Source organism: Sciurus vulgaris, assembly GCF_902686455.1.
Source record: "Sciurus vulgaris genome assembly, chromosome: 5".
Lineage (NCBI taxonomy): Eukaryota > Metazoa > Chordata > Mammalia > Rodentia > Sciuridae > Sciurus > Sciurus vulgaris.
This window is the reverse complement of record NC_136465.1, coordinates 117,595,136-117,647,275: the sequence shown is the minus strand read 5'-3', so window position 1 is coordinate 117,647,275 and position 52,140 is coordinate 117,595,136. Positions and strand designations below refer to the sequence as shown.

At 33.9% G+C, this 52,140-nt stretch overlaps 2 protein-coding genes across 2 annotated transcripts; one reads left to right on the top strand and one right to left on the bottom strand.

The window, feature by feature from the left end:
• Nucleotides 1–12,407: 12,407 nt before the first annotated feature.
• On the top strand, nt 12,408–37,274 carry LOC306661089 (uncharacterized protein; the record flags this gene model as incomplete). Its single annotated transcript, XM_079139897.1, has 2 exons — nt 12,408–13,335; nt 36,259–37,274. 2 exons carry the CDS (start codon nt 12,408–12,410, stop codon nt 37,272–37,274), a joined length of 1,944 nt encoding a protein of 647 aa, XP_078996023.1.
• Nucleotides 37,275–43,214: 5,940 nt separating this feature from the next.
• On the bottom strand, nt 43,215–44,153 carry LOC306662412 (olfactory receptor 6C70-like; the record flags this gene model as incomplete). The annotated part of the gene is made up of 1 exon (XM_079142065.1): nt 43,215–44,153. The coding sequence occupies one exon, from the start codon at nt 44,151–44,153 to the stop codon at nt 43,215–43,217; it is 939 nt and encodes a 312-aa protein (XP_078998191.1).
• Between the last annotated feature and the right edge of the window lie 7,987 nt (nt 44,154–52,140).

The following is a 52,140-nucleotide window of genomic DNA, read 5'->3' as shown; positions in this document are numbered from 1 at the left end:
TGACTTGATGTCTGCATTTTTAGATATGAGAATAATTACTCTTGCTTGCTTTCATTCTCCATTTCATGGCATATCTTCTCCATCCTTTCAATTTCAACCTGTGGCTGTCTTTTCCTGTAAGGTGAGTATCTTATGAACGCCATATAACTGAGGCCTGTTTTAATCCAATCTGCCAGTCTGTCTTTTAATTGGAGAGTTGAGACCATTGGCTTTCATGGTTTTTATAAAAATAATCATCATTTCCTGCCATTTTGATTCCTTTCTAAAAAATATTAAACTCTTATGAATTTGTGTGTTGTCCTTTCACAAGGGCTATGCCAAACTTCTCTGTGTCTATTATGGGGTGCAACTTTAGAATAGACTGATCACCACTCAGAAGTCCAAATTTGAGAGTCTTTAATAAGCTGGCCAACAGACTGTTTCACACAATACCCCAAAAAAAATGGCTATTGGGAGAACAGCCCTGGCCATAGGGTTGTAGGGGTTCTTATACCAAAAATCACATCAATCATAAGTGTCTGTTGGTATGATTCGAAATTACAAACTAACATCACGAGATCATCAACAGAGGGGGAAGTGGGTCACCTAGGTACGAAGTGAAGAATGGTTACTAATAGCCACACAATTACCATTTACATTGTTCTTTGGTTAGGAGCAATAGGGATTAAAAGTGAGCAATTTTTCATTACGTAAGATTTGTCATTTTGTTTTGCTAAACATGTCACGCTAAGTAACTGATGATGGGTACAGAGGTGGGGTGTTCCCATCGGAGAAGCTTATTTCCTACATAACATGGAGTTTCAGAGCAAAATGGAGTCTATCTGGCCTATAACATTCTCATGGAGCCAGATCTGTCAGTCCATCACATGTCACTGGAATTTTAATATATGTTCTGTCAAAGTGAGCATCCACACAACTTTCTTTAATAATATATTCTTCTAAATAAACATTATCAATGGTTTTTGACCTATAAATAATAACCACACAATATAACAGATTTTCTTAAAATAGCAAATTGATCATTGATAATTTAATCCAATATAAATAATACCAACACAAAACTATAAATCTATGATTATTTTGTCTATTAATTTCATATTTAGCAAACATCTCACAAATAAGTTAAACAGACATTTTGTAAGACTAAAGTATTGAAGCAAAAAAGAAAAAAATGAGGAATATGAATAAAGCATGTAAAGCATCTAAATAGGATGATAAATGTTAACTTTATACTATCATACATAATTAATAGATACACAGATACATTGAGGGTATTAGTAGATATAGAAGGTAAGTGAAGTAAAATTATATAATCTTATTCAAAATTTATCTGGAGATGATTATTCTGAGAATCAAAAAATAGAAATAATTGAAAATCAATGGAAACCTTTCCAGAGTAAAATTGTAAGAAAATACATTGATTTATAAATTCTGCTGTATTGAGAACCAGGAAATGGTTGGCACTGGATTTTAACCTTTCTCTTTGTAGTTTTTTGAGTTTATTTTAACTGGAGCTCATTGAGTCTCTTGAATATATAAATACATGTCTTTCTTGAAATTGGGGATTTTAAACTTTATTTCTTCAAAAATTATCTTTACCTTTTTCTTTCATCCTTCTGGGACTCCCAAAATGTGTATTTAACACACTGTAAGTTCTAGAGGCTCAGACACTTCTCTGATTTTTTTTCTGCATGTCCTATAACTATACAATATCAATTTTTCTACATTCAAAATTTTTCCTTCTTTCTCATGGATGCTAAAATCTGCAGTTGAAACCCTTTGTGAATTCTTTCTGTTAGGTATTATACCTTGTAGATTGAAATTTCTATTTGATTTGCTATTATAATCTTTGTCACTTTGTTGATATTTTTCATTTAATCATCATTCAACTAGTGCCTTTATTGTCCATAGTGACATTCAGTCCTTTGAACACAATGGATATGAAGTCACCATCTATTATGTCCAATGTCTGCACCATCTGAGGATCTGTTCCTCACAATTTCTTTCTTGTGTCTTCCCCACTCCCAAACCCCAGTGATGAAGCCATATTTTCTTATTTTTTGTAAACTTGTCACTGCCTTGTTTAAACTGGATATTTTGAATATTATAACATGGTTACTCTGGGAATCAAATTATTTCCCCTGTATTCTTTTCTCTTAACTAATGGTATTTTCACCATCTCTTCAAACTATTTAGTTTATATATTTTCTGCCCCACCATTCACATTGTTTCTGTTATTAGTATTGTGGATGTTGACAACTGGTGTTTACATTAATGCTCGATCTTGTTTCCAACTATTTGTTGTTCTACCTGCTGTTAATTTCTGACCCTGCTATTCCTGTTTAGCATAATAGAGGTTATAATGTGCAAATAGTATTTACTTTAATGCTGTATATCATTCATTGCTATTGTTGCAATTGTCTGTCTCCCCTTTTTATAAGGGACTGGGAATGCAGTTGATGATAAGTCCACATGTGGACACTGTTGCTGAGGTACACTTCAGCCCAGCTAAGATCCAGTACACCTTGCCACACACACAACATAACCATGCTCAAAATTTAGAAATGCTTCAACAAAAAAAATAAGGGTGACTAAAAACGCAAAGCAATGCAAGACTTCAAGTAAGAATGGCTATAGAGGGACATAGGTCCAACTCATGGAATATTGCTCCTATATCAACAATAGGAAATCACAGAAAGACTTTGGTAACTACACCTAGAAGGAGCTCCAACCTAACCCTTTTAGAAAATACAGAGTTCTGAAGTCTAAAAAACCATGACAGAGGGCGAATCCCATATACACTACTGTATATGACAAAACTGCCTGCCATACTAGAAAAACCCTACTCTTGTGAGATTTAAAAAGTGGGGTCCTCTAGCTGTGAAATAGTACATACTAATCAGCACCAAAAAACTAGCAGGAATACTACGCTAGGTATATACTGGAATTATATTCAGTAATTCACAAACTAATATTCCAGAGCACTTTTCCAGCAGGGAGCTGTACCCTAAAAATGCCTCACATAAAAATTAAAAAGAAAAACATCCTAACGGATGCACAAGTCTCAATACAGGAGCACAAAAGTATTAAAAAAACACGGTAACTTGACATCTTCTAAGGTTCATACTTCACTAGTAACTGACTCCAAGATACTGAAGTGGATGAAATGCCCTATAAAGAAATCAAAAGAATGATAATTTAAAAAGTCAATGAATTTCAAGAGAACAAGAAAAACAACTGAGCTAGTGAAGTCAATACAGGATTAAAAAAGAATTCAATAAAGAGATAAACACTTAAAAAGAATCAAACTAAAATCTTGGAAATAAAAAGGCAGAATAAATCAATTAAATATTCAGGTGAAAGTCTTTCCAATAGAGTAGATCAAATAGAAAACAGAATCTTAGAACTAGAAGACAACATGGCCAGCATTTAATGTTCAGACTGTGTTAAGAAAATAAGTAACTATGAACAGAATATACAAGAGCTCACAGACACCATTAACAGACCAAATTAAGAATTATTGGAATCTAAGAGAGATCTGAGATATAGAATAAGATATAGAATAACTTTTTGGTTAATAGCAGAAAATTTTTTTGAAACTTCAGGAGTGAGATGTGTGTCTAGATACAAGACACATTCAGAACCCCAAATAGAGAAGATCAAAAAAAGAATTTCTCCCTGACACATTATATAATAAAAATGTTTAACATACAAAAAAATAGAATTTTTAAAGTCTCAGAGAAAAATATCATGTAACATTTAAAGGTTAATCAATCAGAATTTGATTTCTCCCTCCTTCATCTGAGAGGGATTGACCTGTATGTTCCAAGTCCTGAAAGAAAATAACTACAAACCAATATTGCCATATTCAGCAAAGCCAGACTTCAGAATCAAAAGAGAAATTTTTGATTTCTTGAAAATCTTCCAAGATAAGAATAAACTAAAAGAATACATAAATATTAAGGTAGCATTACATAAGTATTTAAAGAGTACACACAAGAGAAGTTAAGAAGAAACTTCAGTGCTGAAGAATGCATGAATCTCCTTAGAAGAATAGCTAAGCAATAGCTAAGGAATTTATAAACCTCTCTTTGCAATAACACTAAATATAAATTATCTCAACTCTCCAATCAAAATTTATAGACTGGCATAATGGGTTAAAAAACAAGATCTAATTATATTTTATTTATATAAGTTTCATCTTACAGGCAAAGATAGTCATAGACTGAAGGTGAAAGGATAGTGTTATGGTTTAGATATTAGGTGTCCCCAAAAGCGCAAGTGTGAAGCAATGCAAGAGGGCTTAGAGGTGAAATGATTGGGTTATGAGAGCCTTAGTGTATTAATACCCTGGTAACAGTAGGCAGATAGGGGAAGGATAGAAGAGATGGGTCTCTGGCATATATACCTTGTTCTTGCTGACTAAAACTCTTTCTCTCAGCTTAGTGGTATGATGTCCTGAGCCACTTCCTCCACCACACCCTTTTTCCCTTGAACCCCAAGGAATGGAGCCAGCTGTCTCTGGACGGTGACCTCTGAAACCATGAGCCCCCAAATAAACTTCTTCTCTTAAATTGTTCCTTTCAGGTCTCTTGGTCTCAGTGGAAAGAAAAGCTGACTCAAACAGATGGAACTAGATATTCCATGCAAATAAAAACAGAAATGAAACAGGAATAGTTGTCCTTGTGTCTTATAAAACAGATATCAAACACAAAATTAATCATGAGAGACAGTCACTTTTTTTTTTTTTTTTTTTTTTGTGGTTCTGGGGATTAAATCCAGGGCCTTGTGCTGGCAAGGGAAGCACTCTATCAACTGAGCTATATCCCCAGCCCAAGACAGTCACTTTACAAAGTGAAAAATCCAACAAGAAAATATATTCATAGTAAATATTTATGCCCCAAACACTGGCACACCTAATTACATAAATAACATGATTTGATGTAATAACTCAGATAGAAACCAATGTAACAATACTGAAAGATTTTAATACACCTTTCCCACTAATAGATAGGCCAACCAGACATAAAACCTCTGCCCCTACCAAATATTATTAATTAAATTGAACTAATAGACATCTGCAGCCAAAATACTCTTTATTCTTAGCTGTCCCTAGAACCTCCTACAAAATAGGTCATATTTTACACCACAAAGCAAGTCACAGAAAATACACAAAAAACTTTGATAGAATTCCTTGCATCTTACCAAATAACAATGGAATGAAATTAGAAATCAACAATTAAAAAATGATAGAAAGTACATAAAAATGAGGAAATAGAGGAAATAAGGTGAGAAATTTTTAAAGTTTTAGAATAAAATGAGCTTAGAGGCACAACATATCAAAATCTCTGGGACACAGTGAAGGTGACTTTATAATAAAAGCTCAGTTACAATGAGTGCTTATATAAAATAAATAAGAAAGTTCCCAAATAAAAGAAAAACTAAATAAATAACCTAATGACGCATATCAAGGTCTTAGAAAAACAAGAAAATTTCAAAAGCAGTAGAAGACAGAAAATGATTAGGATCAAAGCTGAAATTAAAGAAATAGAGAGTAAAACATACAAAAGATCAGTGAAATGAAGAATTGATTCTTTGAAAAGACAAAAAGATTGATAATCCCTTAACCAAACTAATAAAAAGGAGGCAAGATCTAAATTAATAAAAGAAGAGATGTAAAATGAGATACCACCACAGACATTACAGAAATCCGGAGAGTAACTAGGGTCTGTACTGAAAACTTATCCTTAAGTAAATCAGAAAACTGAAAGAAATGGATAAATTTCTACATACATATGAACTACCAAGATGATTATAAACCCAAGAAGACATTAAAAAAAAAAAAGAACAAGCAATGAGAGAGAAGTAGTAATAAATAGCCTTCCAACAAAGAAAAACCCACGACCAAATGGAGTCTCAGGTGAATTCTATCAAGCTTTTAAAAAGTAAATGCCAACCCTCCTAAAAATTATTTCTTGAAATAGAAAGGGAGATGGAACACTTCATTTTCTGAGGCCAGTAGCACCCTTATACCTAAACTAGATAAGGACATCAAGAAAAGAAAACTACAAACTATGATGAACGTAGATGCCAAATTCTTAATGAACAGCAAACTATATTCAACAAAACATTAAGAATACTGAATATCATAATCAAGTTAGTTTCATGCCATGGAAGCAAGGATGGTTCAATATAGGCAAATCAGTAAATATAAACCACCACAAAAATGCTTTGATTATCTCAATAGATGTGGTAAAAGCCTTCAGCACTCATTCATGACAACAAAATTGAAGAAATTAGAGATCAGAGGAGATTTCCTTAACATCATAAAGCTATATAGACAAACCGAAAGCCAACATCATCCTGAATGGGGAAAAACTAAAAGTATTTTTTCTACAATCAGGAACAAGTTAAAGATGTCCATCCTCAACAATCCTATTCAATAAAATACTGGAAATTTTAGCCAGATCCAATTAGGCATAAACAGGAAATGAATGGGATACAAATAGGAAAAGAAGATGTAAAATTATCAAGGTTTGTAGATGATATGATCTGATAATGTAGAAAGTACAAAAAGCTCTATTAGAAGACTCCCAGAACTAATATACAAATTCAGCAGAGTAGCATATTACAAAACAACATACAAAAATCAATAATGAATTCACTGAAAAAGAAATCAGAAAATAATTCCTTTCACAATAGCTTCAAATAATAAAATAAAATACTTATGATTAAGTTTAGGGAAGTGAAAGACATCTACAATGACATTTATAGAATGCTGATGAAAGAAATTGAAGAAAATATTACATGATGAAAAGACTGACCATGTTCATGTATAGACAGGATTAATATTCCTAGAATGGTCACATTACCAAAAATGATCAACAGATTCAATGCAACCCCCATCAAAATATTTATAATATGCTTCACAGAACTGGAAAAAAAACAGTCATAAAATTCATAGGGAACAATAAAAGGCCCAGAAAAGCCAAAGCAATTCTAAGGAAAGGAGCAATGCTGGAGGCGTCAAATCTTTGATTTTAAATTATACTGCAGAAGTGTAGTCAAAAAAAGCAGCGTGGTATTTGCATTAAAAAAGATACATAAGTCAATGGAATAGAAGACACAAAGACAACCCCACACGAATATAGCCATCTGGTCCTTGACATAGGCACCAAAAACATAGGCTGGAGAAAAGATGACCATTTTAACAAATGATGCCGGAAAACTGGATTTCCATAGGTAGATGAATGAAAACCAACTCAAAATGAATCAAAAACCTGGAAGTTAGACCAGAAACTTTGCAGTTGCTAGAAGAAAACAAGGGAAAACTCCAATGTGTAAGCGCAGGCAATAACTTCCTCATTAGGATCTAAAGCTCAGGAAATCATTCCAAGAATTAATGAATGGGATGGCATCAAGTTACAAAGCTTCTGCATGGCACAGGAAATGAGAGCATGGAAAGACTACGCAAGATATTTGCCATCTACTCTTCTAAAAGAGGATTAATAACTAGAATATATAAAGAACTCAAAAAACGACATGAAAAAATAAAATTAAAATAACCCAATCAACAATGGCCAAATGCACTAAATAATAAATTTCTCAAAAGAAGAAATATAAATGGTAAGAAATATATGAAAAAGAAAATACTCAACAGCCTTAGTAATCAGTGAGCAATTCAAAGCTACACTGAGATTTGAGTTCATGCCAGTTGGAATGGCAGTCTTCACAAATATAAATAATAATGAACATTGACAATGGGTTGGGGGGAGACATACACACCATTGGTGAAATTATAAATTAGTACAACCACTATGGAGATATGTATGAAGGCTTATTTACAAACCATGTCCCTGAATATGTGGTATATTACACAGTGGAGTTTTATTCAGCCACAAAGAAAGAAATTATGTCATTTGCAGGAAAATGAATGGAACTTAAGAGCATCATGTTAAGTGAAATAAGCCCAACTCAGTCAAGTGTTGTTTTTGTTTATTTGTTCATTTGTTTTCATATATGGAAGCTAGGGAGAAAAAAGTTGAAGGAAGAGTGGAGGATCTCATGGGGGAAAAAAACGGGAAATAAATAGAGGTATGAGATCAGATTGAGGGATAAGGGAAGAAAGGTACTGGAAAATAAAATTGATCAGATTATATGTACATACAAATATGTCACAATGAATCCCATTATTAATTATACTGGTCCAATAATAAATTAAGACATTTTTAAATTTTTTTTATTAAAAATTATTAATTTGCAAATATTTATGAGGCATCAGATTACCTGAATATCTATTTTATCTATGAACTATTAAAAATATAAATAGTTCAAAGAACTGTGCCATCAAAATATTTACAATATTTTATTCTAAACTTTAGATGTATAAACAATTCATTTAAAGAATATATATTCTTATAAATATTTGTGAACTATAAAATGATGGAAAAATTATTCCCTTAATGATATATCAAAATCTCCATAAGATATAAACATGTATAAATCTTATTATAATGAGTCAATATTATTAAAAAGATACTAGTACAAGAGGAGAAGTACAAAGATATCTGATTATAAAAAAAAAAACTTTGAGATTATAATATATCATTATCTTTTAAATAGGCCAGATGAGAGAAATGCTTAAAATATCTCAAAACCTACTGTGTGCCATGAGTCATTAGTGAAAACTACAAAAAATTTAACACATTTATGAAATTAGCTATATCAAAACCATAAAGATAACACATATTAAATGAACAACTGAAATTTTACTCAAAGGTAAAACTAAAGTTCCTGTAAATGAAAACAAAAACATGCCACTCCACCCTATATATGAATTGGTTCAGAGATTTGTTTTTGCTCCAGATACAGTTAGGCAATGCTAAAACCGAAAACACTGAAGCAAAATTTGCAAATATTCAGAATGAGAAGACAAACATTACTTGTTATTGTTGTTGTTTTCTGATGTTTGCTATGAGTACTTCCCAGATAAGTTTTTATGTCACAGAAAACTATGGAACATTCATGAAAACAATTGCAGTGGCAAACAAATGGAAATAATTTTGTTCTGTTGCATTAGAAGACTTAATATGGGTAAAATGTCCACAATACCCAAGTGAACTATAGATTCAATGCCATATGCATCAAAATTCTAATGGCATTTATACAAAGAAAATTTTAAAATTCTAAAATAGGAATAACCACAAAAGGCCTTTAATATCCAAACCAACCAAGGAGAAAGAAGAAAATGAAAACGCACAATTCATGATTTGGGTCTATGTTACAGAACAACAGCAATTAAAAAAGTATGGTGCTAGAATTTAAAATGGTACATAGAAGAAACAAAAGAATTAGAGAATACATCACACAAATATGGCCAACTAATTTTGGATAAGGTGACCAACAATATACAATGAATGGGAAAACTGAATATACACATACAAAAGAATGAAATTGTAGTCTTATTTATACATCATATACAAAACTCGAAATAGTTTAAGGATGTAAACATAAGACCTGAAACCCTAAAATTCCCAGAAGAAAACATAAGGAAAAGTTTCCTTGACATTGGTTTTGTCAATGATTTTTTTTAATATGGCACAGAAAGCACAGCTATAAAAACAAAAACAAACAAATGAGACTATATTGAACTAAAGTTTCTATATAGCAAAAGATATAATCAACAGTATGGAAAAGTAATGCAAAGAATGGAAGAAAAATATTTACAAACCATGTACCTGATAAGGGGTTAATATTCAAAATATATAAGAAACTCCATCAACACAAAAGAAAAGGAAAATCTCCTTTTTTAGAGGGCAAAGACCTAAACAGACATTTTTTTTTTTTTTCAAATAAGGTATATAAATGGCCAACAGACACACCAACAGGTTCTCATCATCACTAATCATCATGGAAATGCAACTAAAAGCCAGTGAGATATCCCATCACACCTTGCTTTAAATTACCAAATTAGCAAAATACGCACAGAGAGATAACAAGTGTTGGTAAGGGTATGGAGAAAAGGGAGCCTGCTGCTTTCATGGTTTCAAATGAGGAATTAGGTGATAGACTCATCAAGGATTGCTTTGATATAATGACTCACTTCCTCTGCTGCTCCAAAGGTGCTGTCTTTGTTTTTGCCTTTCAATAGTTTAATCATAATGTGGCTTTATATAATTCTTTTAGAGTTTATCCTATTTGGAGTCTCTTTAGTTTCTTTGGTTTGTAGATTCATGTCTTACAGCCAAATTGGGAAGTTTCTCAGTCACTATTTGCTCAAATATCATTTCTTCCCCATTCTTTCTTAGTTCTGCATATGGGATTCACACCATGCTATGTTGATCTTCTTGGAAATAATAATAAATGTAAATAAATAAATAAATGTTACTTCCAATTTTAGATGGATACTCATTAATTAGCTTAACTAATGGAAGGAGCAATACTCTATGTAAGTTTTGGCTGCAATAATATATCTCAATAATCTCTAGTAATTTATTTTGAAAGTGTTCCATAGACTATTTTATCAGGTACTTTTTTCTTAATAGACCTCTAGCTTATTTTGCTTTCATATTTTTAACTAATTTCCCCTGAGTCTTAAGGATAATACATGCAACATACGAAAGTGAACATCAGAAGATATTGGTTTATTTTTCCCAGACTTTACCCTTCCCCAAATACTTACTTACTATTTTACTGGGTAATTTCCTCAGATTTCTCTTGGGACACAGGTTCCATAATTAACCAATTAAAATATGATTGCCAAAATGGATCATGTACACAGATCCATTAGGGCCCTGTTATTTACCCCAAAGTAATTAAGAATTTATTTGCCTCAAATTTTTTTTTAAATTATGTGAAATAAAATACATTGAAGGTGCTATTTTTACTTTATTCCTAGGGAAAACTGTATTTGGCCCTCTGGGAAATATCAAAATAGTTTATCAAAAATAATTCTAGAATTTTTTTATTTATAATGGCAGAACTTTCATCTAAAGATATTATACTAAGATGGTGGATGGAATATGTCAGGGCTCCAGCTGTTAAATGATGTTGGGAAAAGATACACAGAAAATATTTTACTGGGTGTTTTGGGATGAAGCATCAAGCACTTTGTGAGGGAATTTGCAACTTTACAGGAGGACAGGGCAAAACATTTATTTCTCCACATGGCATTGAACAACTTGATTTAAGCAAGTTGAGAATATTATTTTGTGTTCAACACTTAATTTTAACCATCAATATTGAATAATAGGCAAGTAATTTCAAGTTATTTTATGTTGTTTCAACTTTTATTCATTCTATCCTATTTATCATATAATATTGTTTACTCTGGTGCATTTATTTTTATATCTGTGATTCATATATATATATATATATATACATATGTTATATGTACACATATATTTAGTAGTTAACTAGATAAATTGAAATTTTAAAATATTGTGATATTGTCTAGCAACTAACTGAAACATGTAGAACACAGCACACCTTCCTTAATATTTGTACATTTATACTTTAGGATATCTATTATATGTTACTGTTCTGAATGTTCAAGATAGTTCTAAAGAATATATGTAAAGTATTTGTATGTTTCAAACTTAAGTGCTATTTATGAATTATTCATATAGAACATTAACATTTTCTGTCAAGACTCTGATGCTTAAGTAGATTTTTAAAAATATTTTAGCTGTTATGAAACAATGAACTGAAGATCACTACATTAATTGAATTTTAGTGGAAAGACCCTCTTTGTTTTTAAAATCAAGAACAAAGTTAGAGGTTCCAAAATCCCAGTAGTATCTGGAAATGGAATGTATTTTGACTGGAAAAAAATGGGATACTATTTATACAGATCATCTTTAAAAGTTCAAAAGTTATTAGAATAAATTATCCAGGTTTTTTTTTTGGTTGGTTTTATTTTTAACATTTTTGTAAAGAAAAAAATACTAATGAAGGTAGTAATGGCTAATTCTCAAGAAGGACATTTAGAACTTTCCCTGGAAAGTTAAGTTGATCACGAGTTCCATGATCAAGTAGGAATTTTCATTCCCAGAAAAGATACAAGAAAAGCACAGCCCTCCCTATATTTTAGCTAAATAATGAAACTTTTGAAGAATTTGTGTCCAACAAGTCCATATCCCAATAAATGTAATACGTAGAGACAGAGTAAAATATAGCAGTCTGATATTAAAAATAGAAGAAAAATACGTATGATTGAACTATAGAAAGTGAGAATTACACACACACACAGAGTCACGACAATAACAAAAGTCCCACATGCTTCATATCAAAATATAATAGTTCTTCAAAAAACATACGCAGACATTTATGCTTCTCTTCTGACTCATATTTCATTGTTTTCCAGGTCAATTTTATCAGTAAAATCTGCCTCAAACCAATGATTAGAAATGAAAAATAGAACATTAGTAACAGATTTCATCCTCCTGGGTCTAACAGATAATCCAGAGCTCCAGGTTGTGATTTTCTTCTTTTTATTTCTCACCTATGTACTGAGTGTTACTGGAAATCTAACTATCATCATTCTTACCCTGCTGGATTCCCACCTGAAGACCCCCATGTATTTCTTTCTCAGGAATTTCTCCTTCTTAGAAATTTCATTCACTTCTGTCTGTAACCCTAGGTTTTTGATCAGCATCGTAACTGGGGACAAATCGATTTCCTATAATGCTTGTGTAGCTCAACTATTTTTCTTTATCTTCCTCGGCTCAACAGAGTTTTTTCTCCTGGCTTCTATGTCCTACGATCGCTATGTGGCTATCTGCAAGCCTCTACATTATACAACCATCATGAGTAACAAGATTTGTCACCAGCTCATCATCATCTCTTGGTTGGCTGGTTTCTTGGTCATCTTTCCACCACTGACCATGGGCTTGCAGTTAGATTTCTGTGATTCCAACGTCATTGACCACTTCACCTGTGACTCTGCTCCTTTGCTGCAAATCTCTTGCACAGACACTAGTACTTTAGAGCTCTTTAGTTTTGTTTTAGCTTTGTTCACTCTTATGACCACTTTGGCATTAATAATTCTCTCCTACGCTTACATCCTCAGAACAATTCTAAGAATTCCCTCAACTCAACAAAAAAAAAAGGCCTTCTCAACCTGTTCCTCACATATGATTGTTGTCTCCATCTCCTATGGAAGCTGCATCTTCATGTATGTGAAAATATCAGCAAAGGAAGGAGTTGCTTTAACAAAAGGGGTGGCTGTGCTCAACACCTCTGTTGCTCCTATGCTGAATCCATTTATTTATACTCTAAGGAACCAGCAGGTGAAACAAGCAATTAAAGACATTGTGAGAAAGATATTTGCCTCAAAAATATCCATCTGAACACAACTTATAACTGTAACATGGGTATACTTTCAACTACAAAGTCAAAAACATTGCTGTTTAATTATTCTCTGCCTTATCTCCTCTCAGAAAAACAACTTTTTACGCCATTTGGTGTTAATTTCACATACTTATATATCAAATCCTTTATGAATTCATACATGAAATTATTATGAAATGATTTGACGCATTTTCATAGGATACAATTTGAAGATAGGACTCGTCACATTATATGTCAATTTATATTATTCAGGTATATACATGTTAATGACTAATCACTGCATATATTTTTGAACAGAATAAGACATTGAGTTCCAGTTAATTCATATATGTGTGTATACAAATATATTTATGCACATACATGCTCTTATAAATGTATGTATATGTATGCCCTCTTTTTGCTTCTTTATTTTCTTTTCTTTTATGGTAGTGCTGGAGATCTATGATACCTTGTTTTAAATGATTGCTGTTGTGCTTTTTTAAAATAAATATAGAGGAAAATCAGACATACAAGTTACAGGAAGAAATGATTTATAAACAAACTGTATAGGTTAAAAAGGTGGAAGAGGAGGATTAATTTTTGTACTGAACATTTGAAATTTTATTTACTACTTACTTGAAATCTATATGATTTAAAAAATGAGCAATATGTGTGATCATGATAGCAAATCAGTAATATAATAATTTTTGCTAGCTTTTGCCTCTTAATAAATTTATTATATTTATTAAATTTTCAATTATTTTGCTTATTATTTATGCTGGCTTTCACAAGAAAAATTAATATAACTATGACTTTAAAAACAATTTCATGCAGGCTGTGGTGGCACTTGCCTATAATCCCAGTGTCTCAGGAGACTGAAGTAGTAGAATCACAAATTCAAAGCCAGCCTCAGCAACTTAGCGAGGCACTAAGTGAGAACATATCTCAAAATAAAAAACAAAAAAAGGACTGGGTATGGACAGCTCATTGTTAAACACCCTGAGTTCAATACCTGGTGCAAAAAAAAAAAGAATTTCATGAAGGTAAACTTTTATAATTACAGTTATTACTGAAGGAAAAGGCAAGATCAAGAAGTCACTTTTTTTTTGTTTGATTCATTCTGTTATTTTTTCCCTTCCCCCACCCCTCCCACCCCTCTTTTCCCACTATTCAGTCCTTCCTCCTTCCATTCTTACCACCCTCCTTATCCCTAACTCTAAACCTAACCCTAACCCTAACGCTAACCCCTCCTACCCCCCATTATATATCCTCATCCGTTTATCAGCCATATCATTTGTCCTTTAGTTTTTTGAGATTGGCTTATCTCACTTAGCATGATATTCTCCAATTTCATCCATTCGTATGCACATGCCATAATTTTATCATTCTTCATGGAGGAGTAATATTCCATTGTATATATATGTCACAGTTTCTTTATCCTTTCATCAACCGAAGGGCATCTACGTTGGTTCCACAATCTGGCTATGCATAGTGGATTGAGCACCAATGAACACTGATGTGGCTGTATCTCTGTAGTATGTTGATTTTTAGTCCTTTGAGTATAGGCCAATGAGTGGGATAGCTGGGTCAAATGGTGGTTCCATTCCAAGCTTTCTGAGGAATCTCCATACTGCTTTCCAGAGTGGCTGCACTAATTTGCAACCCCACCAGCAATGTATGAGTGTACCTTTTTCCCCCTCACCAACACCTATTGTTGCTTGTGTTCTTGATAATCGCCATTCTAATTGGGGTGAGATGGAATCTTAGGATAGTTTTGATTTCCATTTCTCTTACTACTAGAGATGTTGAACATTTTTTCATATATCTGTTGATTGCTTGTACATCTTCTTCTGTGAAGTGTCTGTTCATTTCCTTAGCCCATTTGTTGATTGGATTATTTGTATTCTTGGTGTAGAGTTTTTGAGTTCTTTATACATTCTGGAAATGAGCGCCCTATCTGAAGTATGAGTGGCAAAAGATCTTGCACGCTATTGTTGGATTTTTCTTTTTAATCCAATCTGCCAATCTATGTCTTTTGATTGATGAGTTCAGGCCATTAACATTCAGGGTTATTATTGTGATATGATTTGTATTCCCAGTCATTTGACTCATTTTTGTTTTTTGACATGATTTGGTTTCTCCTTTATTTGGCTATTCCTTTAGGCTAGTTCCTCCCGTTGCTGATTTGCATCGTTGTTTTTCATCTCTTCCTCATGGAATATTTTGCTGAGAATGTTCTGTAATGCCAGCTCCCTTTTTGTAAATTCCATTTATCATGGAAGGATCTTATCTCATCGTCAAATCTGAAAGTAAGTTTTGCTGGGTATAAGATTCTTGGTTGGCATCTGTTTTCTTTCAGGGCTTGAAAAATGTTGTTCCAGGCCCTTCTAACTTTTAGGGTGTGGATTGAAAAATCTGCTGATATTCTTATTGGTTTTCCCCTGAATATAATTTGATTCTTTTCTCTCGCGGTCTTTAAAATTCTGTCTTTATTTTGTAAGTTAGGTATTTTCATAATAATGTGCCTTGGTGTGAGTCTGTTGTAATTTTATTTATTTGGAGTCACATAAGCCTCCTGTACTTGGTTTTCCATTTCGTTCTTCAGATTTGGGAAATTTTCTGATATTATTTCATTGAATAGATTTTTCATTCTTTGGTTTGTTTCTCTAAGCCTTTCTCAATGCCAATTCTTCTTAAATTGGCCTTTTCATGATATCCCATAATTCTTGTAGATTCTGTTCATGATTTCTTACCATCTTCTCTGTTTGGTCAACTTTGTTTTCAAGGTTAAATATTTTGTCTTCAATATCTGAGGTTCTGTCTTCCAGGTGTTCTATACTATTGGTTATGCTTTCTATGGAGTTTTTAACTTGGTTTATTGTTTCCTTCATTTCAAGGATTTCTATTTGTTTTTTTTTTTTCAGTATCTCTAACTCTTTATTGAAATGATCTCTTGCTTCCCATATTTGCTCTTTTAACTGTTGATTGGTGTGATCATTTAATGCCTGCATTTGTCTTTCATCTCCTTGTTTGCTTCCCTGATTGTTTTAATTATGTACATTCTGAACTCCCTTTCTGACATTTCTTCTGCTGCGCTGTCATTGAGTTTTATTGATATAGTATCTAGGTTTGTTTGGGACATTTTCTTCCCTTGTTTTCTCATATTGGTCAGATATCAGTGAGACTCTGTGATATTGCAGATTTCCTCTATTGCCTTGTAGTGTCCCTGTAGATTTCCAGTGTATCACCTCCCAGCCTTCAGCAACCTGACATCTTGGAGTAACTTGATAATGCAGTACTTCCGAAGAAAGCTGCCCCTAGCCCGCTAATGGTTCCAGGAAAGGCTCTAATGGTGTGGAAAGGCTCTCACTGGGGGGCCTGCTCCGGGAAGCTGACCATGTGGGAGGAGCCCACCACCAGAGTGTGCAGGGCTGCCTGGGGAAGACTCTAGCTGCCCTGCCCTACTCTGATAAGCCACCCCTATCTGGGCCTGCCACCCAGCCCGATCTTCACCGGGTGGGGGAGACTCACCCTGTGGCTCTGTTTTAGCCTGAGTCTCTCAATGCCTCCCCTTCTTAAATCCTGGGATCTGGAGCGACTGGAGATGTAGTCACCCTCTAGTCTGTCATCTTGGATTGCCCTGTGGAAAAAGCCTCGAAGTCACATTTTTATAAAACTTTTCTACCAAAAAAAGCAACATTGGGTTTTGAAATGACACTCTAATTTTGGTAAGGTTTGCTCATTGAATTATGTGAGGAAATATTGCCTGCTAAGTAAACATAAAAAATTAAAATTTACTAAGAAAGAAGATTTAAGAGATTAAAGATATAAGGAAGACTTGCAAGATCTAGGAAAATTCTGCTTAGCTCAGGAGCTAGATAGACTAATTCATATATGCCATTATTTATTGTTACTATTAATTTATTTTCTTCCTGCTTTTAATATACCATAACTTCATTTGCTCATATATTATTTCCTTCTGCTATTAAGCAAATAGTCATCTGCCACATAATAAGTAGCACATTCCCCAGCAGACCCCAATTCACTCATTTTTTAAAAAACTCATAACCTTTTTATTTTTAAATTTATTTTAGCAGCTTTATTGACATACAGTTAATATAAAAGAAACTACCATGTAAGGCACAAAATCTGATTTGTTTTGACATTATATATACATCCATAAAATCATTACCATATTCAAGACATTCAAGGTAAATAAACATATTCAAACACCTCCAAAATTTTCTTCCTGTCTCCCCTTTCTTTGTTTTTGTTTTTCAGTCTAGTAAGAACACTTCACATCAACATCTACTCTCTTTACAAAATTGTAAGTGCAAAATACAGTATTGTTAACTATAGACACGTCATGTAGTAGTTCTCTAGAACTTTGTCCATCCTACATAATTGAAAGTTTATACTCATTGATAGCAACTGCCATTTCCCCAACTCCCCAGAGATGAAAAATTTCATTACTTTCTGCTTCTGAGTTTCACTATTTTCAGTTCCTCATTATGTGGAGCCTTGCATTATTTGTCATTCTATGACTGGTTTTATCTTAGTATAATGTCTTCCAAGTTCATCTATGTTGTCACATATGGCAAAATTCTTACTAAGTAGGGCTGAATAATATCCCAATGTATGTATATAACACATTTTCTTTGTTCACTAATCTGTAGATGGATATTTAAGGCATCACTTTCATATCTTAGGTATTATGAATAATGATGTAATATATACATAAGTATTCAAAAATCTCTTGAAGATCATGATTTCAACTCTTTTGGATACATATCCAAAAAGGGAATTTCTGTATCACATGGTAGCTCTGTCTGTAATTGTTCTGAGGAGCAATTGTACTGTCCTCTGTAATGGCTGCACCATTTTACATCCCCATCCACAATGTACATGTGTCTCAATTTCTCCTCCTCCAGCCAAAACGTGTTACTTTTAGTTTGAGGGTTTATTGTTTTTGCTTTTGCTTTTATAACAGTCATCGCAACAGGTGAGATGCCTCAGTGTGGTTTTAATTCACACCGCCCTGATAATTAGTGATGTTGAGAACCTTGTACATTTGTATGTCTTCTTTGGAAAAATAACTATTCGGGTCCTTTTCCCATGATTTTCAATTGCATTAGTTCTTTTTCTATCAAGTCTATGGAGTTCCTTATATTTTGAATATTAACCCCTTACAATGTCTATGGTTTATAAAATATTTTCTTCCATGGAAATGCCTTTTCATTCTTGTTTCCTTTGCTATGTAGGAGCTCTTCAATTTCATATGTTCCCACTTGTCTATTTTTGTTTTTATAACATGAGTTTTTGGTGTCATTGCCAAAACCAATGTCATGAGGCTTTCCACATATGCATCTTCCTAAGAGTTTTAGTCTCACATGTGTGTTTGCATGTGTGTGCTGTCTCAGACCTTATGTTCAGTCTTTAATCCTTTCTCAGTTCATTTTTGTGTATCATGTAAGATAAAGCTCCAGTTGCTTCTTTTGCATGTGAATATACAGTTTTCCCAATTCTGCTTCCTGTATAAATTGCCCTTTTCTATTTTGAGTTCTTAGCACCTTGTAAAAGATCGATTTTCTGTACATGCATGATATTATTGCTGAGTTTTCTCTTCTGGTCAGTTAGTTCTGATGCCTATCTTTATATCAGTATCATACTATTTTAATTAATGTAACTTTGTAACATATTTAGAAATCAGCAAGTGTTATACCTCCAGCTCCATTCTTCTTTCTCAGGACTGATTTGTTTATTCAAAGACTTCATGCATTCCATTCCAATTTTAGACTTTTTTCTTTTTCAGTAAAAACCTGCTGTTGAAATCTTGATAGAGATTGCATTGAATATGTAGATAACTTGGTGTAAAGAACAATTTAACAATATTAAAATCTTCCAATCCATAAACATAGAATCCTTTTATTTGTGTTCTTTATTTCATTAATCAGTGTTTTTATAATTTTCAGCATAGAAGTCTTTTATCTATTTAGTTAAGTTTATTTTATTCTCAGTTATTTTATTCTCTGTTATGCTATTGTAAATCAAATTATTTTCTTACTAAATTTTCAAATAATTTGGTGTTAGTGTGAAGATGCAGATGGTTTTTGTACATTGGTTTGGTATATTGCAACTTTACTGGTTTATTGGTTCTAACAGTGTGTGTGTGTGTGTGTGTGTGTGTGTGTGTGTGGTGTTCTTCAGTGTTTTCTTCATAGAAGGTCATGTCTTCTACAAACAAAGATAATTTGACTTCTTTTCCAATTGAATGCCCTTCATTTTTTATTCTTCTCTAATTGCTCTGGTGCCGGGGTCCAGCCCTAGCAGGAGTCCATGAGTTCCACACTGGTAAACAGGGCGCGGGGAGACAGCGTCGGCAATGGATGGAGAATGAAAGACACAGACTCTAGTTCTGGTGCAATCAATCCCACTTTATTCTGGGGAAGGCTGGGTTTATATACATTTTTCTTCAGGCTTTGATGACAGGCTTGTGATTAATAAAATCAAAGAAGTTTCCAAAGCATAGGCAGAAATTGTTTTTACTGAAAGATTATGAGAAAACAGTAACCTTACAGATTATCCTTACCTAATCACAATTATTTTAAGAATATCTAACTATGTCAATGAGCCAATACAATGTCTATTTCCTTAATATCTAAACTCTATATGACCTAAGACTATTCTTATTACTTTTGCGGTAAAGCGATAGACAAATAATCTCATGTGACCATCTCTACTAGGTCCTTCTGGTTAATATCTAAATTGCTGAGTTAAGGGCTACAGGAGGGCAGCGGTCCCAATGGTTATTATGTACCAACATTTATTATAGGGGTGACATATTCTTTGTAGGAAGGAAGGAATGTTGTGAAACCTTATTTTTTTACCTTACCACCACACATAAACAAACCATCATCTAGATTAAACCACCCTGTAGGAGACAGGGGGAGATCTATATCTACCTTCTCTAAGGGCTTGCCTTTAGGGGGGTACCAGGGCTTGCCATTGATAAAATAAGCTGATCCATATCTAGTAGCTACTGTGGGAGGTGCTTTGTGCTTAGAACTTGGGGAAACATTGTTATCTATAAGTTTCTGTGCCCCAACAGGTTCTGGATGTGCCAGTAAATGCAGTGTTTGATTTTTAACATAATAAAAACATTCTTCTGTAGTGAGGTTAACATCACAGGGTTTCAACATGTGTTTTGTCTCCATGATGTTTTTCTGGAAATTTGTAGAATTATTCCCATCACCTCTAGCAAGATCCCCAGACTGAAGTGAGTAATATATTATTAGGAAAACTCCACAGAATAACATCCAAGCTAGGGAGACATACATCTGGCATGCAATCCTTTTAGGATGAGTCTCTGCAATCATCCTTCAGTGGAACTCTGTCAAGCACTGCAAGGAGAGCCAGGCGCCCCCACACTCTGGCTATCATTTTCAGTTCTATGTTGAATGCAAGTGGTGAATAAGGGGAAAATCTGTCTTGAATTTCATCATTAAGGTTCAAGTTTTCCATCACTGAAAATGATGTTAGTGATGGACGTGTTATACACTGTCTTATTATGTTGACATTATCCTTCTAAACCTAGTTTGTTGAGAGTATTTTTTTAATCATAAAAGGGTGATTTATCCCTGGGGTGCAAGGATGGCTCAACATGGGCAAATTAATTAATTAGATAATCCACATAATAGAATGAAAGGTAAAATCACATGATCATCTGAATAGATACAGAAAAAACATTTAGCAAAATTCAATACCTTATCATCATAAAAATACAATTCCTATTTTGTTTATTCCTTATAGAAAGACAAGAATTCGCCACCATCAATTCATCTTCAATTAAAGAGCCAACTGGGTGGTATTGATTGACATTCATTTGAACAGGTATCAGTCACAGAACTATCTACATATTCAAGGCAATCCATATCAAGATATCAAGAGCAGGTTTTTACTGAAAAAGGAAAAAGTCTAAAATAGGAATGGAATGCACAAAGTCTTTGATTAACCAAATACAGGAGGATCAGTTAAATATTTCATAGTCATGATATAATGCTTAAGTGTATGAGTGCTGGAATTAGGTTGCCAGGGTTCGTGCTCTGGTTTGTCATTAACAAGCTTGACATTTTGAAAAAAAACATTTCCTCTCTGGAATTCAGATTTGTTCATTTATTGTAAAGAAGGAAAACGAATTGTACTCAATTCATAGATTTTTTTGTTATGATTTTGTATAAGTTAACGTCTAAAATACTGCAACTAAACAAGTAAGTTTTCAGCAATGTTAAGAATTATTATTGTAACTGGTTCATCCCATTGTGCAGCACTGGTCTCAGCAGTGAGATCAAGCCACTATCTATTGAAACCTCTAAAACCATGAACCTCTTTATTCTGACCAACACCTAATTTATGTTGACCACCACCAAAGGCAGATTAAGGACAAACCTAAATCTAAATTGGATCACCCTCTAATGCTGAAACAATGAACACATCAACATGTGTTCAAATGTGCAACAAAACAGGACTTAAGACACTGTCTAGTGCTAAAATAGCAGAAATGAGTACAGACTCAGAGAAAATAAGCAGACCACTTAGAATTTCTAGAAAGAAAGGCATGAGCAAAGAGAGGTTATGAAGATTTGAACAAACACCCAGTGTTTCAATGATATTGTAGAGCAACAAGCATCAAGAACTTTCTGAGAACTACTGTCAAAATAAGGCACAGGAAGCTAACCAGAAAGTAACCCACAAGCATGAACTCTTGAATAAAGAATTTAAAAGAGTAATTTTAAGGAACCTAATAAACTTCAAGAAAAAATATAGAAATGATCAACTCTAATAAAGAAACAACAGAGAAATAGAAGCAATTTAAAATTTAAAAAATGAACAGAAATTCTTGCACCACACACACACAAAAAAATACTAAGCAAAATTTAAAATATGAAAGAAGACTTTATAGAAGAATTGATTAAAAAGAAAAGAGAATTAATGCACCTAAAGTTTATTTTAAAATGCATACTTAAGAAGAAAGAAAAGAAGAGGAATAAAGAAAGTCTTTGGGGATCTGGGGATAGCATTAAAAGAACAAATAATTTGGTTATTGAGGTTCAATACAGACTTGAGAACACCAAAGGGATAGAAAGCTTATTCAAAGAGATAATAACAGAAAACTTCCCAAAGCTATGAAAGCATATAAGCATCCAGATATAGGAAACTCAGTGATCACTGACAGACTTAACTTGACCAAGTCTATTCTAAGACATACTTTAATGAAGTTAGCAAAGGTCAGAGATTAAAGAGAAGATTCTCAAGATGGCAGGAGAAAAGAGACAAATCAGTTCTCCTAAGAGCAGACATTTTAGCAGAAATCTTAAAGGCCAGAAGAGAGACTCATGAGATTTTTATAGCAGTGAAGGAGAGATGAAAATGAGATAAAGGTATGTTTAGAAAAGAGTTGAGAGAATTTGTTACTACCAGAACTGAATGTCAAGAAATGCTAGAGGGAGTTCTTTAAAATGAAAGACAGTGATGTTGAAGAGTAAGAAGAAAAGATGGAAAGATTTAAAAACTCAATATTAAGAATACCTATACAGACAAGTTCACAGTGCCTTACTGTTTAAGGTGCTGTATAAATCATTTATATCTTTAGTATGAAGACGATAAAAACAAGCATAATAATAACTACATTTAAATGTTTACATGAATGATGTGAGGTGGGATATTAAAAATTCTAAATGTGGGGAGGAAAGGAATGCAAGTGTGGAGTTTTTATTCATATAGTTTTTCTTTTTTCTTTTTTCTTTTCCATACCTTATAATCATGCTATGTGGTAATCACTTTAAAATAACTTGTTATAATCAAAGATACCTTTGTAACTATCTAATGAAATACAAAAAAGTTCTATAAACTAAAAATAATAACCAAGAATTCAAAACACAATCACAAAGGTAGTAAATCACTTAATCACAAAAGAAGACTGTGAGAAAGGAACTACAATAAAACCAGAAAAGAAGCTACAAAATGGCTGGAGAAAGACCTTGTCTATTGATAATTTATTTAAAGCAGGTTTATGTAATTTATAATAATTATATAATTTATGTAAGCATAATTTAATAATTTATGTAAGCAGGTTAAATTCTTCAATTAAAAGATGCAAAATAGGTAAATGAATAAAAAAATAAAGACCCTACTATATGTTGCTGACAAAAAGCTCAATTCACCTCTGAGACTCACACAGACTAAAAGTGAGGGTATGTAATAATATGTTCCACGAAAATAGAATCCAAGATAAGGCAAAAGTAGCCACAGTTACAACACGAAAACTTTTGCAGGGCCTAAAGTGTCACTCAGTGCTAAAGTGTTTGCTTAGAATGCATGAAGCCCTGAGTTTAATCTTTAGCACCAACAACAGCAACAAAAAGGGAAATTAAATGCGATTTAAAAAGAGACAAGGAATATAGTTAAATAGTGATGAAGGTTTAATTCCACAAAAGGAAATAGTAGTTATATATGCATCCAATATCGGGGCACACAAATACATTAAGGAAATACTGATAAATGTAAAAGGAGAGGTAGGCCTCAAAACAATATTATGGAATTCGTATACCCCACTTTCATTAAAAGACAGAATCATTCAGGCAGAAAATCAACAGAGAAACAGCAGAGTTAAATTGCACCTAACAAGACATCTGCAGAACATTCCATCCAACAACTGAAGAATACGAACTCTTCTAAAACCATGGAATAATTTTCAAGACAGATTATATGATTGGCTACAAAGCAAATTTCAATAAATCTTTTAAAAATTGAAATTATTTTCAGTTATCTTTTCCAAAGATACCATGATATGATAAACTAGAAATCAATAACAAAGAAAACTTTGAAAATTATATAAATCCAGGGAAAATTAAACAAACTTACTCTTGAACAACCAACAGGTAATGAAAGAAATCAAGAAGGAATTGAAATTGGAAACACAGCATAGCAAAACCGATGGTATACAACAGAAGCAGTACTAAGAAAGCTTATAGCAATCAACACCTCCATCAAAAAAGGCCTATCTCTGCATCTCAAGGCACTAGAAAAATAAGAACAAACAAAATTCAAAATTAGTTAAAGGAAAGAAATAATGATCTGAACCTAAATAAGTGAAATAGAGAATTTAAAAAACAATACAAAAGACAAATTAAACTAACTCTGATCCTTCAAAAGTTAAAGAAAATTGATAATTCCCTAGCATGACTAATGAAAAGACAGAGAATACTCAAACAAATAAAGATGAAAAAGAAGTTACTAAAATTGACACTACAGAAATACAGAGCAACATTAGGTATTATTATGGAAAACTAATGCCAAAAACAATTGATAAGCTAGAAGAAAGGAAAAAAATACCTGGAAACATACGAAGATTTAATCATAAAGAAATAGAAAAACTGAACAGGCCAACAGTGAATAATGAGGCTGAATCAGTAAATAAAAATCTCCCTTTGAAGAAAAACCCAGCACTACATGGCTTCACTGTGAAGTTCTACCAAATATGTAAGAAATATTAATTCCACTTTTTAAGTGGCTCCAAAAAGTCAAAGAGGAGGGAATTCTTCCAAATTTATTCTATGAGGCTAGCATTAATTATCCTGATATCAAAATCAGACAAAAGCATTTAAAAAAAAAAGAAAAAAAAAAAAAAAAACCCCTACAGGCCAATATCCTTGATAAACATAGATGCAAAAATTCTCAAAAAAAAAAAAAAACTAGTAAACCGAATCCAATGATACATTATTATTCATCATGATCAAGTGAGAATCATGCTAAGGATTCAAGGATGGTTCAAAATATGCAAATCAATAAAAAAATGGATATATATATACAGCATCAACTAAAGGGACGAAAACATGATCACCTGAATAGATGTAGAACAGACATTTGATAAAAGTTCAGCATCCCTTCGTGATAAAGACCAAATGTATTAAGTATAAAACTAATGTATCTCAACAAAATAAAGGCTATATGTATATTGTAAGTCAACAGTTACAATCATGCAGAATGGAGAAAAGCTAGAAGCCTTCTCTCTAAGATCTGAAACAAGAATGCCATTTCCACCAGTTTCCTTCTAGCAAGAACAAACAGGCAAGTGAAAGAAATAAAGGGCATATAAGCTGGTAAAGAGGAAGTCATATCATTATTTGTAAGACACTGTGTTCTTATGTAGAGAAAATTCCAAAATTGCCACTCAAAAGCTATTGGTACTAAAATTAATTCAGCAAAGTTGTAGGATACAAAGTCAATGTACAAAAATCAGTAGTGTTTCTGTGCACTAAAAGCCAATTATCTAAACTAAAAAATCAAGAGAATAATCCCATTACAATAACTACAAAAAAATTAAAATACCTATGAATAAATTTAAACAAAGATGTGAAAATTCTCTTCAATGAATGAAAATTATAAAACATTGATTAATAAAATTGAAGTGGATTCCATTAAAAAGTGGATGTACATGCCATGTTCATGCATTTGGAATAATCTATAGTGTTAAATAAAATTGAAGTGGATTCCATTAAAAAGTGGATGTACATGCCATGTTCATGCATTTGGAATAATCTATAGTGTTAAAATGTCCATACTACCCAGAGTTATCTGCAGATTCAATGCAATCTTTATCAAAATACCAATGATGTCCTTCACAGAACCAAGAAAAACAATTCCCAAATTTATACATGGAAACACACACACATACACACACACACACACACACACACACACACACACACACACACACACAATAGCCAAATTAATCTTGAAAAAAATGAAACAAAGATTTTATACTATCTGGCTTCAACATATATTACAGAGTTATAGAAATCAAAACAGCCTAATATTAGCATAGAACAGAGAATCCTGAGACACCTGATTGCCCAGAAGTAAATTCATGCCTTTGCAACCAACTGATTCTTGACAGAGGCACCAAACATACATTTGAAGACAGCCTCTCCAGTAAATGGTGCTGAGAAAATTGGATAGTCACATGCAGAAGATTGAAACTCCATCCCTATCTCTCACCCTGCCTAAAAATAGACTCAAAATAATCAAAGACTTACATGTCAGACATTAAAGTACTAGAAAGAAGAAAACCTAGGGTAAACATTCCATGACATCAATCTAGGAAATGACTTTTAAAATAAGACCCAAAAAGTATGGAAAACAAAAGCAAAATAGACAAATTAGATTATATCAAACTAAGAAGATTTTGCACAGCAAAGAAAATAATAAACAGAGTGAAGAAACAATCTACAGATGGAAAAAATTCACCAAGTATTCATTTTACAAAGGATTAATATCCAGAATATAAAAGAAAAAATTTAAACTCAATAACAAGAAAAATCCAATTTAAAAATGGGCCAAAAATGTGAATAGATACTCTCAAAAGATTAAATTCAAATAGCCAACAAATGTATGAAAAATGCTCAACTTTACCAACCGTTAGGGAAATGCAAATAAAAACTACCCATCTTACCCCATTAGAATAGCTATTATCAGAAAGACAAAAATTAACAAATGCTGACAAAGGATGTGGAGAGAAGGGAACTCTTATACCCTTTCAGTGGGAATAAAAATTAGTACAGCTACAAGGTATGGAGGTTCTTCAAAAAAACTAAAAACAGAGCTATTAAATAGAATTAATAGTAGATCTACTAAAAACAGATCTGGCTATCCTGCATCTGATATATATATCCAAAGGAAATGCAATAAGCACACCAAAGAGATACCTGAACTCCCATGTTTATTGCCACACTACTCATAATAGCTAAAACATGGGATCCACCTAGGTACCCACACCATCAAGGGATTAATGGATAAAGAAATGTTTGTTGATTTGCATAGTTTGAACCATCTAAACATTCCTGGCATGATTCTCTCTTGATCATGGTGGATAATCTTTTTCGTGTGCTGTTGGGTTGTTTGCTAGTTTTTACTGAGAATTTTTGCAACTATGTTCATTAAAGATGTTGGCCTGTAACGTGTGTGTGTGTGTGTGTGTGTGTGTGTGTGTGTGGTGTGTGTATGTGTGTGTGTGTGTCTTTGTCTGACTTTGGTATTAGGGTAATGCCAGCCTCATAGAATGAGTATGATACCATCAGTATCAATGATGAGTTCTACTTCCGCAAATGTTGAAGTTTGAACACCGGAAAAGCACACTGAGGCAAGCATATAGAGCAGGTTTTATTTAAAGGTAGTAACACAGACTTGTCCCAGGAGAGAGGAGGGGTCATTGGCTGGTATTCTGTCATCCCAAGAAGTGACAGCAGACTGCCCCTTTGATAGACTAAGTGTCCTTTGTTCTCCAGCTCTCTCCCCTCTTATCTCTCTCCTTCCTGCCTACATGAGTAGGCCCAGGAGATGCTGGTGGGATGGCAAAAAGGTGAGAAGCAGATGCAGGGGAAAGGGCCAAATAGTGACTCAGGCAGGTACTAGCCCAGGGGGCGTTAATTAGCAATTCCCTGCCCCCAGCCTTTTGGTATAGGCAGGTAACCTTGGTGATCAAAGGGCTCTGGAGACACTGACATTCCAATCTCCCAGGGGCCATCTCCAACTTCCCAGATCCAAACTGGCCTCCATTTCTTCTATTTGACCCAATCACCTATTGTAAGAAAAATGCGGCTCAGTTCGGGTCCCAAGGCAGCTTAGACCCTTGAATCCAGGAGAGCAAGCACTCTGGGGTGCCTGGTCTGAGTCGTGGTCCAGGGACAGCACCCAGAAAGTCACTCCAGACACGGGAACTCACACCAGAGATTTTATTAGGTGACAACCAGAGCGCCTGCTCAGGGCTGGGAAAGAAAGAAAAAGAGAGAGAGAAAGGCGCAGGAGCTTCTCCTAAATATTGGTATTTCCGGGGCTAACGACAGACCAATGACTGAGGAGGAGACTCGCAGGCTGACTAGTTGACCAATAACTAGTTAGGATGTTCACAGACTGACAATCTAGGTTGTAACATGGTAGAGGGAGAAATGGCGGCAGCCCAAAGGGTGGGGGAGTAGTTTTATATTATACCTATAATTTGCCTTTGAGTACACCAAAGATGCCTATGTTCCCATTTTACTGCAGCTCTGTTCACAATATGGAATCAAGAGATGAATGGATAAATAAAGCAGATGGAATATTATTCTGCCATAAAAAATAATGATATCATGTACCACAAAATGGATATAACTAGAGAAAAATATGCAAAGTAAAATAAGTCACATGCACACAGACAATATTATCTGTCCTTTCTCAGATGTGGATGTTAAAAAAAAAAGTTGATCAGATTGTATAATGGTGATTACTAGAACTGGGAATGGGGAGGATAATGGGTGTAAAATAAGTGGTACCCAAACACAGTGAGATAGTATTCTATAAAACGGGGGGACTGTAGTACACAACAACTTATTTTTTATTTTATTGATAACTAGAAGAGAGAAGCTTGAAGACTCCAAACACAAAGTAATAAGGAAATGCATTGTTTGCATATAGAACAAATAATGTCCAACTTACACATGTTCTCCTGTTTTCAAAAGTAAATTCTAATTAATAAAATTATTGATTTTATAATATCTCTGTATACATAGTAACTTTTGTCAATTAGAATTTTCACATATAGCAGATAATTTACCTAACATTTTATCATGAAGGATTCAATAAAATATTTTATTAACAGACATAATTATATCCTTAGAAAGTACAATAGGGATTTTAATCAGACTTGTACTTTTTAAAATTTTTTCCATTAAGATGAATGCCTGCCCCCATCTAATGCTGGTTCTGATTTGCTATCTTACTGTCTCAAAGGAAAGTGTCTCACTGCTGCCTTCTTTAGTTGCTTTGCCAAGATTAATTACACAGTAGGTTCAGTGATGTTTGAACCTGGGCACTAAGGATACTTGACTGTTAACTCAGGTAATTCCTCAGGAGATAGAGCAAAAAACATAAATGTCATTATTTTGGGAGTAGAAATACTAACTACCTGCTCAGAAAGATCAGAACACCACTCTTCTCAACCAAAGAACATTCTTTTTTTCTTCAACCTTACATCAGATGTTCTTATGAGCATGATGGAGAGCAAAGAAAATGTTTCCAATATTCAAAGTAAGAACTTCTAAAGATATAACATATTTGAAAATGGAAAACTAGAAAAATTCGAGACTCTCCAAAGCCTGTCTATAGAGCAAATTTAGATGATCATGCTTGTAAGGAATTTCCACGGAACCAAGCCGGACACGGGAAATCACATAAGGGAATTTATTAAGCAAACAGTGTCTCCCAGCAGGGTAAGAGAGAAAAGGAGAGGAAAAGAGAAAGGAAAAGAAAGGATATGCACTAGAGAGAGTGGAAAGCCAGGAGGATAGAGAAAAGTGTGTAGGAGAGACAGAAGAATGGAAACAAGATGGCGGGGAAGCTACAGTAAAACAGTTGAATTCTGCCGGGCTAACAGGGGACCAATATGGGAGAAGGATACTTGCAAGCTGACTGATGAACCAATAGCTAGCTAGGATGTTCACAGATTGACAAGTGGTTGGGAGGCGGACAAAATGGCTGTACCTGGTGGGTGGGGGAGCAACTTTATACATTACAATGCTAGCCCAGGACAAGCCACATCTTCCTTAACACACAACATAGTTCAAAAACACTAAGGGGCTCCCGGCCAAAACAATGACAAATTATCAAGCATAAGTGATGTAAGATAGACATGAGGATTACTTTCTCTTTTGAGATAAGGAAAAGAAATACTTGTTGGTGTATTTTCCTGTAATTTTGTTAAGATTTGCTGCAACTTTTTAATATGTAAAAATTGTAATGAACATTTTTTTTAATTATTCAACAGATCCTTGACAAGACTAACATCACGCTCGTGGTATATTTAAGCATCGATCTGTAGCTACCCATCCAGTAGTGTGTAGTTATCCATACTGAGTAATTTAAAAGACACACCGAAATATGCCTTCCAAATCCTTAGAAAATGTACCATGAAGAACGTTACATTGCTTAAAATTTCGACATTTTCTAAATCGTAAATATTCTTTTACTATGAAAAATTTAAGTAGAACTAATTCAATCTCTCCTATTGTTTCAATGAAAGTGTTCCCTTAATACATAAGTGAGGCAAATTACTCTCTCTTTCAAGAACTGTAGTTGTTCATCCTTCAATGCACAAGATTATCAAGACTAAAGTTTTCACTAAGACAGTTTTTGCCTGGTGTGTGTTCAGAGGGGAGGCATGAAGAAAGAGGTGACAGAAAGGATGTCAATTTTTAGTTACTTCATAGCTTATTCTACTTATTGCACTTTTTGTGGCCCTAAAGTAGTTGAGAAGCAATTAGTTCTTAGGTAAACTAAAATATAAGAGCAAGTTACAGTAAATTATTAGCATATGATTGACCTATGTAAGAGAGAAACCATTAATACGTTGATTTTTCTCTAACAAAACAAAATAGGATTTGCATTTTAAAAGATTGGGGCTGATGTAGAAAACGCCAGAGAGTTTGGAAACAAAAAGCTATTTTCTTTTCCTTGAATAAGCTGTTGGTTAGCCTGAGAGGCTTTCAAAGAGAGCAGTCTTGAGGTGGGACTGGGAGATCATCAAGCATAATGGATTTGGTTTTATGGATTTCTTTAAAAACCTTGAATCTCACTCGGAAGTAAATGCATGTGACAGACTGTCATTGTACAAAATAGGTCAGTATGCTTTGTTAGCTTCTTCATCCGAGTTATACCAGGTCTGCACCATTTCCCTTAGTTTTCTGCATGTCTATTTTCCTGTGATGATACCTTAAAAGTAAGCTGAGTCTTGCCATGTATATCCACATAGGACTTTCTAAGGCACATAACCACAGGAAGGAAGAATTCATTTTTCCATACCACAGGACTCATGCTATTTGCAGGAATTTTTAAAAAGCCAACTGAGTTAAAACACACACACACACACACATACACACACACACACACACACATCATTCCTAAAACAAACTGTTATCTCCTGGGGAAATATCATTTCATTCAATGATAGAGAAACAGCCAAAGCCCAAGAGATCTTGTCTTCAGATAATGTATATGTTCGTTGCTAGCATTATAATATTTAATGCTGGCTGACTAGGAGCAGTAATTGCTCCATGAGTAGAAGCACAGTCTGTTCCTCTACATGAAGAATACACATAATGGTCTGAGATTACATCAACAGAATAAGGCCTGTAACGCAGGTAAAAGAACTCTATTAATGTTTTCGTCATCCTTCATTTGTGTCTAAATCACAATGCAAACATATCAAGTAAGTGATGGTGGATGGCATAAGGAACAGCACTGATGGGATGTGTAGATGACAGTGTCTGCGTTCAACACCAGACTTTAATTGCCTAGGTGATTCTCAAATATTAATATGCATATGAAACTCTTAATCATTATACTACAATTATTCTAGCTTTTAATTTCTCCATTAGCATCTGACCTCACCCCTGGACTTCCTGGTGAAAATTCATTAGCTCTGTCTAATTCCCAAGAATCTGTATTTGTGAAAAATATCTTTGATAATTCTAACTTAGGAGATAAATGTAACGGATTACAGAAAATGACAGAGTTTTAGTACAAACTAAATGAGTTTCATGATATGGAACCTAGCCTGGTGCCTGGCAAATGGGAGAAGCTACATGGAATAGTTTTATTTGAAGTAGCTGGCTTCCTGTTTGCCGACAGCCAGGTGCAATCAATCCCTGAGACAGAATTAAGTGGATGCCTCTAATAAGTAAGAGGGGAGAGGGTGAAAGAATCCAGAGCACTTCATTCCTTGGGAAGACTAAGGCCAAGAGAATGTCAGGGTGGAGCACTCTGTGTGATAAATGCACACCATCAGTATTCCTAACAGAGACTGGCAAATGGAAATTGGGAGTTTAGAAAGAGGAGTATGGAGAAAGGTGGTTATAAAGCAAATATTACCTTAGTCACAACTTTTCCTAGCCTACATTTGTGGAAAGATTTCTGAGAAGATAAAATTCAAAAAAAAAAAAAAAAATAGAAAAGAATTATTTTTTTCTTGCAGGGGGCAGTGGGACGGGCAAGTACCAGGGGCTCACTGCTGAGCCACATCCCCACTCCTATTTTGTATTTTATTTAGAGACAGGGTCTCACTGAGTTGCTTAGTGCCTTGCTTTTGCAGAGGCTGGCTTTGAACTTAAAATCCTCCTGGTTCAGCCTTGCTAGTGGCTGGGATTACCGGCTTGCACCACCCAGCCGGGCGAAAGGATTCTTTTCTTATGAAAAAGGAGAAGATATATTTACCCCTACTCAATAAAATATAAAGACTGCAAAGATAAACGAAAGTGATACTGTGTTTATGAGGAGAAATATAGGTGAGATTTTAAGTATGGATAAAGGATCACATGAAAGGCTATTAAAGTACAAAAGAAAAAAACTTATATGTCAAGTAATTAGGAGGCAATTTTTGACTTTAAGAAACATGCCAGGTCTTTTCCAAATGATACCATTGACTTTAGATGTGATTCACCAATAGCCCACTCACAAGGGACAGATGGGTGGGTAAGGGACCAGATGCCATTTGGCTGAGTGTGCCACAACATGTTCATAATTAAGGAAGTGGCAATCCACTTATAGTGTTATGATCTTCAGCATATTTTTCTTTTTAACAGCTTTATTGAGGTATGATTTATAAGATAAACTTCATATTCTCGAAATACTCAATTTGATGAGGTGGGACACATGCATTCCACGAAGATGTCATCACAATCCAGGTAATGAACAGATTCATCAGCACCCCCAATTTTTTTTGTTTCCCTATTAATTTTTGTTTTTGTTTGTTTGTTGTTTATCTCTTTGTTTTGGTAAAAGCACTTAACATGGCATATACACTCTTAAATTTTTTCAGCACCCCAAATAGTACTGCAAATACCGGCACCATGTCGTACAGCAGATCTCTAGACTTATTTATCTTTCATACTGAAAATTTTATAGCCACAGAACTCTCCATTTCCCCTTCCTCTGCTCCTGGCAACCACCCTTCTGACTCTCTGTTACTTTTAATCTGACTATGTTAAATACTTCATGTAAGTGGAATCACGCAGTATCTGCCCTTCTGTAACTCATTCCGCTTTGATAATTTCTTCTGGGTTCATTCATATTGTTGCATGTTGCAGCGTTCCCTTCTTTTTAAAGTTGAATAATATTCCTTTGTGTGTGGGTGTGTGTATGCTACATTTTCTTTTAATCCATTTTTCTGTTGATGGATATCTAGGTTGTTTCCATATCTTTGCTATTTTTAATTTTGCTGCAATGAACACAGGGATGCAGATTTTTCATTGGGATACTTATTTCTACTCTTTTAGATATATGATAAAAAGTGGGATTGCTAGATTATAGAGTCATTCTACTGCTAGTTTTCTGAGGAAACTTCATAATGTTTTCTAAAGCAACTATACCAGCTAAGATTCCCATCAAAAGTGTGCACAGATTCCAATTTCTCCACATCCTCATCAAAACATATTTTTGCTATTGTAAATAGATATTGATATAAGGTAACATCTCATTGTAGCTTACAACTTAACATTAGTTGTTAGAAAGCTGTGTAGTCAGAATTTTTTTTTTTTTTTACTATACAACTCCAAACTACAAAGATTTTCAGTGTAACAAAGATTGTAAGCCATGAGCACATCTCCTTGGGGATAGCAAAATCACCAGAAAAGACAAGTTAAAAAAAAAAAAAAAAAAACTTGAACCTGTCCTACTCACTCAGCCTTTACTTCTTCCTGTACCTGGTTCAGCCTCAGAAAAAAATCAGAAAGTGAAACAATTGCAGTCTCAAGAAATAATAAATGGGAGGCAAGTTCTATAAAAAGGGCAGAAATCCTAAGTACCTAACAAGGAAGAGGTCAGGAAAGAGGTTATCCAAAACAAGAAAGTAAACAGCAGCTGCAGAGAGAGAATTAATTATTACAGGTAAAGGAAGGAGTGATTCAAAAGCTGGGGGAAACCCCGAAAAAGGAGAATCTTTAAAGTTTAGAACTGGACATAGTCAGGCCTTTTGTTTTAAAAAGTATTCAAAATGAAAGAGTAGTTTGAAGCACATATGAAAATAAGAACTTTGAACCAACTGACCAGAATGGCATTAAAGAGTATAAATTTCCCCAGTATATAGACTATGCTTCTTTGTCTTATCCCTAGATTTACTATATAAGCCAAATATAAGGAAATTTAAGAGCATATAAAATATTGTTTCTACTTTAGAGAAATTTATGGAAATATACAGGATAAATGTAATTAGAGTGCATGGCATAATACAATGTGATGTATTCCATGACCAGATAAATAACGGGTACTTGGAAAGACCACAGGAAATAATTTCACATGCTTTCAGTTGACCAATGAAGATTTCCTGAAAGAACTGATACCTAAGGGGAACCCTGAAGGAATAATAGGCCTTGATCTAAAGATCAGCCTGTGCACAGGAGAAAGCTTGTAGAAAACATGAAGTAGAAAATTTCAAGTAGTCAGTGTTGATGGAACTCAAGCCATGAGGAAGAAAGGTAAGAAAATGACAAGTGTCAAAGTGAGAAAATCAAAGATGGTACTTTCCACAAAAAACCTTGCAGGTTAAACAAAAAGCTAATTCTTTCTATATCACAAATCACACTGGAAGAAGGTAGATAAATCATTTAAGGCATATGGTAATTGAATTGTGGACACACAACTTGTAATGTTTAAAGCATCTTCACATTTGGCATCTGAGGAGGTTCCTGCAGATACCCAGGGATGACCTATATGCTTAATGATGTTTCTACAGAGAATAGATCTCGTCTTTGGAGTACATCAGATAAAGCAAATGAATTGGTGAAATCACTCAGGGAGAGTACAGAGAAAGAAGAATAACAACACAAGAAATGAGAGGCCTGAAAATAGAATATTGGGTAACACCAATATTTCACATGTGAATAGAGAAAAGAGAAGACTAAATAGAGAGGCACTAAAAATAACAAACTAAAGCTAGAAGAAAAATCAGAAAGATGACAAACTCTTTTAAAGAATGACCAAACAGCTTTTTAATGATGTGCCAATTTCAAGCAAGATAAAAATGAAAATGTGCCATTGGCTTCAACAGAAATGAAGACATGGGGGTGCTAGGAAAGCTATAGGGAGTTGTAAGTGAAAGTCCCAACACAGCCCATTAAAAATCTCAGGGGAGGGAAGATGAGCTGAGAAGACACTAATGTTTTTCCAAATGAATTTAAAACATCATGAAAAAGAGAAAGCCTAGAAGGCTATGTTTAGTGATATTAAATATAAATTAGTTTCAATGGCTTTGAGAGAAAGGGGGCTACAATCAAGTAATTGAGCATAAAGAACACATATTGAAAACACTCTCTTTGTAAATATCTTGGACATAACAATTTCTCATACTATAGGTAAAATAGCCAAACACCAAACTATCCATAGGTAGTACAGTTTCCACTATAAAGAATCCTGCTGTTGCCATTGTTTGTTTGTTTTCCAGAAGAAATATATCTTATCCTTGAAACAACCCCCAGATAGTAACAAGTGAAGAGAATCCACGCTCTTAGTTACCTGGATACACCCTATATCCAGGATTTGCCTTGGACAAAGAACTATTAGCCACCTATGAAATGACATCTTTCTTTAACCCATCTGAAAGTCCAGTCCACGTGAAGATTAGTATACAACATATCAACTACCTGTGTAAATTCTGAGGGGCAACAAATGATCACAGAAAAGTGGGATTTTTTTAAAATAACGTGAATCCTTAAGGAACTCTCCATTGTTTGTACACATACAATTCAGGAAGGCTACTGGAATAGTAAAAAAATATTGATTATGATGTAGAAGGAGAAAATAAATGTGGGCTGAGTTGCTTGACTTCTATATGAACAACTTTTGTTGTAGAATTTGAATATTTGTCTCTTCATAAAATCTCGATTTTTACACAAGGATTAGGTGAATATCAACATTCAATGATGAGGAACCACACGACAATAACAACTTTCATCCTGCTGGGACTGACGGATGACCCAAAACTGCAAGTTCTGCTTTTTGTCTTTCTGTTTCTCACATACATGTTGAGTGTAATGGGGAACCTGACAATTATCACCCTCACTTTGGTGGATCCCCACCTTAAAACACCTATGTACTTCTTCCTAGGAAATTTTTCCTTCCTAGAAGTTTCATTTACTACTGTCTGTATCCCTAGGTTCCTGTACAGTTTATCAACTGGAGACAATACCATTACCTACAATGCTTGTGCAAGTCAAATATTTTTTGTTTTTCTCTTTGGAGCAACAGAATTTTTTCTCTTAGCAGCCATGTCCTACGATCGCTATGTGGCCATCTGTAAACCCCTTCATTATATGACCATCATGAACAACAGAGTGTGTACTTTATTAGTCCTCTCCTGCTGGGTAGCTGGCTTGATGATTATCGTCCCACCCCTTAGCGTAGGCCTCCAGCTTGAATTCTGTGACTCCAACGCCATCGATCATTTCAGCTGTGATGCAAGTCCCCTCCTAAAGATCTCATGCTCAGATACATGGATGTTAGAGCAGATAGTTATACTTGTGGCTGTATTTGCGCTCATTATTACCCTAGTCTGTGTGTTTCTGTCCTACATGTACATCATCAGAACAATTCTGAGATTCCCCTCTGTTCAGCAAAGGAAAAAGGCCTTTTCCACCTGCTCCTCCCACATGATTGTGGTTTCCATTACCTATGGGAGCTGTATTTTCATCTACATCAAGCCTTCAGCAAAGGAAGAGGTGGCCATAAATAAAGGAGTGTCAGTTCTCACCACTTCTGTAGCGCCCTTGCTGAACCCTTTCATCTACACCTTGAGGAACAAGCAAGTGAAACACGCCTTCAATGACTCCATAAAGAAGATTGTATTTCTCTCAAAGAAGAAATTTTGATGAATCAAAGTAAAATAAAATATTCTCCATCCATTTTATTGCTGCTTCTACCTTACTTCATTGTTTCCTAAATCTCTGTCAAATTAGCCTTCTCAGTGACATTTGATATTTCATCCTGATCTCACCTTTATTAAATTCTTTATTGCCTCAAATAAATTCGTACATTGTGTTTTCCATCATTGTGAAACTAAAAATATAATTTCCATAGAATTAAGTTTTTCTCCATTTATGAGCTATGGAAGTGCAGAAAATAATATTGCTCTATGGAAGAAAAGAAAGTAATATTTTAAATTGTATAAATTATCTATGGGTTAAATTATATGGCAACAGTGCTAGTTACTTTCATCCCATGATACGAGTTATAAAGTGAATATCACAAATGCGACAATCAGGGTGATACTAGTTTCATAGAATGAGTTTGGAAGGGTTCCCTCCTTTTCCATTTCCTGGAATACTTTCAAGAGTATTGGTATTAGTTCTTCTTTGAAGGTCTTGCAGAACTCGGCTGAGAATCCATCTGGTCCCGGGCTTTTCTTGTTTGGTAGGCTTTTCATGACGTCTTCTATTTTATTGCTTGAAATTCATCTGTTTGGGTGGGTCCTATGTCTCTAGAAATTTATAATGTCTTCAAGATTTTTTGTTTTGTTTGAGTATAGATTTTCAAAATAGCTTCTAATTATGTTTCATTTTTCAATAGTGTCTGCCGTGATATTTCCTTTTTTATCAGGAATTTTAGTAATTTGAAATTTCTCTCTCCTCTTCATCAGTGTGGCTAAGGATTTATCAATTTTGTTTACTTTTTCAAAGAACCAACTTGTTTTGTCAATTTGTTTGAATTGTTTCTTTTGTTTCAATTTCATTGATTTCAGCTCTGATTTTAATTATTTCCTGTCTTCTACTACTTTTGATGTTGATCTGTTCTTTTTCTAGGGTTTTAAGATGTAATGTCAGGTCATTTATTTGTTGACTTTTATTCTTTTATGAATGAATTCAATGCAATGAATTTTCCTCTTAGTATCACTTTCTTAGTATCCCAGAGATTTTGATATGTTCCCATTCACCTCTAAGAATTTTTTTATTTCCTCCCTGATATCTTCTACTATTCATGCATCATTCGATGGTGTATTATTTAATCTCCAGATGTTGGAGTAACTTCTCTTTTTTATTTTTTCATTGATTTCTAGTTTCATTCCATTATGATGTGATAGAATACAGGGTAGTATCTCTGGTTTTTTTTTTTTTTTTTTTTTCATTTGCTGAGTTGCTTTGTGGCATGACAGCAGAAATGGTGTGACCCTATATTGTGAACAACCAGAGAAATGAAAGGTTATACTTCATTTGTGTACAATGAATCAAAAAAAGCAACAATCAAAATAACAAAAAAGAAAAAAAGTGGAGAAATGCTAAAATATATTAAACCAAATAAGACTTTCCAGGCCAATTAAAATAATTGGGAAAGGAGATATCAGCAGGAGTTTATGATTAATCAGAATTGAAGAAATGGGGATATATTCATAATCACAGATAAGATTTACTTACATTTCCTTATATAAAAAAGCAACATTACTTAAAAATATATTTAATTTAGAGCAATATTAACATAAAATCACTTATTCTGGGTTAGTAATTCAGAAAAGATGCATGAAAGTTAATTGGAACACAAAATTTTAAGCCCCCACAAATAGGAAAACTAGTTAAATCAATATAAAATATATATGAATGACTTTTTAAAGATATCAAAGATATAGAATGGGAAAAATAGGAAAAAATAAGAAAATACAAATGATAATATAGATCAGAATTAAGATCATGGGAACAATGAAGAAAATACTCAAAAAATAAAGAGCTTAGAGCATGAAGCAATTAACTGCACTTTCCATTGAAAGAAAAAGGAAAGAAAACCCCAACTATATGTTGCCTACAAGAGGCACACCTCTGAGGCAAAGACATTTACAGGCTGAAAGTAAAAGGACAGAAAGTGATGTTCCATGGAAATGGAGCATGAAAGCAAGCAGGAGTAGCTGCTGTCATAGCCAACAAAGCAGATTTCAAGCCAAAATAGTCAGAAGAGACAAAGAGGTTCCCTTCACACTGTAAAGGAACTAATCCAACAAGAAGATATCATAATACTAAATATTTATGTCCCCAGAAGTTTTCAAAATAGTACCACATGAGCCTCTGGATTTCACTGATTTCTGTGGTGATATGTCCTTTTTCATCTCTAATTGTTTCTCTTCTCTCATCTCTCATCTCTCATTTTATCTCCTCTCTTTCTTTTAGTTCATTTGGCTAAGGGTCTATCAATCTTATTTATCTTTATAAGAAAAACACATCTTTATTATATTTTCTTTGTACTTTTTTATTTTCTATTTCATTAATTTTATCTCAGATCTTAATTATTCCCTTTCTTCCATTAGTTTTAGAATTGGTTTGTTCTTGTATTTCTAGAATGTTGAGATGCATCATTAGATTGTTTAATGGGATCTTTCTGGGGTTTTGGTTTCTTTTTGTCATTGTTGTTGTTTATGTAGGCACTCATGGCTATACACTTTCCTCTTTGAAAAAACTTCAACTTGTCCCAGAATTTCTGGTATAGACTTTATCTTATTATCATTTGATTCTAAGATTTTTTTTTTATTTATTTAGAGAAAGAACATCACAATGACATTCACATGACCCCTAATTTTTTTGCTTCATAATTCCATCATAAAAATGGTAACTTCTATCAGTGATTCAATTCTGGGTGTAATGTGTATATTGATGTTTTTGTCAACAGTAAGAAATGAGAGCAGTTGTTTTGCTTGTTTTCCACCTGTGTTTCAAAACAGAGATGTGATATCCAGGCCACTGGAATTATGGGAAATCCACTACCCACACAAGTTCAGAACATTGCTGTTTTCTCTAGAGTTTCTGCTAAAATAATTCAAAACCATCTAGCTGATTACCTTGCCAATGACAAGCAATAAAGAAGGCACGTTGGACAGGGGTTAAAAGCAAGTACGCATGAAGAGGGAAACAAAGCTTGCTGAATTAAAGTCACTAAATGTAAAATTGCTGAGGAAGAAAAAAGGATGCAAATTGGTTAAATTTTCCGAGATGAAGTCATTTTCCTCTCTTTTCTCCTCATGCTGTGCACATTTCAAATATCATGGTCACTCGATGTGGAAGATCCACTAAAAAGCACATTTCAGTACAATTATATGTCAAATCTTGCTAGGCAGAATACATGCTCATCTTTGGGGGTATTGAAATCTTTGAAATAAAATGTGTGTTAACAAATAGTCCATACTGTTGATACAAGTTAATTGCATTATTATGTTCCAATAAGACAAGGCAATTAGCACATCTCACTGTGAATTTTACATTGGCTTTCAGAATTCCCCAAAAGGATCAGTCTACTCAAAGAGGTATTTCTGTTACACTCAGCTGCTTGCCTTCCCTATTTCACTATCCTGTGATCTCCATCTCACTTGCAGAGTGTGTGAGGGATACCTGGAGAACCATTATGCGTTTGTAGGCTAGGATACAGTTTCATAGTTTGAAGTCTTTTGTTTTGTGGTTTACTGGTGACAAGTTCTGCTCCCGCTAATGTTGAAGTTTGAACACTAGAGAAGCACACCAAGGCAAGTATATTAAGCAGGCTTTATTTAAAAGTAGTAATAATACAGACTTCTCCCAAGGGGGAGAAAGGGGGCCATGGCTGTTGTTCTAGAATCCCAAGAAGTGAGCACGCCCTACATCACTGAAAGGTTAAGGTCTCTTTTGTTCTCCAGTTCTCTCCCCCCGCTTATCTCTCCTTCCTGCCTATGTGACTAGGCCTAGTTTTACAGGTGAGATGCATAAAGTGAGAAGCAGATGGGCAGGGGGAGGGCAAAGCGATTCAGCCAGGCAAGGGCCCAGGGGGCATTAATCAGCAGCTCCTTGTCTGCAGTCCTTGATAAGGGCAGGTAAATTTGGTATCAGTGGGCTGGGGAGATCCTTGACATTCATTCTCCCAGGGGCAGTCGCCAACTTCCAGAGGCAGATGGCTTTCATGGCCTCCATTTCCTCAATTTGACCCGATCCCCTATTTCTACACTAACTGCCTGTCCCCATTCTGGCTTCACCTGTACAGACCTGTCAATTGGAAGTTCAAAGCCTTGCCTAACCATTGCTTCTATTTTTCTCCTTATTTCTTTGTTCCTCCTGACTTTCTGGAGTCCACTTCAGTACTCTGCCTGTTTGGGATGAACTATTCTATAAACATTTGTTAATTTCATTGATTCATAGTATTAGTCTTAGGCAGTAAGTGTCTTTGCTAATTTTTTGTCTGGTTGACGTCGGTGAGAGGGAAGTGTTGACCTCAGTGGGTGAGGGAGTCTGTGTGATGTTGATTATTCTCGGCTCTGACCCAATCTGGCCAGACTTGTGAAAGGAATCTTCGCTGAGCTCCTCTCCCTCCTGCCTGGCAGCATCTGCTTGGGGAGTGTGATCTGATTCAGAGCAGATTTTACCCTTAAAATGGCTCTGTTATTTTGACCAGGTATGAAAGTGTAACCCTGGCAAGGCTGTTGGCCAGCCCTCTCACACATGCAACCTGTACAGCCATTTAGATTCTGTCGCACCTCATGCCTTAGCCTCAGTCCATGTATTGAGGAGTAGTATGTGGGACATGTGAGTCTACCCTCCAGACCCTTCTGGGTATGGATGAGGTGTCACAAAGGCTGTCAAGGGGTCACCACTTTCCAACCGACTCTGATCTCTCCCAGTTACAAACCCCCATCAGCCATGCTTCTTATTTCAGAGATTAAACCATCAATTTAAAATGAAAATCCCCTTCACTCTTCTCTACTCTGCAGACAAATAGAGCAGTAGCTAAAGCTCTGGTCTCTTCCAAAAGCTTCTCCGAAGTCTGTATTACAGTCACACTCCTATGCCCAGACTGACCCGTGGGAAGCACACCCACAAGTCCAATGAAAAGTAAAGCCTAAGGGGCTGGTATAGAATATTCAAAAAGCAAGAATGGTAAGAACAAGGGGAAAAAAAAAAAAAACAGAAAACAAAATAAGAAAACAAAGGCAAACTGTAGGGATTTCTAGTCTCCCACTCAGGAAATCCAAATGGAATCCTTAAGCTTTCCTGTGTTCACCGGTGAGTGTTGGAACTTTCTCCCAGGCCAGCTCACTTCATCATATCTGAGCTTATTTTCTGCTCAGATTGTTATTTTGTTGGACAGCAGAGCCCGTTTATCTTAAACTCAGTAAAAGAATTTGTTTTGGCCACTGAGCCACCATGTGCCCAGCACTGCTGCAACCTAGTCATTTCATTCTCTTTCTTTTCTTAAACCTCTATTTCTGGTTTTCACCTGGCATCTTGCTCTCTAAGTGCCCTAGCAGCATTTCCCCACAGACTTCCTAACTCCATAGGATGCAGCATTGTTGTTTTAATTCAGTTTCAAGGAACTGTTGTGATCTTGGGGGTTCCTTTGGTCACCATTTCTTCATACATGTGATTTTTTTTAAAGAGTACATTATTTTTTAAAGGCCCTCTTGACATTTTAAGCACTTGTAATAATAGTAAAAATTATTAATTATCTCGGATTTTTAAAGAACATGGCTTTTGAACAAAACAAAGCATAATTCTTTAAATTTTTTAACAAGTCCATTTCAAGGAAAAAAAAAGATTTTATATGGTATAATACAATCACAGTTCCTCATGCATTTTATTCTAATATGATTTTTAAAAAATCGATTTTGAACTTTGTATTTCTAACATAGAACAGTTTTCCCATTGGAGAACACAAGGTTAAATTCAGAATGGATAGAATAAAATAGTTTCTAATCTCTAGCAAGCTTAAGTACATAAATAATTAAATATTAGCTACCAATTCTTAAACTAAGTGGATCACATTTATTTTGACCCAGGTTCCTTTATGTTTTCATGTTATTTCAATAAATAGTATTATTTTTCTAAAGCAGAAAATATCTTTTTAAATACTGCTCTGAAGGCGTTTTTCACTTGCTGATTCCTTAGAGTATAAATGAATGGATTCAACACAGGGGCAACTGAAGTGTTGAGCACAGCTATTCTTTTGCATAAAGTAACTCTTTCATTTGATGATGGCTTTACATAGATAAATATGCAGCTGCAATAAGTGATGGAGACAACAATCATGTGAGAAGAGCAAGTGGAAAAGGCTTTTTTCTTTTGCTGAGCTGAGGGGAAGTTTAGAATTGTCTTGATGATGTGAGCATAAGAAAGAATTACTAATAATAATGTGACAAGGAGTGTCATCAAAGCTGTGAAAAAAGCTATCAGTTCTAGTAAACGTGTGTCTGAGCAAGAAAGTTGTAGTACAGGAGAAATATCACACATGAAATGATCAATGATATTTGAAGCACAGAAATCCAAGTCGAGACCCAAAATCAGAGGAGGAAAAACAACCAGGAATCCAGTTGCCCAGGAACTCAGGACAAGCTGAAGGCAAACTTTGTTGTTCATGATGGATTTATAATGCAAAGGTTTGCAGATGGCAACATAGCGGTCATAAGACATAGTAGTCAGAAGAAAAAATTCTGTAGTCCCCAAGAAAATGTAAAAAAACAACTGAGATATGCAATCATTATAAGAAATAGTCTTTTCCCCAGTTACAATGGTGATTAGGAATTTGGGGATGCAAGTAGTTGTGAATGAAATTTCCAGGAAAGAGAAATGACGAAGGAAAAAATACATTGGGGTCTTGAGATGGGAATCCAGCAGAGTGAGAGCAATTATGGTCGAGTTCCCTATCGTACTCAACATGTAATTTAGAAGTAGAAATAAGAAAACCACTACCTGTAACTGTGAATTATCTGTCAATCCCAGGAGTATAAACTCTACCTGTCTTGAATTGTTCTTCATTTCTCTTTCGTGATTGCAATCAAAATCTAGAAATAAAAAGAAAAATCAGAAACTACCTGAGTAGGCACACATCCAAGAGAATATTCATGAAAGGATCCATGTTCTCAAGCATACCCGCTGAAGAGGCAGTACTCCATAGATGTGGAAGATATGACTTGAAACCATAAAACACACACTGTTCACTGGGACTTTAGAAACATTATGGAAGTCAACTTTCTTTTGGAAATTGATCTGTAAAACACAGAATAGCTCTTTTTTTCACACTCCCATTCCAACTTCTAATTAATTGTAATTAATTACAAATATGTCCAGTTGATAAAATAATTTTATAAAACATTGTTTCAGGATTCAAAAATAATTCATTAATTCATTAATTTTTAAATTATTCGTTCCATCCAAAGACTGTTCTATCCAGTGTAGTGAATGAAGATCTGAAGTTAAATTCTGAATCTTTATACTTCATATTAAAATGACATTTCCAAGATCCCCATTGTTACCTCTTGAAACTTCTCTATGACCGATTAAGATGTGGAAATTTCACAAGAAAAAAAATGTGAAAGTTTATACCACAAAAAAAATTACATAAATAGAATCTAAGATAATAGAAACAATATTAAGTCTATATCACCCTAAAGGTGTGATAGGGGCACCCTGTCTCTGAAATCTGCTGAGAAATATGGAGCTTCTGGAAAAAAGAAAATGTCCCACTTTTATTATGAAATCAATTGCATAACTTTAAAAGTTTATAATTTTGTAGTTAAACAGGTTTTTTTTTCCAAATTCTACAGCTTCAATAGTGTAGATTTTGCTTCACGTTCTCAATTCTGAAAATGTGCATGTTAAGGTGAATTATTCAAATTTGCTTGAAAGATGCAGTGAAGGAAAATAGAAGAGAAAATTGTAAGAAATTCTATTTGCAGCATCTTTGTTTAGTGATACACTATTAATAAGCTGATATTACTAAAATATAGGGTTATTCTTTCAATAGCATAATTGCTTTACCTACAAATTTTCTAAGTGAAGGATTAATTATGCTGTTAGTGTTCATCTAATTTATTTCATTCTCTAAATTCAGATATAACATTAGCAATTTAAATTATTTTATGTTATTAAAATTTCACAAGCCTGATTTGAACTCATAAAATTCATAGTTGTTCACTGGGGTGCAAAATGCAATTGACCTGATTTTAAATTAATATATTCTTTAGATAATACACTATGATACTTTATGTTGTAAGATCAAAATCCTAGCATTGTTAAAGTTTGTTTGTATGTGTTACTTGAAAAAAAATCAGTGAAAAAGTCAAATCTCTGGTACTCCAAGAGAAAGCAGGAAAAAATGCATCTTTTTGTAGTAAAAAGATAATTTTAGACATAAGAACATGCAACAGTCAAATTTTTAAATTTAAAGTAAAATTATAAGGGCATCTCCTAGCCATCTTTATGAAAATTAATTTAGAAATTGAGAGGTAGAATAAAAATTTTCTGAGGAAATAATCAATTCTAAATTAACAAACTACAAAAATAACCAGAAAATATGTAAACTAAAATTGTAATTAAAAATTTATTTTCTAACTTCAATAAATTCAAAACACTTAAATAGCATATTTAAGCAAGTATATAATATCTTCTAAGAATAAATATTTTCATTTTCTATTTTATTGGAATACTTCTAGTAAATAATGGGTTCTTGCTATGTCCAAATAACTGAGGCTTAGAAAATGGGCAAAACTAACCTGAAAAACAACTCTCATTTTGTAAGGATCCAATGCAAAAACTACTAGATAAAAATATCAAAATGAAGAATAAATAAAATGTGGTATATTTATTTGCAATAGGACATTTTGCTGCAAATAATATACTGAAACTATAGCTACATATAAAACATGAATAAGCCTTAGAAATATAACATTAAGTTCAAAAGCAAGACAACATACATTTGATGCTTTACATGCAATACTATTCCACACAAAATACAATTTGATTGATAGATACATAGATATAGAGATACATAAAGGTAGACTCAGAGCGAGAGAGAATGTACTTAGATGTTTGAATCTGTGTGTCAAAATACATTAAGGTTGTTGCAAAAAAATTATCTTTTCTCTCTAATGATTATTGCCATCCTGATTGCCTAAATATTCTCAATAGCTACATGTAACCAGAAAAAAATGTCAATATTAAATCATAGTTGAAAACATTTTTGGTTCAATTTTATATAAGAAGCTGTAATGTTGCCAGTACTATGAAAAATGTTATTTTATAATGAGTAGTTTACTTTTAGTTTAAATGATACAATGTTTATCCAAAAAATTAGTAATTTTTATTTTCATTTTATCTTATACATAGGATAAAAGGTGTAAAGCAATACTTTAGAGAATGTTCCTTTATATTTTGACATGTAAAACAGACTCTTTAATTAAAACAATATCAGGCTTAAAAAGCATTACAAAAACAAGGAAACAGACATTAAGAATTGATTAATTAACTCCTACAAGTATATTTTTTAACAAAACTCTGAATATCACCACTACTATTCAGTGCTATTCTGAAATCTATGATTAAGATTATAAAGGAAAATTATATCTTATCAAATTCAAGTAAATACTTTATTGGGACATAAAGTATATTTACTCTATAAAATATTTATAAAATATCTGATCTGATTGGGTTCTTAGAATATGCACAGTAAGAAACAAACTATTACAACAATAAAACAGTTCAGTAGTATAAACAGATTTTTCAAGTCCTAAAAGGGAAAACATTTTTAGAATAAATGTATAAAATTTACCTTTCAAATTCTCATAATATGTATAAGCTCAATGTCATGGTGTTGTTTAAAAGTGAAAAATACCATGATAAATCCTGCATGTACATATAGTAATAATGCATACATAATAATAATCATAATAATAATAGAAGGGAGACCAGTATATTAGAAGGAGGGGACCAGAGAGAGGAAGACACTGGGGGAGATAATGGGGAAAGAGATCAATCAAATTCTGCTATAATCTGGGCATAATAAATCTTTCTATTATGTATAATTATTATTCACCAATTAAAAAAAGAAGTGAAAAATAGAACACAATTAACTTCCAAAAGTTATTTTTTTCTATTTTTAAAGATGTATTAAAATAAAATATGTGAAGTCATACTCCAGGAAAAATATACTTCGCCCTTGGTATGTTTAATTGACTTCTAAAATTTCCTAAATTTTCTTTATCTAGACAGTAAAAACACAATTACCATTTCCTTCACAGTTCCCCAGTGCAATGTTTGGTTTGAACCACCAAAGCATTAGGAATGCAGGGGCACTTACATAAATGAAGCTTCATGTACTTGCATTCATGGATTTATAATATAGAAAATAAAGAATTATTTACCTTTTATAAAAAGAGAAATAATAAAACATCATTTGAATAGCTTATTTATTTTCAAATAACTTACATTGTATGTGTAATTATTCCTAAATATTTGAAAAAAATCACCACTATTTTACTTACCATTATCACTATATATTGATATCTTTTTTCCTCTATAATACATGAGTAGCCATAATGAAAGGCAAATATACTCATTGAAAATGAGTATCTCTCAGATTAATTCAAAGCAGAGAGCTAAGATTCTAATATTTTAGTAATGTAATTTTCCTTCATGAACACATGTATCTGAACATGTGAAAGTTATCTATGGAATGGATAATAAATATTTGTAATAAACTCTTCTTTTTAACACCAGATAAATAATAAGATAATATATAGTTCCAGTTAATTCCACCTCAAAAGCCTTCACAAAGATTATCATAACTGAGGTGGGTTTCTGGAAACTAGCAAATACTAGTTTCCAATTATTTAAAAGGCATAAATGCTTTTCTGTGAGAACTCTAAGGGGACAGGGTCCCTAAGGAAAAACAGGAGAGCTTTAAAAACATAAAGAACCTACAAAACACCAGTAGTTATTTTGTCTTTAACATTTAATGAAAGTAGGTTTATTGTTCCAAGCATGATGATATAAAATATCATTATGTTACTCACATTAAAAATAATCATATCAATACAATCATGGAGACATTGAAAACTAGCAAGTTTTTTTGATCGTAGATAACACATATGTTCCAAGATATGAAGATAATTTCTTCCAAGGAATAATTCCTTTGAGAATATGAACATATTTCCAACATATGAAACATAACCCTAGGAGAAAAGCAGCAGAGTACCTAACACAAATATTTTTCCTATTTCATTTTTAAAAGTGATTGTTCAACTTTAAGAAAAACTAAAATATCTGCATAGTATTTTGATTACAAAATGAGTGCTACAGTATTTTCCTAGTGATTTGAAGATCAATACCTAAATTCAATCTTTTTGAAGTATTACTATTATGATATATTACATCTATCATGCATGAACATTTACTACACATGAAGCACCGTGGTAATTATTGATTAAATGTATTCAATTTAATTATCATAATAGGGAAGAGAAGCATAATTATGAAAAGTTTACTGTTGAAAAAAATAAGAATTAGGGAAATTACTTATGTACACTTGTGGCAGTTTTGAAATTATGAAAACAAGATTGCAATGAGATCTTTGACTACAAGTATAGTTTGTTAACCATTATACCATACTTCGGACAACACAACTGTTACCAGCAAGTGCAGTGTCCCTCTGCAGTGGGGGGGGGGGGCAGTCATGCCCCAGCCCACAGCCTAGTCCCCCTTTTGGCTGACCATCAGTCAACAAGTGGAGGCGCCTCTTCCCACCAGCAGGAAATATACCACACCTTAAGGCCACCACCCCTAGAGGGGCAGCTTCCTTGTGTATCACGGCATTATCAAGTTTCTCCAAGACTTCAGGCTACTGAAGGCTAGGAGGTGAGTTATTGGAAATCTACGGGGACACTATATGTCAATAGAATTCCACTACTAGAGGGGTAGATACCTGACCAATATGAGAAAACAAGGGAAGAAAATTCCCAAACAAACCTAGATGCTACATCAATAAAATTCAATGACAGCGTGACAGAAGAAATGTCAGAAAGGGAGTTCAGAATATACATAATTAAAATGGTCAGAGAAGCAAATGATGACATGAAGGAGCAAATGCAGGCTTTGAATGATCATATCAATCAACGGTTAAAAGAGCAAATGTGGAAAGCAAAAGATCATTTCAATAAAAAGTTAGAGATACTGAAAAAAAAAACCAGACAGAAATCCTTGACATGAAGGAAACAATAAACCAAATTAAGAACTCCATAGAAAGCATAATCAATTGGATAGAACACCTGGAAGACAGAACTTCAGACATTGAAGATAAAAATTTAACCTTGAAAACAAAGTTGTCCAAACGGAGAAGATGGTAAGAAATCATGAACAGAATCTACAAGAACTATGGGATATCATGAAAAGGCCAAAATTAAGAATTATTGGGATTGAGGAAGGCTTAGAGAAACAAACCAAGGGAATGAATCATCTATTCAATGAAATAATATCAGAAAATTTCCCACATCTGAAGATTGAGATGGAAAATCAAGTACAAGAGGCTTATAGGACATAGGACACCAAATATACAAAATTACAATAGACCCACACCAAGACACATTATGATGAAAATGCCTGACATACAAAATGAAGACAGATTTTAAAGGCTGCGAGAGAAAAGAATCAAATTACTTTCAAGGGGAAACCAATATGGATATCAGCAGATCTTTCATCCCAGACCCTAAAAACTAGAAGGGCCTGGAACAACATTTGTCAAGCTCTGAAAGAAAATGGATGCCAACCAAGAATCTTATACCCAGCAAAACTTACTTTCAGATTTGACGACAAAATTAAATCTTTCCATGATAAACAAATGCTAAAAGAATTTACAAATAGAAAGCTGGCATTACAGAATATTATCAGCAAAATATTCCATGAGAAAGAGATGAAATACAATGATGTAAATCATCAAAGGGAGGAACTAGCCTAAAGGAATAGCCAAATACAGGAGAAACCAAGTCGGATCAAAAAACAAAAATGAGTCAAATGACCAGGAATACAAATCATATCTCAATAATAACCCTGAATGTTAATGGCCTGAACTCATCAATCAAAAGACATAGGCTGGCAGATTGAATTAAAAAGAAAGATCCAACAATATGCTACCTGCAAGAGACTCATCTCATAGAAAGACATACCCACAGACTAAAGGTGAAAGGATAAGAAAAAACATACCATGCACATGGACTCAGCAAAAAAGCTGGAGTATCCATCCTCATTTCAGATAATGTGAACTTCAAGCCAAAGTTAGTCAGAAGGGATAAAGAAGGACATTTCATACTGCTTAAGGGAAACATAAATCAGGAAGACATAACAATCATAAATATCTATGCCCCAAACATTGGATCATCCATATACATCAAACAAATCCTTCTCAATTCCAGAAATCAAATAGACCACAACACAATAATACTAGGTGATTTTAACACACCTCTCTCACCACTGGACAGATCTTCCAAACAAAAAATGAACAAAGAAACCATAGATCTCAAAAACACAATCAATAATTTAGACTTAATGGACATATAGAATATGCCATCCAACAAAGAATGAAGACACTTTCTTCTCAGCAGCACATGGATTCCTCTCTAAAATAGACCATATATTATGCCACAAAGCTACTGTTAGCAAATACAAGAAGATAGAGATAATACCTTGTATTCTATCACATCATAATGGCTTGAAATTAGAAATAAATGACAGAGTAAAAAACAGAAACTACTCCAACACCTGAAGATTAAATAATATGCTATTGTATGATGAATGGATAACAGAAGATATCAGGAAGGAAATTTAAAAATTCTTAGAGGTAAATGAGAACAAGGAAACAACATATCAAAATCTCTGGGACACTATGAAAGCAGTTCTTAGAGGAAAATTTATTTCCTGGAGCACATTCAATAAAAGAAGAAAAAAATCAACGAATGAATGAACTAACACTACAGCTCAAAACCCTAAAAAAAAAGAACAGAGCAAGACCAAAAGTAATAGAAGACAGGAAACGGAACTGAAATTAATGAAATTGAAACAAAAGAAACAATACAAAAAATTGACAAAATAAATAGTTGGTCCTTTGCAAAAATAAACAAAATTGATGAACCCTTAGCTACACTAACAAAGAGAAGGAGAGAGAAAATTCAAATTACTAATATTCGGAATGAACAAAGAAATGTCACAATAGACACAATTGAAATACAAAACATAATTAGAAGCTATTTTGAAAATCTATACTCCAATAAAATAGAAAATCTTGAAGGCATCAACAGGTTTCTAGAGACATATGAATTACCTAAACTGAATCCGGAGGACATACACAATTTAAATAGATCAGTTTCAAGTAATGAAATAGAAGAAGTCATCAAAAGCCTACCAACAAGGAAAAGTCCAGGACCAGACGGGTTCTCAGCCGAGTTCTACAAAACCTTTAAAGAAGAGCTCATTCCAATACTCTCAAAGTATTTCATGAAATAGAAGAAGAGGGAATCCTCCTAAACTCATTCTTTGAAGCCAATATCACCCTGATACCTAAACCAGACAGAGACACATCAAGGAAAGAAAACTTCAGACCACTACCCTTAATGAACATTGATGCAAAAATTCACAACAAAATATTAGCAAATCACATACAAAATATATTAAAAAGATAGTGCACCACGATCAAGTGGGTTTTATCCTAGAGATGCAAGGTTGGTTCAACATCTGGAAATCAATAAATGTCATTCACCATATCGATAGGCTTAAACTCAAGAATCACATGATTATTTTGATAGATGCGGAAAAAGCATTTGATAAAATACAGCATCCCTTCATGCTCAAAACACTAGAAAAAATAGGGATAGTGAGAACATTCCTTAACATTGTAAAGGCCATCTTTGCTAAGCCCATGGCCAATATCATTCTAAATGGTGAAAAACTGAAAGCATTCCCCCTAAAAACTGGAACAAGG